At 38.4% G+C, this 60,948-nt stretch overlaps 1 protein-coding gene across 1 annotated transcript; it reads left to right on the top strand.

Moving 5' to 3' along the window:
* The first annotated feature begins 26,950 nt into the window (after positions 1-26,950).
* NRROS (negative regulator of reactive oxygen species) lies at positions 26,951-59,724 on the top strand. Its single transcript, XM_074214778.1, has 3 exons — positions 26,951-27,116; positions 52,416-52,536; positions 56,655-59,724. Exons 2-3 carry the CDS (start codon positions 52,429-52,431, stop codon positions 58,620-58,622), a joined length of 2,076 nt encoding a protein of 691 aa, XP_074070879.1. The 5' UTR covers positions 26,951-27,116; positions 52,416-52,428; the 3' UTR covers positions 58,623-59,724.
* The last annotated feature ends 1,224 nt before the right edge of the window (positions 59,725-60,948 follow it).

Genomic DNA, 60,948 nt, shown 5'->3' on the forward strand with positions numbered 1-60,948 from the left:
GAGAGAGAGAGAGAGAGAGAGAGAGAGAGAGAGAGAGAGAGAGAGAGAGAGAGAGAGATAAAAGAGAGATAAAAGAACAGCTAAGCAGCATTTGCTGGGCCACAGGTCAGAGAAGACTGGTGGCCCTGAGCCAGGGCCCAACCTGGGTTTTTATGTCTTGCCCCTCATCCAGAGGGCAAAAAGCGGACTCCCTTTCTCTTATTGGACTTGGAATTAGGTAGAGGGTAAAGCCTAAGGAGATCAGCATACAAATTTTACATTAAACAATGAATCAATGGTATATCAAGAATGGGGGGGGGTCTCCATTACAATTGTTTCTGTTACAATCATAATTCTCTACTTCTAGTCAAATAACAGCTTAAGAGTAGGTGGGAATCAATTCACATCTCCACTCAATTTCTACTTTCACAATTCTCATCTTTCCCCTGCATCACTGCCAATTCTCAGTTTGAAATTTCTTTGACTATTTGCTTCTGACCCTCCTACATCTTGGTGAAGGAAGTCATGAAATTCTGATTGAGTGGGTTCACTACAATTTCATATTATTTTTTCTCATTTAAATTCTACCATTTTCATATTATCTCTTTTGGATTCATCTAGCACAACCCATGGGTAGCGAGGTGGAGCAGTGGGTTTAGAATCAAGAAGATTCATCTTCATGAGTTCAAATCCAGCCTCAGAAACCTACTAGATATGTGACACTGGGCAAGTCACTTCACCTTGTTTGCCTCAGGTTCCTCATCTGGAAAATGAGCTAGAGAAGGAAATGGCAATCCATTCTAGTGTCAATGCCAAGAAAAATCTAAACTGGGTTCATGGAAAGTCAGATACAACTGAAACGACTAACTACTAAAGCATAATCCATACCAGAATAAGAATATAATTTTACAGTAGAATGTAAGTTCCTTAAGGGCAGGAAATGTTTTTAGGTTTCATCTTTGTTTCCTCAGAACTGAGCCTAGGTCTAGACACCTAGTAGAGAATTAGTAGATGTTTCTTGTTGAAGCCCTTCTATAAAATCCCAGACAAGTAAATGAACATTAAAACTTTTCTTTAAGACACAATGGAAATTAGGGAAGACACAAGTATGGTACCAGTTCCTGAGAACCAATTAGTAAATTTTCAGTGTGAGTCTTTGGACTTCAGAGATTGGTAAATGCTACAAACAAGGGCTTTATTGTTGTTGGTTGTCTAAACTTAAGAAAGTGATGAAGAAAACTTTAATAGATTGAAGTATGTCTTGGCATTCACTCCCCACCCACACCCTCAAAGAGTCAGTTGTTAAACATTTATCAGCACAAGAGCAAGGGAAAAGCAGAGCCAAGAGGAAAAGAGAGGTATGGCAGAAGGATCAATTATAGTAAAGGAAACTTATCTGGCATTACTAGAGCCCTTTTTTGAAGAGGAAATGGAGGTCCTTGATGGGTTCACAGGAATCTGCTTAGTTGTCAAGCTGCAACTTGGTCACAGGGCAAGTTTTATATGAATCCAATGACTCCAGTCCAATGGGTTGACCTTTGAGCTTTACAGCTGTAGGAGTGGAGAGAATAACTTAAAAGGGACCTTTCCATTTAGGTTATAAATGGGAATGGTCTTGCTCCTTGTGCCACGCTTTCAAATAGACTTGGTCACCAGTCTGGTAGAGAGGGCTGGATGTCCATCATCGGGTATTAGTACCCTTGAATTGATGTGCCCTTGTAGGAACTTTGAACCTGTTTTAATTGGAGTGTGTAATGGGGACACAAGGCAGTCTCAGCATCAAGAAGGAGATCTGTGGTGAGCAAATGTTGCCCATAAAGGAGTTCAAAGGGACTTAATTTGACAACTGCTAGGGGTGGGGGGGCGGGGCTATCCTAATTTGAAGGAGACAGATTAGGAAAAGTTTTACCCAATCAAGTTTTGATTCTTTGCTTATGTTAGTGAGGGTCCATTAAAGTGCCTGATTGATTTTATCTGCTTCACCAGAAAATTGGGGATGCCAAACCAGAGGTTTGGAGGTGAAGATGGAAGTGATACGTAATGCCCAGGGCCTTGTTGATCCCTTGAGTGATTTGGGAGGAGAAGGAAGGCCTGTTGTCACTTTGCAGAGACCTGGGAAGCACTAATTAGAGAATGATGTCTTGCAAAAGGACATGGTCCACCTTTCGCTAAGTGCAAGGAAAGACCACAATGCAGTTGGTAAAGGTGTCTAAAAGATCAGGAGGAGCCTATTGGCAGCCAGCAGTGGGCATGTGAGTGAAATCAGGCTGCCAGTCCTCCCTGGGAAAGACCTTCTATATGGTTAATACAAGCTACAGAGAATTACTGACCCCAATTTGCTCCTGATGAGTGGGAAGGAAAGATGAGCAGGGTTGATCTTATGCACATATTTAAAAGAGCTTAAGAATTTAAAAGAACCACTGAATATCCTTGACTAGTCCTGGGCAGACTCTCAAGTCCATACTTGATTAACATTGCCTATCTTTACAGGAATTAGCCATTCCTGAATGTAAACGCCATAATTCTTGGGGTTTGGGGAGGGGTGGCTCCCTCCTCTGACAACCTGGAAAATTTGGTTTTATTTCACAAAGCATTGTCAAGAAGCCTTCTTTGGTCTCAAGCTATATAAGATCTAATTAGACCTTGGCCTAATTGGAGTCTCACCCATGGAGAGGGTGCTCTGCCTGGGATCTTCCAGGTCAGGACTCTGGAGGCTGTACCCCAGAACTCCATTACTGATACAGATGTTGGTACTCTCCTGAATCGGTGATGTTTTCTCTTAATATTTATATTTACATAGACTTTGTTCTTTTTATTAGGACTTATCGGTTATGTTTACTGTAAAACTGATTTATTTCTACCTGTTTTATAATCACTTTATTAAATATATGTTTTAGTTTTGTTAGTGCAAACGTGACATTTTGTAGGAGGAATTGAAACCAAAACTCTTTAATCAAACACCCTTGCCTCTGGATGGGCCTGAGGAGCCTGGGGTCAGAGGAGATGCTTGGAGTTGGACTTGGTACAAACTGCACAAGTGTGACAAATGTGTTTAAATGTTTTAGAGATAAGATGGCTGAGAAAAAGGGGTTGAATAAAATTGGTGAGGGCTTCCCCGCCATAATGAATAGTGTCATGAAGGAACAGAGAAGTTTACACTGAAGAGGCTGAGGGACAAAAAGACATCTCATGGGATCAGCCACCCAGAGTTGGAGTGGCTGAAGCCCTTGGGGATACCCACATCAAAATCTTCCTAGGAAAGGGTATTGGCTAATGGGGAGGGAATAGGAGTAGGGGAAACAAGCAGGGAGTATCTGTAAGGCAGATGGAGGCAGGGCTCTGAGCCACTGCCTGGGTAACCTGGTTGGCTAACTGATTATGGGTTACCATTGTCAGACTGGTGCATTTGTAATGTGTGACAGCTGCCAGTAAAGGGAGATGTACCACCTCGAGTAAATCAAGAATTTCGGAGCCCTGTTGGATGGGGTGTCAATGGATGTGAGAAGGCCCTGGTCCTTCCAAATATCTCCTGGTGTGAGAGATGATCTTTTAGTGAAGTTTCCTCATAAAAACCTTATTCATACAGTCTGGGTTTTCCTTAGGAGACTGATTCCCAAGGACTTAATGTTTTCTACAGTTACTATAAATGGAATTTCTCCTTCTATCTCTTGCCCTTTAGGCTTTATTGTTCATTTATAGATGGAGAATTTTTTTGTTTTTTTAATTAAGGCAATGGGGTTAAGTGACTTGCCCAAGTCACACAGCTAGGTAATTATTAAGTGTCTGAGGCTGGATTTGAACTGAGGTCCTCCTGATTCCAGGGTTAGTTCTCTTTCCATTGTACCAACTAGCTGCCCCATATTGTTCATATATAGAAAGAAAACATTCTTAAGCACAGGTGATGAGAATGACCTTCAGTACAACTTTTCATATGAATATATTTCTGTTTCACTTTATCTTTTGTCTTTATTTAGAAGTAAAAACTGTCTAGTTTTCATATTCTTGGAAATGAAGTAATTTTAAGAAGAATTAAATTGACCTTTTTTCTGATTGGATATCTCCAATTTGGTTATAGGAAATGCATGATGAGGTTTTGTAGAATCTCACTTTTTATAGGGTACAGATTAAGCTATGAATAATTGTGGCAAAAAGGGATTGAAAACTGTAGCTTTTCAATACAATAGAGATTAGTTATGAATAATTAGGATAATGAGGATTGAATTTGCTTTGAGCTGTTGGGTAATATTAGAAAAAGATTGTGAACGTGTCTTACCAACCAATGGTGGGATAAGATAGAATTTAGAGGAAGGATTGTCATTACTATAAAACTGATCTGAAAGTTATTATTTTTGATATGCTTTTTAATGCAACTTTGCAATGGGATGTGTCCTTCCTTGAGGAAATGAAAACTTTTCTTGCTCCCTGACTCAGACTCCAAACTCTTGATTCCTATGAGTGTCATTTATCTCACACACTGGGCATGGAGAATGTGAAAGTCATATCTGGAAACAGCAAATGATTTGAAGTGTTTCATTTTCCCTGGTATTAGGGCTCTGGTGAAGGAGATTTCTGGGCAAAGACAGAAGGACCTGGGGGGGCCTGATTCAGTGGTCTCAGTGAGGGAGATGACAACATAGCCAGAGAGGTGGTTGCCATCTTGAATGAAGCTAGACCCATCCATGAATCAGAGTGACTCTGAGTTTTGGAGGAAGCACCCTCTAATTCCTTCCTAGCAGAGCAAATATAGAAAGATTTCCTCACAAGAGTGAACCAGGGGTCCTCTTAGGGAAGGGGTAACAGGATGGCAGGATTAAGGGCAGGGCATACCTTAAAGTGAGGTTAGGGGAGTCAAGGAGATGAGCTTGATACTTGATTGGTCATTTTTTTTTACACAGCCACTCGGACCTTTGACTCCAGGACGCCTTGAATACCATGTGGGATGTAAGCAGTAAGAGGCTTGGTCAAGATGATTTTAGAGGCTTCTTCTATTGGGACAGTTGTAGCTGCAACTGTGGAAAGCAAGAGGGTCAACCAGAGGCTACTGGGTCAAGAACTTTAGAAAAATATGCCACAGGATGTGTCAAATACTAGATTCCTTGGGTACTTCCATGCATTTCATTTACATAAAGAATGGGAGATCAGGGAGGTGTCAGGGCAGGAGGAGAGGAAAATGAAGTTTTAAATTTAATTAATTTTTCACATTACTATAACAGTCTTGTTGTAAAAGTAAACCTAATCCCCTCTTCCTCAACAAAGTTAGAGAAACCTAAAGAAAAATAAAGTGAGAAAAAATGTGCTTCAGTTTGGATAGCATTCTTTATCATAAGTCCATCAGAGAAACTGCTTCAGTATTTTGGAAAATGAAGTTTTAAGGCTTCTGAAGGCAGACTCCTGAGGAGGTCACTAGTCGGGGGGGGGGTGTCAGATCCATGTATGGATTCAAATAATGGACTTGCCATTATATAGAAGCTGAAAGAGGGTATAGGCAATCAGCAAAAATCAATCATTCTAAGGAAGGCATGGAATTGTTTTCGTGGAAGGAGGGAGCATGGAGAGGATGGCCTGGGTATGGGAAGGGGCAAGGGAGCAGAGATTTGGGGATACCATATGCCCCAGGTAAGTGACAGATTGGGAGGGGCCTTAGATTTTTCACAAGACAGCATTGGATTTGGTAAGGCTGAAGGGACAAAGGTCCAGTGAGAATGCTTGAGCAAAAAGATGTCCCTGGAGAAGGACAGTGTAGGCAAAGGATGTCCCATTGGGGACCATTCAAAGGTAAAAATGAACTGGTAGATGGGATTTAAAGGAGTAGAAAAGAGAGCATCAGTAACTATGGACCAACAGGAGGAGCCAGAGAGTTGAGCAAGAAGAATATAAGGGGTAGGTACAATAGGGTGTATGGGGATCACAGCCTAATTTACCTCACAGAGATCTTGAACCATACTCCATGTACCATAGGGATTGCAGATCAGGAAGATAAGGGTGTTGCAGAGAGACTGACAAGGCACAAGGAGGCCATATTGCAGAAAACAGTCAATCAATGGCTGTGGATCAGTTCAGGCCTTTGATAGTGTATTGCTTGGTGTGGAAATGAAGGAGAATCTTTGAGGTGAACAGGACAGGAGTGGTATTATGAGCCCTGCCAGGAATGCCACCTTCCCACACTTCAGGATTTACCAAGGACTAAAAAGAGGTGGGGGCATGGAGGGGGAGGCACATAGTACCATGTTGGGGAGCAAAGGAAATGTGGATCCTAGTTTAGCCACGAAGTCTTGTCCTAGCAGGGGGCACGGACATGTGGGAAAAACTAAAAACTGGTGTGCAAAAAGAAAGTTCTCATAAGAACAATTCAAAGGTCCTGTTTGCTGACCCATTTGGGGTTTGTAGTTTAAGCCCACAAGGCGCTGAGGGGAGAAAAGAGTTTTTAATGGAAAAGGAAGAAAGGATGGAGCAAGTTGCTCCCGTATCAATAAAAAAGGCAATTGATTTAGTCTCAACGTCCAACTTTACCTATGGTTCAGTCAGGATGATGTTCAAGGAAGTAACTAGACTTTCCCATGGATGGAGTCAATCAAGTCTTGAGAGTCTCAACAGCTAGGTATTGGGTAGCTGGCTTCAACCTCCTGCATGTCCACTCTGGGGGCTGTCATGCTAACAGGGCCTTGCCTGGTGACAAAGAGGGCATGGTCCCAGAGGTTGTCTGACCTGTTGTGATTTGAGAGACCAGTGTCTGGCCTGTTTACAGTTAAAGCAGGAGTCCAACGTCTGGGAGTCCTGACCTGGGTCTTTAGCTGCTACTAAGGCAGGGGCAAGAAACCTGAGCCTTTTGCTTGATCCTTCTATCCTTTTCCTCCATGTGGGCTCTAACCCTGTTGTTACAGACCCTAAAGTTTACTTCAAGCAAATCCTAAGGGGCATCTGGAGACCCCCCTTTTTATATTTTATTTGTTTTCCAATTATATACAATAATAGTTTCTACCAATCATTTTTTTTGGCAAGGTTTTGAATTTTGCAGTTTTTTCCTCCTCCCTCCCTTCCCTCTCTTCTTCCTCCAATAGAAAGCATTCTGATAGTCTTTTTTTAAGAAAAATTTTATTTATTTTGAGTTTTACAATTTCCCCCCCATTCTTGCTTCCATCTCCCCACTCCCCACAGAAGGCAGTTGTTTCCATGGTATGTATTGATCTCAGTTGAATGTGATGAGAGAGATCTGATAGTCATTATTTCCATGATATTCATAGATCAATATTGAATGTGCTGGGAGAAAAATATATCCTTAAGGAAGAAAGAAAATATTAGGGATAGCAAAATAATGTAATACTTAAGACAACTTTTTTTAAAAAAATAAGGATAATATTGTTCAAACACCATGGTACTTTCTCTGTATACTGATGGTATTCTCCATCACAGATCTCCCAAAATTGTCCTTGATTATTGCACTGATGGAGTGAGCAAGCCCATCAAGGTTGATCATCACCCCCATGGTGCTGTTAGGGTGTACAGTGTTCTTCTGGTTCTGCTCATCTCACTCAGCATCAATTTGTGCATGCCTTTCCAAGCTTCTCTGACATCCCATCCCCCCTGATTTCTAATAGAACAATAGTGTTCCATAACATATATATACACCACAATTTGTTTATCCATTCCTCAATTGATGGACAACTCTGGGGACCATTTTTTTTGGCTTTTTGGAGTTTTCACTGAATGTCAGAGACCTAATTAGGATTGAAACAGATGGACACCTGACTGGTGATTCAGCATTGAGGTCAGTATATTTGACCAAAGTGTTCCGGAGTTGATCCCAGAAGGTAGAGATTATCTGATCTCCACAATACACTAGTTAATATTAATTGAACAATTAATCAATATTAATGTCATAATTGAACTGCTTTCCCATACCCCGAATGATTCCTTTATTAATCAAGTGAGTGTGTGGTCCTGTAGGAATCAGTCCCTGGGATTGTTATAACCTCATTGGGGTTCTGTGGTGGATACTGCCTCAGTTTTGGGGGTGTAGCACCTATTAGGGAATCTGACAGCCATCTCATCCCCATAAACCTGGACAAGTTAAAAAAATTGAGGTTTCTCTTCTGGGAAGCAACACTGGGCCAAGATAAGATTCATGTTATTTCCTATTGGAGAGGAATTTTTAGGAATTCATCTTTAAACTTTGTGAAGTTCTCAGAGTAGGTCCCTAATTTACCCTTACACTGAACGATGCCATCCAAAGAGGAGACATGAACCTGTGATGGGCTCTAGTGGAATCTGGAACCTCATGAACTGGAAAATTGGGGACAGGTGGCTGATAAGGAGTCCCAGCTTGGGTTCCAATATGGGGGAGAAAGAAATGGCAAGGGTTGTGGGGGTTGAGGAGAGGGTGATCACAAGAGGTCACAAAGACCTTCATAAGAAGCAGAAGCCTCTTTGGGGAAGGAAGTAAGAACCAAAAGGTCAGGTCCATAGGAGGGTTTGCTTTTAGGTTTGGGTTTAGGATCAAAACTTGATGCAGCCAAGAGCATTTTACAGTCTTGTGCAAATCTTGCAAAAGAACCATAAAGACTTGGACATAGGGGTCCTTGGTCCATTTGCCTTCCCAGTGACAAGGGAGATCCAGTTGCAAAAAGGTATTATAGTGGAGTAACCCTGGTCATTATTCCTGATCTTCAAGACTATATTGGTTTCCTTCTCAAATCCTCTCCAGCAAATTTCCCCCAGTTCTTTAGAAGACAGCCCAGAGGGGAGTCTAGGGAAACAGATGATCCCTGTCCCATCACTGAACAAACTATTACTGATGCTTTGGCATCCTGGAGGGTCAGTAGAGAGAACAAGATGTGTTTCAACTAAGGCATCCCCCCAGTATAGACTGCAGGGACTGCACTGGTAAGAGGCTATTTCTGAAGCTGTTGTAACCCATCTGTCATTCTTATAGATAGGGAATCTAGTAGGAAGACAAGTCAGTAGCAGAGGGAGGTAGGGAGAGGGGAGGGCATAAGAGGAAAGAGGGGACTTACTTACCTGTCCCTAGTATTAAGGGCCAGTCTTGTAGTTCACTCAGAGAAAGAACGAGAGAAGAGGAAAGGTGGCTTGCCCTCCTGGAGAGTCAACCGCTTACCCTCACCTTGTACCTTTTGGTACAAGAGAAATGCTATGGGAGAGCTGATCCAGTGGTAAGAACTATCCAAAAGCCTAAATCTGTTTCTCAGTGAATGAAGCTTTTATTGACACAAGCAGTAAAGGGGAACCAAGTAGGGTCAGGCCTAGGGATGATGATCTTGGGCTTGAAAGAAGAGAAATGAAAACCACTCCTTAAGGGATGAGTTGGGAGAAGATAGGGATGAAAGTTCTGGTTTCTGGACACAGTAATTACATGATGGCAATCTCAGAGTTTATATATTAATATGTTAATAGACCTTACAATGTAATATAGGTTATTTCTGGTCAGGTTGGAAATGACCGCGCTTGCACTGGTCAAGGGAAAGTTCCTTGACTGCAAAGTATATGAGAGATCAGACAATGAGGGGATGGAGTGTTGCTAACCACACATCATTCTAGCTACTTTTTCTAACCTCACACTACTCACGAAAGGAATGGGGGAGTTTACAATTGCAAACTTCCATATATCTACACTTCCCCATTCCAAATTTTTAATACTTAGCACAGTGCTTTGTACATAGTAGGTGCTTATTAAAAACTTGTTGAATTGAATTGAAACCATGACCCCAGCAAAACACTTCTCAAAACTGAATTCAGGAACCACTGGCAAACTGCCATTACTCACATGGGTCACATCAGGGTTAGAAGATAGCCTCTTGTTTGCTACCCCTTTGGGTTCAAACTCAATCAGATATGGTTAATTCTCATGATTCTTGCCAAATGGGATCATCATCTTAAATAATAAGCATAATAGAGAAAGGGCCTGAATGATGAAACAAGGCCTAGAATTGTTAGGGGAATACCTAACTGGAAAGTTTGATCAGATGAGTTGTAAAGCTATATCTGTAGAGTGCTAAAATCTAAGACTTAGACCTATGCAAAACTTTTCATTCCTCATTTTCCTTTTCAATAAACAGTACTGGGGCTCTGCTACAGAAGGGGTTGCATAAAATGAATTCCTTATGCCATTTCTTTTCCAAAGTCTTTTTCAGGGCAGCCATCTCTATGCTGCTCAACAAATAGCTGTAATTGCTTCCTCCAAAACAAGTTGGGTTGTCCAAACATTGGACAATTTATCTTTCTTAAACATGTTAATGCGAAATATACATCAGTAGTTCTGTTATGGGATTGGACTGTGGGTGGAATTTTGCTAAACAATGTTTACAGATGTACTGTGAGTAGAAGGTAGTTCTCTAAATGGCAAGATTGTGGTATTATTTTAAAAATACTACAAGGAGGAAGGGAGAACAAATTCTAGTGTTTTCCTGTCAAAGGCTTGGGCTTCTGGATCATTGTCTGGACTGCAGTGGAGGCCATTGATTTTTTTGACAGAGTAGCAATAAAATACCTGGAATGGCCCTGTCTCTGTAAGCTTCAAGAATATAAAAAATCCAGAATCCACCATAGCCAGGTTGGGAAACATCTGGAATCTTGCTAGTATGGTCAGATCAAAAAGAGGTGGGTGAAGTAGAATTCGTCTAGGAACCAAGACAGAATTGACCTAACTTGATAGGTGAAAGTGATTCCATCTTCACCTTTATCTTTATAATGCTGCCACCAGACTGTGCTTCACTCCATCCTTTCATCCATGAGGACACTATATTCTAGCCCTCATGGGCTTCCTGTCATCATTCCTGGTCCTTTCTAGCATCCTCTCTCTCTACTTTCTATTTCTACTCAGGGAACAATAATCAAACCAATATTATCAAGGGGCGGCTAGGTGGTGCAGTGGATAGAGCACCGGTCCTGGAGTCAGGAGTACCTGGGTTCAAATCTGGCCTCAGACACTTAATAATTACCTAGCTGTGTGGCCTTGGACAAGCTACTTAACCTATTTGCCTTGCAAAAACTTAACCCCCCCCCCAATATTATCATGTTTACTACTTATTAGAGAAATGCAAATTAAAGCTTCTCTGAGGTACCACCTCACACCTCTCAGACTGGCCAATATGACCAGAAAGGGTAATGATCATTGTTGGAAGGGCTGTGGGAAATCTGGGACACTACTACATTGTTGGTGGAGCTGTGAACTCATCCAACCTTTCTGGAGAGAAATTTGGAACTATGTCCTAAGGGCAACAAGAATGTGCATACCCTTTGATCCAGCAATACCACTACTGGGTCTATACCCTGAAGAGATGATGAAAAAGGGTAAAAACATCTCTTGTACAAAAATATTCATAACAGCCCTGTTTGTGGTGGCAAAGAATTAGAAATCAAGTAAATGTCCTTTAATTGGGGGATGGCTTAGCAAACTGTGTTATATGTATGTCATGGAACACTATTGTTCTGTTAGAAACCAGGAGGGATGGGAATTCAGGGAAGCCTGGAGGGATTTGCATGAACTGATGCTGAATGAGATGAGCAGAACCAGAATAACACTGTACACCCTAACAGCAACAGGGGGGGGTGATCATCATCCTTGATGGACTCCCTCATTCCATCAGTGCAATAATCAGGGACAATTTGGGGCTGTCTTCAATGAAGAATACCATCTGTATCCAGAGAATGAACTGTGGAGTTTGAACAAAGACTAAGGACTATTAACTTTAATTTAGGAAAAAAACTGATATCTTATTGTCTGATCTTGCTATCTCTTATACTTTATGTTTCTTCCTTAAGGATATGATTTCTCTCTCATCACATTCAATTTGGATCAATGTATACCATGGAAACAACATAAAGACTGGCAAATTGCCTTCTGTGGGGGTGGGGGAGAGAGTAACATTAGGGGAAAACTGTAAAACTCAAAATAAATAAAATCTTAAAAAACTTATCATGTTTATTAGAAAGGGCATAATGGTATACTACCTGATGACTTTTTCACAATCTCTGTGACTGCCTATCAGAGTTTCTTCATTTGAGGTCCATGAATTTATTTTAAAAATATTTTAATACTTGTATTTTAGTATAATTTTATATTTTATACATTTCTTTCTTTTGTTTTTTTTAAGGCAGTGGGGTTAAGTGACTTGCTTAAAGTCACACAGGTAATTATTAAGTGTCTGAGGCAGGATTTGAACTCAGGTCCTCCTGACTCCAGGGACAGTGCTCTATCCACTGCACCACCTAGCTGCCCCTAATTCTCTATATTTCAAAGGAGAAAGTATCCATAATTAGTTATATCCAAATCTTAGTGATCCCATTTAGGATTTTCTTTGCAAAAAAAACTGGTGTGGTTTGTCATTTCCTTCTCCAGTTCATTTTACAGATGAGGAAACTGAGGCAAACAAGGTGAAGAGACTTGCCCAGGGTCACTAGTGTCTAAGATCACCTTTGAATTGGGGTCTTCCTGACTCTAAAACCAGTACACTATTCACCGAGCCACCTAGCTATTCAAAAACAGTGAAGGCCTAAACCAAAGATCCCTTTCCTGAGCACTACTTCCAGCTATATGGAGCCAAATGTACTTACCTGGATTGCTTCTAATATTTCTATCTCCAGGGCTTACAACACAATATTCAAATGTGTAAATAGCTCTGTGATCTATCTCATGGATTTGGAAATTCCCTCCCATGATGCAGAATACAACCCCATGCCTGCCCCAATCCCTTTAGATTGAGGATATCGCCTTGAGTGGCAGCAGTCTTTCCTTGGTGGAAAGACTGAGATCTGCTCCTTTGCTGCTTTGGGAAAGTCACTTTAACTGTCTGGCCCTGGCTTCCTCCAGTCAAAGGAAGGGTCAGATGCGATGATGGCTAAGGTGGCTTTTAGCTCTGCACAATCTGACTGTGCATACCATATCTTACACTCATGGCATCCCTCCTTTCCAAGGAAAGGGGGTAGGTGCCTTTCAGAGTTTCAGGATTCTGAGACAGCTGCTGGTACAGATCCTAGTCTTTAGGGTCCTCTGTGGGACCGGGCAGTGCAGCAGGCAGACCTGCTGCAGGAGCTGGAAGAAATCTTTCCCCAGCCCTGGAGGACAGTCAAATCATAACCCACAGTAATTATGCAGGGACAGTGATGATGAAAACTCCCAGGTAAGGGTAAGGGCAGTCTGTGTCTTCACCATTTGCCTGGGTTGAGAGCACATGTGAAATCCAAATATAATTGAGCAGGTCAGTTAGAAGGCTGTATCTGTGAATTCTGAGATGCAGTTAATGCAGCAAATTCACAATAGAGGGCATCTTCTCTTCTAGAGATTAGGAAGTTGAAATGAAGGTAGCGTCAATAGGTGACAAAGAGCTGATGGTCAACTCAAGCTGCTTCCTGGCAGCATAGGTTTTAGATTTTTTTTTTGATTTTTCAAGGCAGTGGGATTAAGTGGCTTGCCCAAGGCCACGTGGTTAGGTATTTATTAAGTGTCTGAGGTTGTATTTGAACCCAGGTACTCCTGACTCCAAGGCCGATGCTCTATTTACTGCACCACCTAGCTGCCCCTAGATATTTCCTTGATTATTGCTGTGGCTTGTGTGCCTCTAGGATCCTAGGCAACATATCTTCTTCAGACCCAATCACTCCCACTGAGGCTGAAGTCTGTACTGTGCCTTTCCTGGCTCCCAGAGGCTTACCTAGTCCTGCCTTTCTTTCAATCTTGTTGCTGTTCACTTGTTTTCAGTCGTGAAAATTCATTGCTTTAAAAACACTAGAAGATCTGTTCCATTTCATAACTGTTGTACTTTTAGTTTAATCTAACTTTTGTTGCTATTATCATTGTTGTTCAGTCATGTCCTATTCTTGATGAGTCTATTTGCCAGTTTTCTTGGCAAAGACACTGGAGTGGTTTGCCATTTCTTTTTTTTTTTTAACTCACTTTACAGATTAGGACCTAACTGGGGCAAACAAGGTTAAGTGACCTGCCTAGGGTCAGGAAGATATCTTCCTGACTCCAGGACTGGTATTCTATCCATTGTACCATATAGTTGCCTACATCCCTAAGATATCCATCAAAGTAGACTAACTTAACCATCCACCACTAGCTAAGTCATTCTGTTTCATATATGGTAACAGGTTGATAATGGTACGATGCATCTGAGGTCAAATGAGGAAACCTAGACCTGGTGGGGTCAAGCAACGGGTGCAACATCACAAAGGAATTCATAGTAATAAGATTTGAACAAAAGAGGATATATGATAGCTGAAGTCTCCAAAATCATAATTGGCAGCATTAGAATGTGGATTTGTTCATGTGATTACAAGATATTAAAATGAGGATACTCACTGAAACTGAAGATAGATGGATGTGAAGTAATTGGGCATGGAGATGGGGGCAGAAGTCTTCAGTGTCTGTGGAAAGCCTGATATCAGGAAGGTCAATATAGAATCTATTAAACCAGTCCATGTGTGATTTAAGAGAAAGCTGAATTAGAGTGATGGTAGTTAGGGTGGCTAGATGGCTCAGTGGATAGAGAAGCTGGGCTTGGAGTCAAAAAGATCCAAATTCAAATCTATTTACAATCTGTGTGATCTTGTTCAAATCACTTTAACCTCTGTCTTAATCCAATGGAGAAGGAAATAGCAAAGCACTCCAGTATCTTTGCCAAGAAAACCCCATATAAGGTCATGAGTGAACAACAGTTAAAACAGAAAAGAGAAATCAGTCGTGTGCTGCCCCCACTTCCCCCAGTGGCCACTGAAGGAAGTGCAAGATGGGGGTGCACAGTGTTTTACCTCCAGTGCACCTTGGCTCAGAAACTTTGAGGTTACCTCTTCCACCTCAGAGTAAGCACAGAGTGTCTCAGACTCCACAAGAAAGTTCATGACTGTAAGGTGAATTAAGGAGTGAGTCTTTTGTGTGTTTGCAGGATTCTAACTTCAGAATCCTATAGCAGCCTAATTTTCTGGAGAGTAACTCAGGTAAATAGGGTAGCCCCCCTGTACCAGGAATATTCCCTCCTTGAAGATGTTACCTCTCTTAATATATTCATTATCCTGAAACCATGGTAGAATGTATTATAGAGGGCAGCTAGGTGGTGTAGTGGATAAAGCATTGGCCCTGGAGTCAGGAGTACCTGGGTTCAAATCCAGTCTCAGACACTTAATAATTACCTAGCTGTGTGGCCTTGGGCAAGCCACTTAACCCTGTTTGCCTTGCAAAAAAAAAAAAACCTAAAACAAAAGAATGTATTATAGATTATTTGGCTGTGTTACATTGATTAGGCACCATTTTCCCAGGAATCATGCCGGGCAATAGATGTTGAATGGTCTGCCTGCTAGTTCAGCCATTTACTAAAGTTTCAAAAGTATATGCGGTGGAAAGAATTACATGAACTGATGCTGAGTGAAAGGAGCAGAACCAAGAGAACACTGTACAAAAAACACTGAGTTGACCAATTATGATGGATGCAGTTCAGAGATCTAGGACAACCCTGGGAAACCTATTCTGGACAACACTATCCACATCCAGAGGAAAACAGAAGTAAAAACAACCACAGAATAGACACTATGTTCACTTTTTTTTAAATTTCTATTTTTCCTTTCTATACCTTGATTTTCTTTCTTTTCCCTTGGTTCTTATTCCTCGAACACAAAATGACTAATATGTAAGCATGTTAAACACAAATGTACATGCACAATTTTTATCAAATTGTTTTCCATTGTAGGGGAGGGAGGGTGAGAAGGGAGGATGGTGGATGAATGCTGAAAAACTTTTGTATCATGTAATTTGAAAAAAAATCAATAAAAATGTAGGTATAGAAACATATTTTAGAGGGACAAGTAATAAATTATTAGCATTAAAAAAGTATATACTTATATAAATACAGATCAAGATCAAGACTGGTGAATGATCAAAATAATGTCCTTTGAAGGGGCATCTACTACAACCTCTGGCCCACTTCTCAGTACTGTTCTCATGTAGATTCTACCATCCCAAATCAGGAGGTGAAGAAGGAGATCAAAGATACTACAGGATGGAAAACTAACCTGTATTTCTAGCTATACATATTTATAAACCAGGGATGCTATCTTGCTGTTTCACTCTATTCCAAGTATTTTACATGCCTTCCTCTAATATGTATAATTTTTCTCATGTTCATTAGCAACTTTTGGTTCAAATATCCATGTATGCTCAAAAAGTTAAACTTTATTTTGTTTCTATATTAGGAAAAATGTTTTCAGTCTCCTTGAACTACAGAAGCATTATCTGAAAGTGTGCAGAGATTCACAGGAGAGTAAACGAAGAGTATCTGGGGTTCAGTGTCTATCAAAACAAATGTCCACCAGCAGAGAGGAAGAAAGTCCTAGGGCTGGTACTTTAGATCAGCACAATTGGTTTTAACTTTTTAATTGAAAAGCTCATGGCTGTAGTCCGTAGCAAAGAAAAAAATATAGAGGATAGATCAGTGCCTTTTTTTGAAAAAGTGAGAAAGTTTTGTGCCCATGTAGGAGACAGTAACTTGACTTGTAAGTTCTATGTATGCTCCAGACTGTTAGCAAGACAGTTTTAAGTTCATTTTTATTTTTTGTTTCACCACAAATCTTGCCAATGCCATCAGTTTTGAGCACCCCTACAAGCCAAAATTTGAGCACCTGACTTGATATGAGGAGTTGGAGTATATCCACAATAAGTTTTACATTTTGAAGGTGGGCAGAGAGGAAAGAGAACCCTATGACATCTAGCACTATGGACTTCACAAATATTATTTCATTTGCTCCTTACAACCAAGGGTTGGTGCTATTATTATCTTTTTCATGCTAGAAGTCCCTGCTATCATGTCAATAGATTTAGATATGCTGATCCCAGAAGCTAGATCCTAACTAAGGTTTTCCAAACGATTAACTCACAAGAGCTTCATCTCTGCAATCATCCTGTAAATGCTTGTTGCTTCTTCCATGATCATCTGGAATACCTTGGTGTTAAATTTACTGAATGTTATCAAGAACCCAGTTTGAGTACCTATTTAAGAATTTCAGGAGTTCAGGGGTGGCTAGGTGGTACAGTGGATAAAGCACTGGCCCTGGAGTCAGGAGTACCTGAGTTCAAATTCAGCCTCAGAGACTTAATAGTTACCTATCTGTGTGGCCTTGGGCAAGCCACTTAACCCCATTTGCCTTGCAAAATCCTAAAAAAACCACCCCCCCTCCAAAAACAACAAAAAAACAGTACAGAATCTTCAGTATTTGCATCTCCTCAGAAACAAAGTGGGCATTCTGTCCAAACAGTTGTTTGGCAAAACTACATTCTCTCAATCCCATTAAAAAAATAAGTCAGTTATCACAGCACACTCAGAACTTAATGAAAACTGCTCAGGCCTCTTTTGTTCGGGTAAGACAGTATCAAACTTCTTAAGAAGAGCAGTCTGGTTGTGGATCATCTCTTTGAAACTTTGCCAACAGAAGTCAAAGAAGCATTGAAGCTGGACACAGATGCCCCTTTTATAAATGGGCTCTAAGCAGAGATGAGACACATCCATGGGTGGAAGAGACTTCTTAGACTGCAAATGCTTATGTACAAGTTATTGAAAAATGATGTAGTAGGAGCTGAGGCATCTTTAAAGGAAGGGGGAAAGGAGGAGGGAGAGGGATGGAGGGAGAGAGAAAAGGGAGAGAGGAAGGGAGGGGGAGGGAAAGAGAGAAAAGAAGGGAGAAGGGAGGGGGAAGGGAGAGCAAAAAGGGAGAGAGAAGAAGGGAGTGGGGAGAGAGAGAAAAGATGGGAGAGAGAAAGGGAGAGGGGAGAGGAAGAGAAAAAAGGAACAGAGAGGAAAGGAGGGGGAGGGAGGGAGGGAGGGAGGAGAGAGAGAGAGAGAGAGAGAGAGAGAGAGAGAGAGAGAGAGAGAGAGAAAGCTCTTTAGTGTTCTTCCATTTGTTGCTTCTTCTCTTCAGATTTCACATGCTTCTGGCTTCCAGCTTTGAGGGATGATACCAATCCCATTTCAGGCTGCTAATGGAAAAAGACTCTGGGAAGAAAGTGCCATGAGAGGAACTGGCACTCACTCTCATGCCCCTAGTCTCAGCTTGCTACATTAGTAACTTTGGAGAACTTCTACAGGTGAGATCTAGAACTCTTTTTTTTTTTTTTGGTTGAGCAGAGTTACCCCATTTCCAATGGGAGAGCACTTTGACTTTGTATTATCTATTCTATTCAAGACCACAAACATTTATCAAGCACCTCCTATGTTCCAGGAGCTGTGCTATTATACAATCTATGTCTGTTTTCTCTGATTTCTGTTTTGCTATTGGGTTAGATAAATGGGTTTCTTTGATAATTCTTGTGTGTTCATTATGGAACTGGTGTTTGATGAGAAAGGAGTTGAAACTTGGATATAAAAACTTAGAACCGTGCTTCTCCCAAAAATGAAACAATGATCAAAAGTTAAATTGAAGCTAAAAACCCCCTAGATTAATACTATTTAAAGGAGTAGATAGTCATAATTGTAAGCTGGCAGCCCTTCTCTCTGAGGAGGGCAGAGTAGCCAAAGTTCTGACCCCAACTTCCCACTTTCCTTCCTGAAGGAGAAAAAGCTAATCTGTCTTTCTTCCCTTTGAGTCATACGTATCCATGATACTTGTGGGAGATAGCCCTTGACACATCTACAACTGGGTTGTGTGAAGAGACAAGGAAATAGAGACAGATGAGTTGGAGAGGTAGGTGGGGAACCAAGAAACCATTATGTCTTGGAAGCCAAGAAAGAGAAAGAAGAGTATCAACTGTATTGACAATGCTACACAGATGGTCACGTAGAGCAAAGGTGATTAAGGAAAAGGTAATTGTTGATTTGTTGATGAGGAGACAGCAATTTTCATAAAGGGATGGTAGTCAAGACAAATTGCAAGGAGTTAAGAAATGAACAGGTAAAGAAGTTGAAACCTCAAAGATAGACTGGTCTTTCAAGTAGATTTTAGATGAAAAGAATGATGAGGTAGCAGACAACTTCGAAGGAAGGTTTCTTTTTATTATGGGGAAGATATAAGCATATTTTTAGGGGAAAAAAGATCATTGGAGAAGGAAAGATCAGATACATGAGAGAGGGTATGATTTTGGATCAAGGTTTGTGAAATCAGAGTTAAATTTTCAAGCTTTTTATTCTCTTACTGATTTAGTATGCATATTTAAGTTGCATGTGGAAAAAAAATACCTAGTACTTCTCACCTCAATCTGACTCCACCCTACCCACAGCCAGTGGTTAATTTACCCAACTGCCAGTTAAAAATCAACTGCTACCCACAGAATTTCCCAGAAAGCCTTGCACTGCCCTTAAGACCTCTTTTCTGACCATACATACTAGTCACTAAAATGAAAAAACTAACACATTTTCCAGATTCAGAGGGCCACTCTTAGGGGGTGGCTCAATCCTACTTCTCTTGCCTGTGGCTGAACCTGCTACCACTTAAAAGTAAACCACACAACACAGGAAGGAGAACTGGGCTCTCTGCCCCAGGGCCTCTTGCTTTAATAAACAAAGTTGTGATCTCTCTTTCTTATCCCTCCAGGGCTGCTTTGACAGGTTGACTTCCTTCCTCTTTTGTGTAGCCTCACAAGCTTCAGCTAGGAGGCCAATTATGGTGTTGGTCATGGGAAGGGAAGGCAGCCCATCGTTGGAACAGCCCAGGGGGAGGTGGGAGGAGAAAGGTCTCTTGGATACTTTTTTGACTTTTCTGCCCTTCCATGGTAACTTGAATGGAGGCTTGGTTTTGCCCTTTTACCCGTTTCTTGGCTCTGAGTGGCATGTGGAAAAGGAAACTCCATGAATTTGTGAACTGTGGCTAGAAAACTTGCAATTTGGGATTGAAGCTGGAAGCTTTTAAGACTCAATAGCCAGGGTGGCTAGGTGACACAGTGGATAAAGCACCGGCCCTGGAGTCAGGAGTACCTGAGTTCAAATCCGGGCTCAGACACTTAATAATTACCTAGCTTTGTGGCCTTGGGCAAGCCATTTAACCCCGTTTGCCTTGCAAAAACCTTAAAAAAAAAAGACTCAATAACCAAAAGAGCTTCATGTAGACTTTAGGAGAATCTTGGCCCTTGGCATTAATCTCCAGCAGGTCAATTGGGAACTGCCAGATGGGGGCCCTCAATAGCTGGTTCACTGCCATTACCAAGGCTGGTCTATAGAGGGTATTCTATCACATACATCTTTCTCTCTCTCCTTGGTTCCTTTTTACTTCCCACTTTCCATCTCATTCTACCGCTTGTTACTTGGAAAGTACTCATTCTGTGAGAGGAAGGATAGTGTCATGAAGTCTGTTGGATGTGGAGTTGAAAGACTGCAGTTCAATTTTTGAATCTGTCATTTACTAGCTGAGTGAATTTGTTGTGTAAAACCCCAATGTCTCGGAGCCTCAGTTTACTCACAGTGTACTTTATAGACTTGTTAGAATGATCAGATGAGTAAAATGTAAAAAAATATATATCTAGGAAATAATTGCTATGTATAGGCAAGCATTCTATTACTTTTTTTGGAATATGAGTTCTTTAAAGGCTACATTGAGAATAATATACATCCCCCATCCCCACCCCAGGAACTTGAGAATCTACCCTTAGGTTCAAAGAACATTTTAGGCAGCCTCTACTTTAAGTCATAGCTCATAAGTCTTCACCAATTTTTCTTTTACTGGACCAAACAAATAGGGGAGATATTAATTCAAATAAAAAGACATTTAATTATACTACATAGCAAAATAAATGATAGAGAAAATTCCCTCCCCACCTCACCTATATACCTAGGATGTTTACTCTCTCACACTTTTCCATACCGTCAGTGGGAGATAGGATATATATGATCTGGGGCTATGCATAGATGGAAACTGATGGGTAGTTGCCAGAGTCACTCATGCTTCTAGGGATACATCCCATTTGGAAACTCTGTTTCTGCTGCTTCCCCTTTAGAGTTCTTGATGTCATCAGGTTGTGGGCTTCTCTGCTGCTCCACACAGTTATTTTCTGCTCTGCTTCACTACCCTTGGGATAGATGTGCTTTCTGTTGTCACTTGCTGCGTTTCTGTGTATGAGCTCTTCTGCCACCTACTAAATTGGATTTATGGGTCATTTTTTTCCTGTTCCTTTAAGACATTTCTTATTCTTTTGTCTATGTCATATACACCTTTAACAAACTGTGAATTCTTTCTCAATATAATGCTTTAAATCTATGGTTCTGCAGAATCAAATGTCTCTCTGAGGATAATCATATCCCTTCTAAGCTCATCATTGTGCTTCTGAAGATCCAGAGGGTGCCTTGGACTTGTTCAGGGTCACACCGGTAGTAAGTAACATAGCTATGATTCAAACCCAGGATCTTCTTTTAATTAATATTTTATTTGTTTTCCAATTATATGCAATAGTAGTTTCTACCTATCATTTTTTGTAAGGTTTTTAATTTTACAATTCCCACCCCCATCCCCTGCCACAGAATACAGGCTGTTAATCTTTACCTTGTTTCCATGCTAAACATTGATTGACATTGAATGTATTGAGAAAGAAATCATATCCTTGAGGAGAAAATAAAATATTAGAGACAGCAAAATTATGTAGTATATAAGACACCTTTTTTTAAAGTTTTTTCAAGGCAATGGGGTCAAGTGACTTACCCAAGGTCACCCAGCTATCGAGTTTCTAAGACCAGATTTGAACTCAAGAAGATGAGTCTTCCTGACTCCAGACCTGATGCTCTATCTACTGTTCCATCTAACTGCCTGCCTTTAACAGCATAGTTAAATAGGATAAGATTGAGAGTCAGGGACTTTTCATCATATTTTCCAAAAGTTTTCAGGAGATAAGAGAGCCTCATCTAAGCAGCCTCCCTATACCCAGCCCTCCCATCAATTGGTCCCTAAGCTCTTTCCAACCTAGCATCCTGAGGGAGGAAGTGGTGTTGAGATGGGTAGTGGCCTCCCTTCTTTCCCTTTTTGATTTTTTTTTTGTTCTTAAAACTATACTCCAGATGAGGGAAATGAAACTCCTTGCCACCCCTGGTCTAGCAACTAGTAGTTGTGAATAAGTGAAATCATTCCCAATCAACCCCAAAGGAAATCCCCTGGTCATGTGCTGGTGATTAGGATGAGCAAGGTGGCAGAAGTTTCTTTTCTAGTCACCCTGTTCCAGAACACAGGGGAAAGACATGAAATCTGTAGGAAAGTACATTCCCAGAGTCCAAGGCAAAGCAAAGAGAAGGAATCTTAAGAGGAAATAAAAATTCGATTTAATTCAAAAGTGTTTTGCCATGTCCAGGTTCCCCTCACTCTTAGCCCTCTAACTGATCCCTCTACTTCTAGTCTCTTCCCCAATACATTCTCCAAATAACTGCCAAAGTAACTTTCCTCAGTAAAAGGTCTGATCAATTTATTTCATTGTCTTCATCAAAAGTAATCAGTGGGGGCTGCTAGGTGGCGCAGTGGATAAAGCACCGGCCCTGGAGTCAGGAGGACCTGAGTTCAAATGTGACTTCAGCCACTTAATAATTACCTAGCTGTGTGGCCTTGGGCAAGCCACTTAACCCTGTTTGCCTTGCAAAAACCTAAAAGAAAAAAAAAAGTAATCAGTGGTTCCCTATTATGCCTAGGACCAAAAGTCCTCTTTAATCTGCCTCCAAACTATCTTTCCAGAATTATTTCATATTCTTTTCCTGCATATATTTTACATCCCAGGTGAAGAAGCTACTAGCTATTCTCTGAACCCAGCATTCTCTTCTCAGTCTATACCTTTGCAAAGGTTGTCTCCTAATGCCTAGAATGAACTGCTCCTTTTCTCCTCAGAATCCCTTGTTCCTTTGAAGGCCCAAACAAGATACTACTCTTTACCCTTCCTGAGCAAATTCATGGTCTATCCTTCAAATTCCCTTGAATGGCATAGAAAAGTTAGAGCTGGACTTGGTCAGAAAGAACTGGGTTCCAATACTGCTCTGCTGTGTGATCAAAGTCAAGTCTCTAAAACCACCTTAGCTTCAGTTTCTTTCCGTAAAACAAATACAACAATGTCTGCAATGTTTTTAACTCATGGAGTTGTGAGTCATAAAAGAGGCTTACTTTACATGTGTGTTAAAAACTAAAGCAGTGTGTGTGTGTGTGTGTGTGTGTGTGTGTGTGTGTGTGTATGTCTGTGTATGTGTTTGACAGTATAGGCTGTTGGGTTGCACAGGGCCTGGAGTCTGGAAAACTTGAGTTCAAATTCATATTCAGATACTTACTAACTGTGAGACCCTGGGAAAGTCATTTCCCCTCTGTCTTAGTTTCCTCATCTGTAAACAGGGCTAATAATAGTACTTAACTTCTAAGGTTGCCATGAAGATCAAATCAGATAATTATTGTAGAGTGCTTAACAGTGTGTGTGGTACTTATACTAAGTATAATATAAATATTTTGTTGTCATGTCATTTTTCAGTTGAACTCTTCATGTCCCCATTTGGGCTTTTCTTGACAAAGATATTGGCCTAATTTACCATTTCCTTTTCCTGCTCATTTTACAGATGAAGGAATTGAGGTAAACCGGATTAAGTGACTTGTCCAGGGTCATATAGCTAAAAAAGTATCTGAGCTCAGATTTGAACTCAGGAAGATGAGTCTTCTAGACTCCAAGTCTGGTGCTCTGTGCATTATGGTGCCCCCCCTAGATGAATATAAATGTTGGCTATTATTATTATTATTAGTAGTAGCAGTAGTATTAATACTACTACTACTACTACTACTAGTATTTGCATCTATATGATATTCTTTCAGAAATATAAGGTCCTGGAGGTGACCACTTCATTTTCATCTTTATATCCTCAGTGTTCACCCTAGTGTCTTGCACATGAAGCACATGAAACCTAAGAAATAGTTGTGGTAAGATTAAACAAGAGATGAGCAGCATTTGATGAGGTCCCTGTGCATCTGTGGTTGTCTCCTTAGGCAACTCCTCCACTCCTCCTTTTCCTCCTTTTTGTGCCTGCTTTTTTTTTTAGTTGTTTTTTTTTTTTTTATACAAGGCAATGGAGTTAAGTGGCTTGCCCATGGCCACACAGCTAGGCAATTGTTAAGTGTCTGAGGCCGGATTTGAACTCAGGTACTCCTGACTCCAGGGCCAGTGCTCTATCCACTGCGCCACCTAGCCGCCCTGTACTTGCTGTTCTTTCTGTCTTCAGAATTTCAATTTTGAGAGTCATGGAATCATTGAATTTTAGCATTAGAAACAACTTCAGGGCTTCCAGTCCATAGATGAAAGGCCAATCAACAGAAATCTATTAAACCTTTAAACAGTATTGATATTTATTATTATTATTATTATTTATTAACATTAAACATATAAAACAATTAACTGGCCATCCAGTCCCTGCTTGAAGACTTTCTGTGAGAACTCACTGCCTGCTAAAGCAATCTCTTCCACTTGTGGTAGGCTCAAGTTGTGCAGAAGTTTTCCCCATCTTCAAGGCTAAATTTGCCTCTTTGCTGTTTTCACCCCATTGTTCCTGCTTCTGCCTCTGGGATCAAGAAGAAAGAGCTTAATCTGTCTTCGAGTACTTCAAGCAGCATGTTCTTCTTGTGTCTTTTCTGGAAATATTCCTAGTTCCTTCATCTAATTCTCATATGACAAGGTCTCAAGATCTTTCTCCATAATGGTTGCCATCATCTGTATCCTCTCTTTCTTAAGCTGTGATGCATGAAACTGAGCACAATACTTCAGATGGGGTCTGACCAAGGCAGAGTATAGAGGAATCATTATTTTCTTATTTCTGGAAACCACGTTTCTCTTAATGCAGCTCAAGATCTCATGTGCATTTTTACTTCCATGTTATATTACTGGTTCATTGATCTGACAGTTCACTAAAATCTCCAGATTTATTTCCCCTAGACAAACTGATATATATGTATTTGTATCTATGTCTGTATATATATCTATATATCTTAAATATACATCTCATAATATCACATATAGCAATAGTATATATCACATTTTAAGTATTATTTGTATATGTACATATATATATACATATATATATATATATACCTTTCCCATAATGTACCTGTGCAGTTGAGTTTTTAAACTCAAGTGTAAGATATTACATTTATTCCTACTGACTTTGATCTTATTGATTATACCCAAGGATCCTAGATTTTCAAGAGCTGATTTTATCATCCAGTGTATTAACTTTTCCTCCCAATCTTATTTTCTTTGCAAATTAGATGACTATACCATCTATGCCTTTATATAAATCTTTTATAAAATAGTGTTGGGCTGAATATAGATCAGACTATTTCCAATTTGTCTCTTTATCTGTATCACACATTCTAAAATAGAGTGGTCCCTTCCCCCAAAGGTTCCCATCATTGTTCTCCACCTAGCCACCAGTTCCTCCTCATTGGTGAGAATCAGATGCAGAGTAGAATTCCCCATGTTGGTTCCTCCATCTTTTAAAGGATGAAATCATTAAAGGCAAATTCAGAAACATGCCTCACAACATCTCTTGTATTATTATTCTAGATTCTTATTTAAAACTATTTACAGGTATGGATCTTACTCTTCAGATAAACCATAAATGCCTTGAGAATAGAAATTATCTCTCTTCCTTCTTTATGTCCCCTTTGGCACCTGACTTGTATTTGTCCCTCCTTAAATGAATGAGTGAACTGAAGTCTCTTCCTGCTAGTTGAATCTGCACCAAGAGCTCACAGACCAATCAACCCTGTCCATTTGGCAGAGCTAAATTTCCAAGGTTATTTTGCTGGTCTCCATATTTTTTGGTACCATTCAAAAATTGACTATTCTCTGGCCCTAATCAAGTCCTAGAATCATTCATCCTCCATATTTGTGCCTAAAATCAGAATGTTGCACTTCCTTGACTTTGATTGTTGAATTCCTACCACTCATTTAATACCTGGTTCCAGTCACTCCTCCTCCATATAACCTTTTCTGACTCTTGTTGTGGTCAACAATCTCCTTCCTTAGGTTTCCCATAACGCTTGGGCTTGCAACTCCAAAGCATGCAGCATGTAAAATCATGTGTCTCCAGTTTCATGGAAACATTTCCTGAAGACATGAGACAAGTCAGAATTCAGAGATCTATCAAGGTACTGCTTCCCTTCCATGTCTATCACTTACAAAATCTGTCCCTCTTTTTCTTCATAAGCCTGGAGTTAGTCCTCAAGAGAATCTGGAATAATACATGTCTTCTCTTTTGGAGAAGGTAAAAGAAGTTCCCCCCCCCCAAAGTTGTCATGATAACACTATTCCCAGCCCAGACTTGTATCCTTACATCAAAATTCTCTTGTTCAATCTCACAAAAGGCCTGCACAGCAGCTAGCAAAATGTCGGGGCTAGAGACCTGGGCTACAAGGTGCTACAGTTACCTGTGATTCTTGAATTCTGTTAGGGAAGAGGCTCTATCTTCTCTAAACTTTGTATCTTCACTGGAGTATCTACTTTTCAAATCCAATGTGCCTCATGAATTGAATGACTGAAGAACTGTACCCAACCCATTCAGAAGATCCTTCACATCAAGTTCAGTTTTTTCTCCCTTCAAATGGACCTTTCAAATAAAACTGGACTCAAGGATAATAGGAAGGTACAAGGAGTAGTCACAGAAGCTCTGACTAGAGAGATCTGGAAGGGATCTTAGAGGTCATTGAACCTAATGCTTTCATTTTATAGTTAGGGAAACTGAGACTCGAAGAGATTTTTTTTTTCCCCTCCCAAAGCGATTTTCTTAGGAGTGACCCATCTGCAGTCATCGAGGTTATAAGTGGAGATGTTTTGGAATGAAGCTCTAGTTTGCCTTCAATGCTGGGAGATTGTCCAAATTCTAGACAAATAATGGCAGAGAACGAGGGGTAGGGCCTTTCCTAGCTTTGGCCTCTGCTTGTGCATCTTCTCTGCCCCCATCACCCAGTTCCTTCTTTCCTGCAGTGTGCAAGCCTCAGGCCGTTGTAAATGCTGAATCTTTTGCTGCTCACCCTCAATCTCCATGTGACTTCAGTTTCCGTCAGTTCCTTCCGCAACTGCTAAATTAATCTGATGCCTGAGAGAGATGCGGCAACCCTTTGCTTTCTCTGCTCTCTAGGAGAGCACTGAAGTCTTAGGAGAGCAGCCCCCTCTGGAGAGGATGAACCCTGGGGAGTTGCCTGGGCCACCTGGAGCTGTGAGTATCTTCTCCCAAAGCTTGGATCATTTTTCAGGGGCTGGAGAAGCTGAAGGGAAAGACTTGTGAGGTTGGAGGTTGGAGACCAGGGACCACAGCTCTGAAAGCTGGAAGAGGGAAGTTTAACTAACTCTTTCTGAACTCAGTAGGTCCCTGTAACATGAGTTGGGGGGAAGGGAATTCTACAGAAGCACCCCCCTTGCAAAGACCCAGGGCTGAAAGCCTCTTCACATGGATCTTAAACCTGGTGTCCCAACATAGGCTAACAACCACAAGAAAACAAAATGAACAAAGGGCACCGAAATGCTTCTGGTTTTCTTATAAGGAGGGAGTACTGACTCCTTCTCATTCCTTAGCCAGGTTCCTACAGTAGAAGAAGAGAGCCTTTCTGTGAAATGGCTGTTTTAAATGGAGGCAAAAGATGCTTCATCTATGAGAGGTCTTTTCAGGCTTGTCTAAGGAAGAATTCCCCTAGGGGAGTCCTGGTCAGAGTGGTTCAGAGATACCAATGTGGAGGATAGAATTGGGTTGAGTTTTTTCCCTTCCACAGAATCTAACTGGCTAGACTATCTGGAAGCCAGACCACAAATCAGATAGATAGTCAGTCCTGAGAAGCTTCAGGCATTTAGTGAGCTACAAATATTTAGTGGCTTAAGATCTGAGTTTCCATAATTTCCTAGTTCTCATTTACCCAAGAAGGTAGCAAGTTACCCCAATGTGCTGGAAGCATATGATCTTGAGGACTACCAGGCTAAGTGCTCTCACATGGGTGTCTACTTGTACAGGTGGGCACTTGTAAGAGCATGCCTACAAAGAAGTGAGACCATGCTCTTGTGGCTTGTGTATAGTAACCATCTGGTTGCTTTATAATCTGTTCTCCCATGGCTCTACATGTGTTTCTGAGAGGTTCAAGAGCAGGGGCTGTGAGCTGTTTTGGGGTAGTGTTGCCAAGGCAACCTCAGGCAGGACTTGAAATTCAGTAAATCTAGCAGCTTTTAGGGGGTGAATTAAATAAATGTTTGATTAAATATAGTCTGAGAATAATGTTATAAATATCCAAATGGTCCTTGGAAAAGAAAAAAGGTTCCCCACCCCTGTTTTAGAAGATACTAGCCTTAGACCAAATCTCATGACCCTGCTGCCTTCAGAGGACACACACACACACACACAGAGGCCCCAAATTATTTCTATCCCTAGGTAAAATTTTCACTTCAAGGCTTTACTAATGAAACTCAGGGCCCAGTGAGTAGACATTGAAGACACTGAAGATAACCCATTACTACTAAAGTCAAATAGGGAGCTCCTCTAGAAGCAAGGATTGGTCTCCTTTGCATATTTTTTTAGTTTTTTTTTTTTTTTTTGGTACTGCAATGGGGTTAAGTGACTTGCCCAAGGCCACATACCTAGGTAATTATTAAGTGTCTGAGGTTGGATTTGAACTCAGGTACTCCTGACTCCAGGGCCGGTGCTCTATCCACTGTGCCACCTAGCCACCCCTTCCTTTGCATATCTTTATCAGAGACAGTAGTTTACTGAAAACTCCAGCACAACAGTGCACTTTTAGGGAAGAACTAAATACCATACTTTGAAGTGTGCTTCCCTTAACCATACTTGGCTCCCATTCACAGAATGCCAAATGGACTTTCTTGTGGACAATTAAATGTACCCCAAAATATGATCTGTGTATTTATTTGTCTATATCTCTCCCTCATACCCCGGCATTTATCACTTGAACACTCTTTTTTCCATCATAAGAACATGCTGACTAGGAGATGTTTATGAAAATTAGAAAGAAAAAGAAATAAGACAGTTAATAGGCAGGCACTAGATAGCAGAAGAGCCCGATATTTAAGAAGAATTGTTATTGTTGTTTTTTTATATCACCTTTATTTTTTCCAACATATTTTTATAGATTTCATTAAATGTTTTTCCAAGTCCTTGTAAAATTTTTTTTAACTTTCATTAAAAAATTTCCGAGTTACAAAATTTCTCCTTTCCCCCTTCCTTCAGAAGGCAAGCAATCTGATATCATTTATGGAGCTTACTCTCTAATATAGTTCTGCTTCTTCCCCTAATGCAGAGATAATACTTATAACAAAAAATACAAAAGAAAGAGCAAGGAGAAAGAGAAAGCAGATCAGGAAAACCAACCCCACGCATAAGCTGAGCTTGACAGTGTAGAGAACCAGTTTGTTAAGTCAAAAAATTTGGGGTTCAAGTTTCAACTCTGACAAATCTTAGTTGGGTGGCCCTGGGCAAGTCATTCATTTTTCTGAATCTCATCTTTAAAATTATCCCGAAAACCTAAAAATTCATGAAAGGATGAACTGTTTTTTTTAACATTTTATTTGTTTTCCAATTATATACAATAGTAGTATCTACCTATTGTTTTAGAAAAGTTTTGAATTTTACAGTTTTTTCCCCCCTTCCTTCCCCCGAAGGCTGTTTGATAGTCTTTACATTGTTTCCATGCTATACATTAATGTAAATTGAATGTATTATAAGAGTAAACATAAGAGTAAACATAGACCCCCCCTCCAAGAAGATGAAAAACCTCAAGAATAGAGAGAGAAAAACAATTACTTCAGTCTGTGTTCAGATTCCAGTGGCTCTGTCTCTGGGGTGAATTGCTTTCTTTATCATAAGTCCACCAGCTGCTTCAATATTTTTCCCTCAGAGTTGCTATTACTAGCTGTACCTCCATTTTATTCCTCCCCACTCTCATTTATTTTATTCTCTCTCTCCTTTCATCCTGGCTCTGTCCAAAAGTGTGTTGTATCTGAGTACCCTCTCCCCCGATCTTTACTCTTTTCTATCACCTACTCCCCCCTACCCCCCCATTCCCCCTTATCCCATCCCTCTCTTCTCATTTTTCTCTAGGGTAAGATAGATTTCCTCACCCTATGAAGTGTGTATGTTATTTCCTCTCTGAGCCATCTCTGATGATAATGAAGGCTCACTCATTTCTCCTTGCCTTCCCCCTTTTCCAGTCCATTGAAAAAGCTTTTTCTTGACTTATGTGAAATTTTTTAGCTTCTTCTTCATCTCTTTTCCCTTCCTCCCAGTACTTTCCTTTATCAAGGGTGAACTGTTAAGATGATTATTCTCAAATTGTAGACTAATCATATGGGATGCATTTTTTAAAAACTTTTCTTGATTTCCCTATTATACTAATTTTTTCCTTCAAAGTATCAAACTTAAGAAATGTCTATCTACTCTCTGTGTGTATGGTACTGATCATCATAAGAAAACAAATACTGGAAGGATTTGGCTTCCTCTCACAGCCCATCCATGAGTTAACAGATAAATCTGAAGGAGTTACTTGAGGCTTTAAAAGATTAGACTTGCCAATGTTGCACAGTTTGTAAGAGTTAGAGGGTGGATTTGAACACAATTCTTCCTAACTCCAAGTCCATTATTATGATTTGACTTAGCATTTGCCATTTGCATGGAATCCTGTAAAAAGGTGCACATAGGGAAAACACTATGTTAGGGAGTCCCTTATCTCATCCTAAGTTTTCATAATGGATAAAACACTTGGAGTGAGAAAGACCTGCGTTCAGATTCAGCCTCTGTTACCTCCCAGCTGGGTGATCCTGGTCAAGTCGTGTAGCCAATCTCAGCCTAATTTTCTTACCTGTAAACTGGGGATATGTGAGAAAGCAAATGCTAAGTGCTTTATGATTTTAAAGCACCTTACCATGGTCTCTTTTGCTTTTCACAACCAACCTGTGAAGGTAGACAGGGTTTATAAAATCACTTTACAGATAAACTTAAGGTTCAAGATCAAGAAAATGGTAAATGGTAGAGTTAAGAACTAGAACCAAATTTTCTGACTTCTAGTCCAGGGCTTGCTTCTGAAGGCACAGGAAAAGAAGGACAGGGAAATGCGTGTCAATGTATGGTTCAGATTCATGGAACCACATGATCATTCTTCTGCTCAGTGGTGGGGACCACCACTTATTTCTTATTCCATTAGTGACTTTAGCTTCTGAGTATTTTAAGGTGAATAGAAGGAGAAAGTAGACTGCAGAAGGCAGGAGGGTTGGTGGGAGTGGAATCACCAGATAATTTACCCTAAGTAAATTCTGGCTACAAGCACAAAGTGAAAAAACAGGGTATCCTCATACCCTCTAGAGAAGGATCCTCCAGTCAGGTTCCTACTATTGCTTGCCTAGGGTAACTTTTCATTGCCATCACTAGGGGAAATAACAAATGGTGTGTGTGTGTGTGTGTGTGTGTTGTATGTGTGTGTGCATCTGTGTATGTCTGTGTGGGTCTGTCTGTGTGTCAGTGTGTGAGTCTGTGTGTCTGTGTGTATTGAATAGAACCCTCTTCCAAAACCTGTGATCCTAGGACTCACTACTTTGACCCTGTTTCTCCTCCCTCCTAGTATCCCACTCCAGCATTTTTGCTCAGCACATTTCAGTGTAGATTCAAGAATGTAGCTGATCTTTTACAGTGTTAGGGTGCAAACTCATAGTGACTAACTTGACATACGTTCCAGGTACTAAACAATTTCTTCTGGTGACTTCTCTGGTACTAATAACCTTCCCTAGCCCCTGTTCTTGGGATCACTTTTTTTTTTTGCTAGTACAATCTATTTCCATGCCAAGGCAACTTCTTTCAGCTTGTTTCCTAAACTGTAAAATGGGAAGAATAATAGTACTTGCCTCAGAGGGTTATTATGAGGATCAAATGAAAAGAATATTTGTAATGAGCTTTGCAAACCTCAAAATAGTATATTAATACTAGCTGTCATAATTATCCCTTAAAATAAGCAAAATGAATGAACCTCTTGAATTGTGAAAAAAAATGAGAACACTTGACAATAATACTCATTGTAATATTGGATACTGTATTTACAGGATGTTTTCCATAATCAAGTCTAATATCACAGACCCTTCTTAAGGAGAGTGGATTTTTTTGAGCAGTAGGGACTTGATTTGCATTGACCAATTTATGATTTTTTGTCCAGTTCCCTTTGTGGTCTAGGACATGCATTTTATATGTAGGCATAAAGAAAAAGTAGGAGTCTGGGACCATTTAATAAAGTTAATTGACCCAAGTGAGAATTTAACCTTTCTTTTTTGTTCAATTGTTTTCAGTTGTGTATATCTTTATGACCCCATTTGGGGTTTTCTTGGATTGATACTAGAATAGTTTGCCATTTTCTTCTCCAATTCAATGTTATAGATGAGGAAACTGAGGCAAATAGAATTAAATGACTTGCTCAGGGTCACACAGCTAGTGTCTGAGATTGGATTTGAACTGAGGAAGATTAGTCCTCCTGGGACTCCAAACCTGGGGCCCTATCCTTTGTTTCATCTATTTGTCCATGCTTGGTACAGAGCAAGTGCTTAAAGAATGCTATTCATTCATTCATATTTCACAACAGTTTAAAGTGGGGCCCCACAAATTACTAGCTACTTGAAGTTCCATTGTGAAGAGACAATTCTAAGGGTAGTAGTCGACCTCAATTATCTTCTTAAAGAGACAAGAGTTTTAATCTCACACATCCTTAATGATCAAACAGAAGAGAATGAGGGAGAACATGGGTTGGTGCATTGAAAAGCAAAATTTGCATTTAGAAGACCTTTATTTGAATCCTACCTCTGATGTGTACTAGTTTTAGGATCATGAGCAAGTCACATAAGTTACCAAACCCTAATTTACATTAGTTCAATGTAAATCTACTACTCTGATCAAATTCACTTGAAATTAGTTAAAATTAGATTAGTTTGCTGGTGTGTGTGTGTGTGTGTGTGTGTGTGTGTGTGTCTGTGTGTGTGTGTAAATGGAGAGGGTTTTTACATGAGCAATTCCCTCCATTATTGAAATCTTAAGACCAGATCACATATATAACTGTATAGATCTATTTACTCTCAAAAGTCAGAGTTACTTTTAACTTACTTGTTGAACCTCAATTTTACATGTCACATATATTCTATAATGTTTTCCTTTGGGCAAAAATATGCCCTTTCAAACCTTTGCAAGTGTACATAATTATCACTTCTTCCTATTAAAAGGCAGTGTGAAGTGATAGAGAATTGACCCTTAGAGGAAGGAAGAATTTTTCATTAAAATCTTGCCTTTGACACTTGCTTACTTGTTATCCAAATAGAGCAAATTACTAGTTTTTCTGAGTCTCAGTTTCTTTATTTGTAAAATGGACATGATGTAATACCTCCCTCCATATCTGTCATGAGGCTTAGATGAGATAATGTACTGTTTTATATATATATGTATATATATATATATATATATGTTATAAACTCCTGATCCTCATATCCCAAGAAGATTCCACTCTATCTTTCCTATCTTCTACTCTTCCTATTCTACTCCCCTGTAACCCTCATTCTAACCTCATGTACTTTTGTCCTTTATGACTTTATTCATGTGAATTTACTCACTAAATTATTGAAAGCTATAGGTAGCAATATATTTGTTTAATTTTTAGCATGCAAACAACATTCCAAAGATTATTTTTTACTTCTGAATTTTTAAATTTTCTTTAATTTATTTACATATTACTAAAATATTCTTAAGAGTAAACATAATACCCCCCTCCCAGAAAAATATAAAACCTCATGAGAAATAAAGTGAAAGAGAGGGGGAAAGAAGTGTTTCAATCTGTGTTCTGATGCCATCAGTTCTGTCTTGGGTGGATCACATTCTTTACCATAAGCCCATCATAGAAGTTACTTCCATATTTTTCCACAGTTGTTGTTACTGATTGTAATTCCCTCCATCCATCCATCCATTCATTACTCTCCACTACCATCTATTATATTTTCGTTCTCCTTTCATTCTGTCTCTCTTCAAAAATGTGCTGTGGTGCAGTGAACAGAGTACTGGCCCTGGGGCCAAGAGGCCCCAAACCTACATCCCATACCCCAGAGACCCAGCAATCACCCAGCCCTGTGGTCCCCCAATCCCATCACCTTGCAAAAAGTAAAAAAAGAAAATGTGTTATATTTGACTATCATCTCCTATGATCTACCCTCTCCTCTATCACCCACATTCCCCCTCCCCTCCCCCTGTCCCCCTTCTCTCCTTTTTCTTTTAGATGTCTATATCCTAGTGAATGTGTATGCTGCTTCCTTTCTGAGCCATTTTCAATGAGAGTGAAGGGTCCCTCATTCCCCCTGGCCTTCCCCCCTTCCATACCATTGCAAAAGCTACATGAAATATCTTTTACATGAGATATCTTAGCCTATTCTACCTCTCCTTTCTCTTATTCCCAGTACATTTTCCTTTTACCCATTGACTCCATTTTTACAGTGTATATTATATCTTCAAATTCAGCTCTCTCCTGTGTCTCATCTATAAAAGCTCCTTCTGGTTCCAATCTATCTTTCCTATGTTCTACTCTTCTGTTCTACTCCCTTGTGACACTCATTCTAACTTCATGTACTTCTGTCCTTTATGACTTTATTCATGTGAATTTACTCATTGAATTATTGAAAGCTATAGGTACCAATATATCTGTTCAATTTTTAGAATGCAAACAACATTATAAAGATAATTATTGATAGTCACATGAGTGTCATTATTGATCCATCTTTTTTCTTTCCCAAAGACTTTGCAATTTGATGTGAATATCCCCTCCAAAAGGGCAGATAAGAGTCCCATTCTAGGCTTATCCACATTACACACACATATGGATATACACATGAGACCCTAGTAATGTAAATAAGAGCAAAATATCATAATTCAAGTACATGAGGTTAGAATGAGGGTCATAGGGGAGTAGAACTAGAAGAGTAGAAGATATGAAAGATTGGAACCAGATTATTTTTTTCTTGGGATATGAGGATTAGTAGTTTATAAATATATAATAGACATAAAAGGAGAGATAGCATGGGGGAAAGAGGTAGCATGACCCTGAAACTGGGAAGGCCTGAGTTGAAGGCTTATCTATGACACATTGTAGCTGGGTGAGCCTGGACGAGTCTATGTTCTTGGCCAGGGGCAGGGAGAATCTGACCTGCAGGTCATATAAGGCCTCACAAAACATTTGACCTGTCATGGACAAGGCAACTTCAAGTGGGACTTGAAATTCAATAAATCTAGGAGTATTTTAGAGATGAATTAATTAAATGTTTGATCAAATATAGCTGGCTGATTTTTAAGTTTTGGTCCTTGGCAGAAAAAAAAAGAATTTTATAGAAAGTATTAATCTATATTGGTAAAAAGTTCTTCGCCAGGGAATTTTCTATACCAATGAAATCTCAAGTTTAGTCCCTATCTGTATCCTAGGCAAGCATTAATTGGTTTTTGAAGTGATGTGGTCAGAGGGGGCACATTACGAATACCTAGGGAGCAGTGTATGGGATAGATAGGATAGATAGGTATAGACTGAAAGTAGGCTGGCCAGCTGGGAAATCATTGAGGTGAGATGAGATGAAGGCTGAACTAGGATGATTTCAGTAGGAATGGAAAAGAGAAGAAAGATACTGATGATTTTATGAAGCCAGAATCAACAGAATTTAGCAAGGAATTAGATATGAGGGGTGAAAGAGAAAAGAGTAAAAAGTGGACCTGAGTGACATATAGGGAGCTAATGTTATCAGTAGAAATAGTGAAATCAAGGGGAAAGGCAGGTTATGGTTAGATCATGAGAACAAGTTTGTATATATCAAGTGTGAGAACATCCAGAAGAAATTATCCAGGCAAATGGAAATCACAGAATCTCTGATTTGGAAGTCTACAGAAGCTACATAATCTAAGCTATAACTAAGCTACAACTAAGCTTCAATCCAGTAGTAGCCATCCAGTTTCAGCTAAAGATCCCAAGCTAGGGCATAGGAGTTTGGGTATAAGTTTGGGAATCAACTACATAGAAGTCATAATTGAAGTAGGAAGTTAATGAAAATTGAAGAAGAAAGTATAGAACCTTGGGGAATACTACAACAATATTCTTGACTAGAAGGACTGGGAACAGAGTAAAGAACTAGGAACTAAGGCAGAATGGCTAGAGATATAGAAGATGCGGTAGAAAAGAATAGCAAAAACAAAAAAAGAGAATGGTTCATAATGTCATTCTGGGGGAAGTTTAACCGGATGAAGTAAGAAAAAAAGAATACTAGTCTTATGGATAAACATTATTCAAATTGTCAAAGAAAGGTTAAAAAATACAAAGAGGGCACTTCTGCCCTCAAGGAATCTACATTCTAAAGGGAAGACAAAATGTAAATAATTACAAATACATTCAGAGTAGATGGAAAGTAATTTCAGAGGGGAAGGACTGCAAAAGACCTCTGTGCAAGATGGATTTTGAGTTGAGTGGTAAAGGAAGCCAGGAAAATCAAAAAGTGGTGATGAGGAAGATCATTCCAGGCATGAGAAAAAACTAGTATAAAGACAAATCTTTGGTAAACTCTTCTAGTTCATTTACTTTTGAAGTCTAGTTTAATCCGCCCCCCCCCCCCCCCAGTATTACCATTTATTTTCCCATTAACAATTTAACCTGCTGAACAATTTCATTTTATTCAGAACTTAATAAGAAAACTAAAGCATTTTGGGGCACGGCCAATATGGGAATTTGTTTTGCTTGATTATGCATATTTGTATAACAAAACTTACCCTAAGCATGCCCATATTGCCATCTTGAATGCTTCCATTATATTGTTGCAAGGTTCCCCCCGCCCCTTTTTCCCTTTTTCAGTTAAGGAGGTGTCAAAAGAAAAAAAGAAATGATTGATAATTGAAAAAAATATTTAAAAAGCAAAAAATAAAATGACCTGTTTGAAATAAGAAAAAAGTTTTGAATTTGTAACTCAAAATTTAAAAAAACTAATGTTGAGAATTATTTTTCACATTTAATTGGTGAAAAATAAAATAGTAAGTAATTTTTTTTTTTAAAAAAGAAGTCTTGGGGCAGCTAGGTGGCACAGTGGATAAAGCACCAGCCTTGGAGTCAGGAGTACCTGGGTTCAAATCCTATCTCAGACACTGAATAATTACCTAGCTGTGTGGCTTTGAGCAAGCTACTTAATCCCATTTGCCTTGCAAAAACCTTAAAAAAAAAAAGTCTTTTGAGGGCAGCTAGGTGGTGCAGGCCCTGGAGACAGGAGGAGCTGAGTTCAAATTTGGTATTAGACATATAATAAACACCTAGCTGTCTGACCTTGGGCAAGTCACTTAACCCCACTGCCTTGTTAAAAAAAAAAGCTGAAAAAGGTCTTTTAAAAATTCCATAGGTTTCCTGTATATCTCTTATAAAGGAGTTTGCATAGTTGGTTGTTCAAATGATGAAAGTTCTCAATAGTTATTTTTAGTTTTACTGCTCAACCTTGTTCATTCCTTTGGATAATGTTGTCTACAGCTATTTCAGTGGGACAATAATTTATTCATTTTCCCAGTTCAGAAGATGAAGGATAATGTGGAATAAATGAACTCCAGAGCTTTGTTTTAATGATGTCACCTGTGAACTGAAGTTTCTATTAAATTAAACAACATGAGGATGACTGGAAGCAGAGAAGTGTCTTGTACTTTCAGAAAATTTCTCAGTACAAAGTTTTGACCATGGGATTGATAGTATGATATTTTCTAGGACTTATTTCCAGCCATTGAAACAATCTATAATACTAGAACACAATGGTACCTTTAAAATATTAGTAAAATTTCAACAAATAACAGTTCAACAGACATTGTGAGAGGATAGAACAGACCTCTTGGCCAGGTAGATGATACAAATGATGTTTTCTGATGTAAAACTCAAAAGTGACACAGAGACCAACAGTAGTGACATGACAAGCACTGTCTTTTATAAATCTTATTCTGGTAGGAAGGAGGACATCTGATAAATTATTTGCTGACAATATCATCTCTTGGAAGATAAACAGGGAGGGAAATTTCTAATTATCTAAGCAACATTATCCCAAATTTGGCAATGTTCTGAGATCAGAGAAGAGATTAGGACAGATTTGGGCTTGGAATTCTTATTTACAAAGAACTACTGAGGGCAGCTATATCAGGTCTAGAGTCAGGTAGACTCATCTTCCTGAGTTCAAGCCCAGCCTCAGATATTTAATGACTGTGTGACCCTGGACAAGTCACTTAATCCTGTTTGCCTCAGTTTCCTCAACAAAATGAGAAAGAAACAGCAAATCACTTCAGTATCTAGACCAAGAAAACCCTAAATGAAGAGCTGAACATGACTGAAACAAATGAGCAATAACAATTAACTATTGAATCTATGAGCTAATGATTTCCATTAATTTAATATTTATAAGACAGCCCCAGACATAAAAATGTTCATTTAGATATACCTCAAACATCAGAGGTTTGTTCCCATACAAAATCCATAGTTATCACAGAATATTAGTTGGAAAAGACATAAAGAGCATTTATTTCAATTACCTCATTCAACACTGAGGAAATTGAGTCTCAGAGATGTTTAAAGCAGAGACCAGACTTCATACCTTCTAGTTTCAAGTATAGTCCAGTGACCACAGTTAGCCCTTCCACATCATGACTTTCTCTATCGTGGTTTTGATAAACTGGTTGGTGTAAGAAATTAAATGGGAACTTGTAGAAGCTGCAGACAACATGTGAAGGCCAGCAGATGACAGAGAAAAAGTTTAGAAACTCAGAAAGGTATAAAACATATGGATAGTTTTAATACCATAATAATTCAGACTTCTTCTCTGGTATGAAGGGAGGGCCAAAAAATTTTATATGGATTTTCCAGATTGCATCATGGGGCACCACACCCCTAAGCTTCATGATGTGTAAGGGATAACTGTACTCTTTCCACTATGCTCTGTAGCTTCAACTACATGACCTTCATCACCAAGTAAGTTCATGTAAAGGAGAGCCAGACTCTGATGACATCATGGGAAAGGAGAGAAGCTTCTGTGTATAACAATCACTGATTCTTCTTCTAATAGCATTATTTACTCTATCCTTTTTTATATAAAAAGTTTTTTTAAAGTATAAAAGTTTCTATGTACATCACCCAAATTTTGGGTAATCATTCCTTAATTTGAATTTTTGTCATTTCTTTGGTGTAATATTCAGAATAGGGAGCTTCAAGTTGTGATGTACATCTTTGATCTCATATTTTCATTTTTAAGCTAACTTCCTTAACTGGTTGTTAACCTTAATGTCAAACTTCAATACTTTTTTATTTCCTGGAAACTTGGTCAGTAGATAATAGATGGGTTTTTTTTTCACAGTTTCCATACAGAAAAACAATCATCAGTATACATTCAGCTACCATTACTTATGTTTGATCATTATAGAATAAAATAACATTTCTATAGTTATTTGCCTGGTAATGCATTTCTAGATTAGTACACATTACAGAAAGCTCCATGTAGACAGGGACTCTGAGCAAAGCTTTATATTTTCCCCAACATACAGAACATGGGTTTTTTTTTCATATTTTGCAAGGCAAATGGGGTTAAGTGGCTTGCCAAAGGCCACACAGCTAGGTAATTATTAAGTGTCTGAGGTTGGATTTGAACACAGGTACTCCTGACTTCAGGGTCGGTGCTCTATGCACTATGCCACCTAGCTGCCCTGCTCAGAACATGTTTTATACATAATTGGCTCACCCTCAATAAATATTTGTGAATTAAATTTTTTTATTGCTCAAGCAGTTCAGTCAAATATGACTCTTTGTGACCTCAGCTGGGATTTTCTTGGTGGAGTTACCGAGGTGAATTGTCATTTCCTCCTCCAGCTTATTTTACAGATGAAGAAACTGAGGCAAACAGGATTGGGGTATTTGCCCAGGGTCACACAGCTAGTCAGAGTTTTATTGGTTAAGGTACTGGAGTGAAAGAGTAGAAGAGTAGAAATGACTTGTCTAGAGTCCCATAGTTGGTAAATGTCTGAGGCCGATTTTGAATTCAGGTCTTACTGGTTGAAGGCCTGATGCTCTGTCCACTGTCATCTAGCTACCTGTGAATTGAATATAAGGTAGCTATTAAATTCATTGTTGGTTAATAAAGGTAACACTGATTTTATTTTACTCTGATTATTAACACTACACTGAAGTGCTTATCATAGGGAGAATTGACCTTTGGATTTTGAAGGCTATCCCAGCAATGCCTAAAGTGTTGCCAAGCTGGAAAAGTTTTGATCATGAACTTGATTGATCAGGACCAGCCTAATTAAATTCAGAGCAGCTTATTACCAGAAACTTGGCACCAGATGTTAAATTATTTTGATAGCAACTCAAAAAGACATTACACTCAGGCATGGAGGGGTTGTGGTTTACATCATTGGGTGGAGTACCCACCCACACTGATGAATTCACAGATCTTTTCAAAGTCAGTCAGTCAATAAATGTTTATTAAGTGCCTACTATGAACCAGGGCAATATGCTAAATGCTGGGGAAACAAAGAAAGCTAAAAGACAGGAGCTTACAGTCAAATGAGGGAAGACATCTAAAAAAAAGCTGAAAAGCAGACTGAGAAGGAAGGAGGAGAAGGGAACTGTCTGCAGAGACATATTGAAGTCTGGAAGAATTCAGTGAAGTGGGAAAATATGAGATGGTTGCCTGAGGTATCCTTCTTAAATGGAGGATCTTGGAGAAACTCTCTTTAATCAGTAGGAGGGAGAAGTCCCAGAGGTAGGGGATATTGAGGAAATTTGATTGTAAAGGGTTGCTGTTATCTTGCAGAATAAGATTTAGATGAAGTCTGGGAGTAAAGCCAGATAGAAAGATGATTATCCTAGGTACCTCCTTAAATAGAGGATCTGGGAGGAGTTCTCCACTGTTCATCTTCCATATTAGCTATTAAGTTCTTGCCTATCACTCTGCTCTGGTTTTAATTCTGCTCAGTTTTGCTCAATGAGGAAGAACTGGTGGTAGAATGAGGAACCTTGGGAGAAAGTAATCATAGCATCAGAGGGTTGCTAATAGCCAAGGAAGATAACATGGAGTACAATCCCCTAGGTATTCTAGACTCTTTCAAAAAGTTAAAAAGCTAGGTAGTTAGGAAGAAATGTGAAAATTGCTCAAGAAGGGTGGGAAACTATTAGAAATGAAATTTTCATAATACTAAGACAGATGATACTAAGGAATCCCAGCTGGAGATCAATCAGTATTTCTTCATAGGGAGTTCTTTCCTGAACTCAAATCTTTTTTAATTTCAGATTTTAATTTCTTCATACAATAAGTATCTTATCTATCTTTTACCACCTCCCCCTCCTCTCTGATGAAAAAAAATCAAAATCAAAATCAAAATTTTGTAAAATACATGATTAGTTAAATAAAGCAAATTTTCATGTTGGCCATTTCTGAAAATATGTTTCATTCTACATCTTGGGTCCCTCACCTTTCTGTCAGGAAGTGGATAGTATGTATTATCATTAGGTCTCTGGAATTGTAGTTGGTCAGTACATTGAACAGAATTCTTATGTGCTTCATAGATTTTTTCCTTTCAGTATTCCTTTATAGATTGCTCTGTATTTGCTCACTTCATTTCATTAGTTGACAAGCTCAAGTTTAGAAGGGATGGGGTAAAAAAGGGATATGTATGTCTATATAGATTACTATATATGCATCTGTAGATTAAAGATATACATAGATATGTGTATATGGATATATAATATGTGCAGCAATGTATATATTAAAATATGTATACACAGTTACATATGCATAATTAGAAAGAACGTTTACAACTCAAGCAGAGGGATTTCTATTTGATCTGAGAGGCAATAGGAAGCTACAGGAGTTCATTGGATGGGGAACTTACATTTTTAGATGGAAAATAACTTTGGCAGCAGTTCAAAAGATTGTTGGGGAATATGAGATAGGAAAACCGGAAGACATTTCAGTGGTCCTAGAAAGAGGTGGTAAGGGTCTTAACTTTAAAGCACTCAATAAATGTGAACAAGTACATTTATCTCCATGTTTACAAAATGGATGGAGAGATGATAAAATAATCGAGGTGATCAGTGTCATCATGGAAAAAGGTCTGTGCTGTGTGGCCTTGGGCAAGCCACTTAACCCCATTTGCCTTGCAAAAAAAAACCCTAAAAAAAAAGAAAAAAAGAAAAAGGTCTGTGGTGTTCTGTGCAGAGTTTCTAATAAGTTCTACCCTTTTCTCTATTATTTATAATTGTTTAGATAGAGAAATAGAAGCCATCTTCCAAATTTGTAGATCAAATCAAACTGGGATGAATAGTTAACATAGAAGTGACAAAATTATGATTCAAAGAAATATCAGAAGGCTATAACAATGGGTGAAAATCTAACAAGATGAAATTTAATGGTGACAGTGGTAAAATCTTTCATTCAGTTTTTTGAAAAATCAGCTGCCCAGGTCACAACAGGGAGGTAGAGCTGCCTTAGCAACCCTTTATGTGGAAAAGACTTAAGGGTTTCAGTTTACAAGTTCACTTATAAATCTATGGGATGCTTTGGTTCCCCTAAGACATGTTTTCATTTTAGGTTATATTAATAGAAATAAAGTGCTGAGAGCAAGAAAGGATTTATCCTATTTAATCCCATGTTAATTAGAACATATCTAGAATACTGTATCTAATTATGCTTTGAGAAAATTATCCAACAGTCTACTGGTAAATGGTTAATAATTGGCTTTCTAGAGAGAGGAAAAAATGCATCCATAACACATTTTAAGTTTAATCCTTAATATTAACATTTTCCCCATCACTTTCTTATGTCTATACAATCAACAAAATACTAAATCAATCATTGACTTATAGTATTTTTAAAATTTTTTTATTAGGATTTTTTTTTTTTGTAAGGCAAATGGGGTTAAGTGGCTTACCCAAGGCCACACAGCTAGGTATTCAGTGTCTGAGACCGGATTTGAACCCAGTTACTCCTGACTCAAGGGCCAGTGTGTTATCCACTGCGCCATCTAGCTGCCCCTGACTTATAGTATTTAATAATTTCTGAGATGGAAATGTTCACACTGAAAATTTAACAAAAGCTAGTTTAGTCTGATTCCAGCTGGTTCCTGGTTTTGACAAACTGGAGAATTCAAAAGAGGAGAAGAAGATTGAAGACTTTTAAGCTTATGTGTGTGATGAAAAACTTGGGGATGATCAACTTGGATGTGAGAGTATTGAGGGAATAAAGACATCAGTTTTCAGATATCAGAAAGGCTGATCCCAAAGAGGAAATTTGTTTAAGTCTTCAGAGGAAGAATCTAGGATAAATGAATAGAAGTTATAGAAAAAAGATTTCAACTCATTATAAAAAAGAACTTAGAAACAATTAACAAAAAATAAAGGACACTGTTTTGTGAGGTAGTGAATTCTTCGACATTGAAAGGATTCTGTTGATAGGGTCAAATGTACAGAGGGCAGCTAGGTTGGTGTTATGGATAGAGCATTGGTCCTGGAGTCCAGAGGACCTGAGTTCAAATTTGGCCTCAGATACTTAATAGTTACCTAGCTGCATGACCTTGGGCAAGGCACTTAACTCCATTGCCATAAATAAAACTTTAAAAAAATTTTTTAAAAATTTAATTGTACATGCCTCCCCCTTCTCTCATATATTTTTATCCTGCTGTGTGCCTTTGAACAGACTGTCCTTCATTTCTAGAACATATTATGTCTTTATCTCAGCACTCAAGATCCCTAGCTTCCTTCAGGGTTTAGGTTAATCATAAGCTTCTATAAGAGAACTTTCCTATTGTACCCAGCAACCAGTCACTCTCCTCCCAAATCCCAAAATTTGTATATAACTACACAAGACATATGCTGATTGTCTAGGGATGTTCTGGAGCCAACTCAAAGGCAATTTTTCAGTGTGAGCATTTATACCTTAGAATGGAAAATGCTACAAAATCAGGATTTGATTTATTATTTTGTTGATTGTCTAGGCTTAAAAAAGTGATAGGGAAAATAGTAATATTGCAGATTAAATTTAAAAGTGTCATGCATAGATATTCTTTTTTAATGAGAACTGGCTGTTGAACATTTATGAGCATGACCTTGATGTTGTCTCTCCCTGCTACTTGAAGCTTCTTGAGGGCAGGAACTGTTTCACTTTTGTCAAAGTATTCCCAGGGCACCTAGGTCAGAGTAAGCCAGAGTAAATGATTGTTGAGTTGATTGTTGATTAATTGACTAGTAGAAGTTCCACACCTTTTCTAGGCGAAGAGTAAGAAATTGTAATGGATTAGTCTGGTGGCTGAATAGAGTAGTGGGCTTAAAGTCAGGAATATTCATCTTCCTGAGTTAAAAATCAAGCCTCAGACACTTATCAGCTGTGTGACTCTGGGCAAGTCATGTAACCCTATTTGCCTCAGTTTCTTCATTTGTTTAGTTTGTTTTTGTTTTCGCAAGGCAGTGGGGTTAAAAACCTTCCCAATGTCACACAGCTAGGTAATTAAGTGTCTGAGGCTAAATTTGAACTAAAGTCCTCCTGACTGGTGCTCTACCCCTTAGTTTCCCCATTTATAAAATGAGCTGGAGAAGGAAATGGCAAACCACTCCAGGATGAGGTGGATTCAGATATGACTGAAAACAATAGACTGTAAGACAACTATGCCACTTCACCTGCTACCCATCCTGAAACAATCAGGTTAAAATAGCAATCAGAGAAAGTTTAGAATCTATAAAGGAAGTGATTCTCTCAGGGTTTAAGGATTAGGCTTCTAGATGTAGTGATTGAGGTGAGGGAGGTATCCTTTAAATTCTCAAACACTGACTTAGAAGCCTACAATTTAAGAGAATCTTTGGGTCTGACCCATGTGTCTCCTCAAATGTTTCCTTCTGAGTCTTGTAAGATCATGAAAGGGTGTGTGTGTGTGTGTGTGTGTGTGTGTGTGTGTGTGTGTGTGTCTGTGAGTGAAAGTGTGTGAGTATATATATGTTGGTGTTTGTGTTTGTGTGAGTATGAGTGTGTGTATGTGTGTGTGTGTGTGTGTGTGTGTGTCTGTGAGTCTGTATGTGTGTGAATGTGAGTGTGAGACTGTGTGTGTGACTGTATGTGTGATTATGTGTGTGAGTGTGTGTATGTGTTTATGTGTGTCTGTGTGTGAGTGTGTGTGAATGAATGAGAGTGTGTGTGAGTATGTGTGTACGTGTCCAAACTAATCTGCTGATAAAAAGATGGAATGTTGTTTGAATTTTCCTTTCCTATCTTTCAGGCCCCTCTTTACGGAGTAAAATGAATAGTAGTTTTTGGCATGGTGTCAGGGATAGGACAGTTGCTGGGGAATATAAGACTAGATGGCCTTTAGGGTGATATAAATGTCAGAATGTAGGAGTTTAATAGTTCTGGAATAAAGTCTGTTTGCACTTTTCCTATCAGCATGGTAGAATGGGGAGAAAAAGGGATATGAATCAAAAGATGTTGTGACTCACGGTAAAAGAGCATTGAGTCAAAGAACTTGGACTCATATCTTACTTTGATAGTTACTACTTTGAGATATTAGTTTAATTAATTAATTTAGAATAATCCCTAATATTCCTCAGATCAATTTCTCATCTGTAAAATGGAAATAATTGTTAACCACTATCTTTTTCACAGGATGAGTGTGGGTTAAATGCCATATATGTGTAGGTTATGGCCTCCATTTCCTGCTGATTTTCATCCCAAGATCTCAAGCAGTTTGCTGCTACATAAACTCATTTTTTTTTACTTTTGCAAGGAAATGGGGTTAAGTGACTTGCCTAAGGTCACTCAACTAGGTAATTATTAAATGTCTGAGTTCCTCCTGACTCCCTTGCACCACCTAACTGCCCTGATGAACTCATCCCCCCCCCCAGGTTAATACCTTATTTTGATGTTTTGAAAATAATTATATTTTAATATTCATCTTAAAAATTTGTTTTCAATTCTTTCCCTCCTTCTAACCTCTCTCTTCTCCATTGAAAAGTCAAATAATAGGATATATGTGAGTTCATGCAAAACATATTTCCATATTTACCATGTTGCAAAAAAGGCAAGAAAAATAAAGAATATGAAAAAGCATATTTCAATCTACACTCACAGTTTATCAATTCTCTCTCTCTCTCTCTCTCTTGGTATAGATAACATTTTTCTTGTGATTTCCCTGTAATTATCTTGGTTCACTGTATTGATTAGAGTAGCTGTCTTCATAGTTTTTCATTTTATATATATATATGTATATATATATATATTTATATATATAAAACAATAATATTAGGATACAGTTCTCCTGGTTCTACTCATTTCACTTTTTAATCAGTTCCAATAAGTCTTCTAGGTTTTTCTGAACTATCTGACTCATCATTTTTTATAGCACAATAGTATTCCATTACAATTCTATACTCCATCTTATTCAGTCATTCCCTAATTGATGAACATCTCAATTTCCAATTCTTTGCTGTAAATATTTTTATTCATATAAATCCTTTTCCTTTTATCTCTTTGGGATATGAATCTAATATTGATATTGCTGAGTCAAAGACTTTACACAGTTTTATAGTTCATTGGTTCAAGGCCTCATTTAAAAAAGTAGTCTCCATGATATGACATAGCTATGAACCATGAAACATTTATCTCAGAAAAATCAAAATTGTGGAGACCTAAAAGGCAATGGAAAGGTTTCTGGTGGTTAAAATGGGCTTCAGCATATTAGTGATACATGATATATGGCATATAACATATCAAGAAGCGTTATCAGCTTTGTTGTCTGGAAGACCTTGGTTCAAATTTTGCTTCCATCTCTTACTGTATTTTCATGGACAAAACATTTAATTTTTTTCCCTTAGCCTCAGTATTCTCTTCTGTAAAATGAAGATAATAATAATTTATAGTGTCTATTCTATAACTCATATGAGATAATTCATGTGAAATTCTTTGAAAACTCTAAAATTTGCATATATATTCCTTTATATATAGCTCTTTCTACATATTTTATATATAGCTATATATGTGTTTATATAGTATATATATATAGTATAGATTATTAGTATTTTAAAGAGTGTAAATATGTAACTATATAGATATATATTATGTATGTTACTAAGTATTATCAAACAGTATATGACAAGAAAAAGTTAGATTAATCATGCAGGGAGAGTGAAGGCTTCCAGAAGGAAAACCTGATACAGGTTGAGATACAGAGTGCTCCCCACCCCATCTTAGTGCAATTATTAAACTATTAAGGCTTATTTTTAAAAGTCTTAGTGTAGTTATTAAACTTTAATTGCTTTAACTATTAAGCTTTAGTAGTTCATAACTGCCCTAAGATTTTGGGGGTAACGTGTATTAGGAAGAACCAGACAAAGGTTTCCAGAGTGTGGAGGCTTTATGGAAAGATAAAAGTTGCACTGGTGGGATGAGGATGGAGATGGGGATGGGAAGGAAATTACTTCTTCAATATGCCTCAATACTTTCAATGTATTTCTCTGAGAATTTGCCATCTTATGTTATTTTATGACCTCCTCTTATGGTCGCACCACCTTGGGAGGGATAGACCTACAAAGGGGGAATTCCTAGCTTCTGTCGAGTCATTTTTGAATGCTGAACTGGCAGTACCTTATGTGGTGAGGATAGCTCTGAATTGGATAAAAAGAGAAATGACAGCTTGGTTCAGAAGATCAAAGGAGATTGAATAGTTTCACTTAACTTTTCTGTTAGTCCTGTCTCCCTTGTGACTACTCAGATCTCTCTAGCAAGTTAAAATTAGGCTTCCAGATGTGTCAACTTCTTTGACATAAGAGAAAGAGGAAGGGGTCTAAATAAGCATGAATGCTTCAAGACAAAAGGATGAGAAGTTTTAGCTCCAACTCTCCAGTAAACAGAACTTAAGGGATGATGTTTTATTTTTTAATTAGTTGGGTTTTAGGTGAAAGTTGAGGTTTGTTGAGCAGTCCTGTGCTGGATAAGGGAATTGAACCTGGGGATATTTATTAGATTGCTTCTGATTTTTTGAAATGTAGATTTGCCCTCAAATGCCACACATAAAGCATGATGAATGATTGAATGAATCAAAATAAGTGAATGAAAAAAAACATTTATTAAGTACAAAGCACTGTGCTAAGCACTGGGGATACAAAGACAGTTACTATCTAATGAAGGATATACACTATACAAATGACCATGTTCAAGCAAGATATACATAGGATATACTGGGAATAAATAACAGAGGGAAATCACTAGAATTAAGAAGGATTAGGAAACAGCCTGTAGAAGCTGGGAATTCATTTTTCTGAGATCTGGCTTCTTCACTTATTAAATGGGTTGGGTTAAGATCTCTTTTAAGATTGCATTTCATCTTAGTCCCTGACTGTACAATTTAATCTAAGTAATAAGAAGTATCATGGTTTTCAGTGGCCAAAGATTTCATCACAAAGTGTCCAGTCATTGATGGTGAGTGTTTTTGTACTTAACTAGGCTGGTCATTTGAAGGTAATGCAAATAATCTAAAGAGTACAAGTATTATACTCCTATTATACAGATGAAGAAACTGAAGCTGGGGGGTATAGTCCAAAGTCACAGAAACAGTAATTGGGAGGCAAGACTAAGACCCAGGTCTTCTGGACACCAGTACTCTTCCTCCTTAGAAACCTTGACCTTCCACGTAAGAGAGAATTTGTCAAAATTTATTCCTTCAACGTGATGTAATGGATTTGGAATCAGAGGAACAAGGTTTTGAATCTTGCCTCTGACACTACCTGGGTAGTGTCATCTAATCTCTCTGGGCCTCACTTCTCTTGGGGTAAAGTAAAGAGATTGAACTAAATGAACTTAAAGGTCCCTCCCCTCCTAGCTCCAAATTGATCATTTCTAGGATCCCTGCATACACAGCCTTTGAGGACCTAGGGAGCCAAGACTTTGAGGCCTCAAGATTCCACTCTATGATAAGGCTTCCAAGCAGGTCTTTCTTTGCATCACTTTAAGATTACAAAGGACTTTTGAAAATAGTACTTCACAATCCTCACAAAGAAGATAATGCATAAATTTTTATACCCATTTTACAAATGAAGCCAAGGTGAAGGTACTTGTCTACCATATCACACTGACTGTATTTTCTAAACAGGGATTATATATATTATATATATATATATATATATATATATATATAATATTATTTTTTATATACATGACTGTGAGTATCAAGCATATCTTCAGTCCCCTTTACTTGAGGCAAAATACCCTAATTTACTTAATCTTTCTTTTACCCATTTCTTCACCATTTGCTTTCACCATCTGTATAATGGGAGATTAATATTTGTATTACTTAGACTATTTGCACTATTGTGTTTATCTTTAAAGGACCAGCCTAGTTAAGTATAGACACACTTACCATGCATCAGTCTGAAGATACTTTTGGAGATAAACAGGATTAAATGACCTGTCTACATTTCAAAAAATTAAATGACTCATTTGAACTCAGGTCTTCTCGACTCCAGGGTTGGTGCTCTATCCATTTCAGCACCTAGATGCCCCTGACAATTAGTATTATTGAGAGGTGAAATAGAGAAAGGGTTGCATAGCTTAGGGGACAGAGCTGACCACTGCCTCAAGAAGACTTGGATTCAAGTCCTGCCTCCTCTGTCATATGCTGATTTTGTGTGTCAGTGTGACTCTGGACAAGTCATTTAAACTCTTAGTGCCTCAGCAAACCAAGACTATAAATCACAGAGCAGATGCTGATATTTTTTGATAATTTCTTGCAATGAATCTATGAAATTACAGGTTTGGCTAACCAAAAAAACCAGATGCTCCAGTCCTAACTTTTCTCCATTAGGAATTTATTGTGATATGTGGTGTGAGATGATGGTCTAAACCTAATTTTTCTAGACTATTTTTCATTTTTCCTAGGTATTTCCTTTTATTGAAATCCTTATTCCAAAAGTTGGGGTCCTTGGATTTATTGAACACCATGCTAGTGTGTTCCTGACTCATTTTCCATGAAACTAGTCTGTGAATAGGAAGAAGGATGCTGATCCTATTGAATTCAAAATCACAGTAAACCCTCTTATGGTACAGGAGTTAATCCAGTGTGAAGGCAAAAAGGACCCTTTTATCTTCCTTCTTTTGATACACATAACTCTTATCTTGAAAACTCTCCTTTTCCATTTAAACCAAAATGAAAACTATTCAATTTTTTCTTTAACTTTTCAGAATCTTTCTACCCTTTTCTTTGCTTCTCAGTTACTAAAACAAAACAATTCTACTTCTGGAAACCTGAATTAATGCACCTTCGAGGCCAGTGATAATGTGAGCTAGTTATTGCTCCTGAAGAGTATATAATTCTTTGGGCTTTGAATGGGGAGGCTGCTTTTTTAAAGGATCCTCTTGGTGGCTCTCTGTCTGTCTTTTTGTTTTTGTCTCTGTCTTTCTGTTTCTGTCTCTGTCTCTGTTTCTCTCTTTCTCTCTCTGATTGTTTCTGTCTCTGTCTCTCTGTCTATCTGTCTCAATTTCTGTCCCCCTCACTCTGTCTCTCTCTAGCTTTTTGTGTCTCTGCCTCTTTCCACATACATACATATGTATACATATATGTAATATATGTGGATTTTATGTTCATTTAATAAGTTTCTATTCACTTGTTATGAGTAAAAATGAATGTTTTTTGTTTGTATTTACCTTAACAACAGTTTATGAATGAGTCAATTTACTTGTTTTCTGAATTCTTTAACAATTTTTAGTAAAAAGATGAATAATAGTTCCAGAACCCAAAGAATACTATGAAACAATGATCATCAAAACTATTTAGTGATTGATCAAAACAAATAAAGAGAAAAGTTGATTGATATCTTATCTACTTGTCCTGTTTCCTCAAAGTAAAGAAACACACTAGCATTGTGTTCAATAAATCCAATGACCCAACTTTTGGAATAGAAGTTCAATAAAAGGAAATACACAGAAAACTGAAAAAGTCTGGAAAAATTAGGTTTAGACCATCATCTCATATCATATATCACAATAAACTCTTTTTAAAATTTTTTTTTTAGTTTTTGCAAGGCAAATGGGGCCAAGTGGCCTGCCCAAGGCCACACAGCTAGGTAATTACCAAGTGTCCGAGGCCAGACCTGAACTCAAGCATTCCTGACTCCAGGGCAGGTGCTCTATCCACTGCACCACCCAGCTGCCCCCACAACAAACTCTTAATGAATCCATGACTTAGATATAAAAGGTCATATCATAAACAAATTAAAAGGATAAGGAGGGGAGATTACTTGAAGAGTTCTTGTCCAAGGAATAAAGTGGATCCCAGAAGATAAAAATGGTCATTTTTTTATTACATAACATTGAAAATATTTTGCAAATTAGTCAATGAATTTCAAATTAGATGGGGGGGAGTTAACTGAGGAAAAAAATCTTGGTAGCAAGTTGCTCCATTAATTATTTGATATGCATGATATAAAGGGAAATAATTTAAATATATAAGAACAAAAAATCATTCCTAAATAACACACTTATGAAGTATACAAGGGAAGAAATCCCTTTTATTAATAACTATATGAAAAAATGCTGCAAATTACTAAACAGGAGAAACACAAATTAAAACAACTCTGAGCTTCTATTTCACTCCCACTAGATTGGCAAGGGTGACAAAAATAGGATGGTACCTGGAAAAAGTGAGAAAAGGTTCAATAATATACTATTAGTAGAAATACAATTTTTCCAGTCATTCTGGGAAAACATTTGGGACTATTTTCTAAGTATCACTAGACTGAGATACTGATCTAGCAATAATGCTACAAAGGAAAAATACTAAAGAAATTTTTTTTAAAAGAGGGAAAAATCCACTTATCCAAAAAATATTCATAACAACTCTTTGAACAAAAAACTGGAAACTATTAATTGATGAATGGTTGAACAAATTATGACAGATTAATATTGTTGTCTTATAAGATATAATGAAAGTGATATATTTAGAGAAATGGGAAAACTTATTGAACTAAAGGAGAATGAATTAAGCAAAAGCAGGAGAACAATTTATACAATTATAACAATATTGTAAAAAAAATCTTTGAAAGGTCTAAGAACTATTGTCAACATGATGATCAATGAAGACTCCAAAGGACTGATAATAAAGAATGCTTCCAGCGTCCTAAGGTGATAGACTAATGGAAGAGAATGAGGCATTGGATTCCAGACATGATGAATGTATGGATTTGGGTTGGTTCTTTTAGTTTGGATTTTAAGTTTTGTTTTTGTTAGTAAATTCAGGATAAATAAATATTTAAGAAAATAAGTCAAAAAGTTTTCTAACTTAAGGATGCCATTTATATGATCTGTCAACTCTCAAGGCCTTATGTCCTTCCAACACAGATAACAAAGATGTGTATATGTGTGTGTGTGTATATATATATATATATATATATATATATAATTTTTCCCCTTAATCTTATTTTTCTTTCTTTTCCTTATACAGTGATGCTCTTGAGATGGAGTTACTGTCCCTGTGGCTTTCCCTGAGTTTCATTGTGCTGATTGTAGAGTGGACGAATGGAACTAGAATGGCAGCAGCAGAATACCAAGGGGTTTGCAAACTGGTGAGTTTGCCCTGTAAGGCCTTAAATACAGTTATTCCTGCCATCACAGAAGGTTATTGAATGAGTTACTGTATTGGGAAGGCTGGCAGAGTGTAAATTCTAGGGAGTACATAAGGATGTAGCTAGACATATGCTTAATAATTTCTTCTTCCCGTTTCCTTCTTATCCTCTTCCTCCTCCTCCTCCTTTTCCTCTTTGTTCTTTCCCATCTCCCCCCCCCCCCCACTAAGAATCAAACTGGAAACTGGAAGCCCAGGGGCTAATCATAGACCTAAATCTTACAACTGATATAAGGAGATTTATCCCTCCTTAGACAGACTGATTGTTCATCATTTTGATGACAGATTTAATGTACACAACCTGGTTCATTTGACCCACTGAAGTGCAGTACTCTCAGGCTCAAAAAATCCTTTAGCCTCAGCCTCCTAGATTGCAGGAATTCAAGGCATATGCCACCATATCCATTTGGAAAATAAGTTTGAGATGAGACAGAAGGGGATTTCAGGTATAGGGGACTTCATGTGAAAATATATGGAGGAATGGAGGCAGCTAGGTGGCTCAGTGGATAGAGCGCCGGCCCTGGAGTCAAGAGGACCTGAGTTCAAATCCGACCTCAGACACTTAATAATTACCTAGCTGTGTGACCTTGGGCAAATCACTTAACCTCATCACCTTGCAAAAGCAAAACCAAAACAAAACAAAGAAAAAAACCAAAATGAAAATATATGGAGGAAGAAGATTTGATATTGAGTTTGAGGAATAGCCACTAGTCTAGTTTGGTTTAGGTCTCTGCCTCAAGTATTGCTGCAGAGAAAAGTCTAAAGTTTGCAGAGACAAGATAAAGAAGTCTTGAGTTACTGGCCACATTTATTTATATACCTGTCTTCCCATTCCTCAACTATCTGATAGATAGGTATTTGTTTCACTCTCAGAAAGGTCTAAGATGTTACCAATCCCAGATGTTCTTATCTTTAAGATGAAATGGATGGAGGATAGGAGAGAGAAGAGAGGGTGGTAAAAAAATAAACTGCCAAATGAGTGAATTTTGAAAATTATCTTTGCATGTAATTGGAAAAATAAAAGAAAATTAAAAAAAAGAAAAAGAAAGATAATGGGGGGAAAAGGATGAAATGGATGCAAATGACAAAGGTAAAAGGGAATTGCCAGACTTCTAGAAACCTTATCTCTTGGGTTCTATCATTTGCAGATTCTATGATTCTGATGAAATGTTCTTAAGGAGAGGATTTTCTCTAAAGCTCTTGGACAAATTTACTGGAATTTGGTAATACTTTTAGGTTACAGAGAAAGTTGGATTATTGACAATTAATTTATTCATAGAGATTTTTTTTAAGTTTTAGGAGTTCAGGAACCATATCTATTCCAACTTTATTAAATTTATCTAGACATTTTACTGCCTAGCCCAGTGCCTCCACACACTATTTTCCCCACATCAGCCTAGTAAATGTAAGAGATACTTTATAAACACTCATTAAATTGAATTGAATTTTCATTCTGTCCTCTTCACCCTAATTTAGGGACTCAAGGCTGACATTCATTTTGGCCCCTCCTTTTCATCAGATTTAGGGGGTGGCATTAAAGGTTTCTGCAACCTTTGTGATGGTTCCTTTGAGGGGGAACCAAGTCTTATCCTAATATCTAATTTGCCATCTGATATTACAATTCTCTTAGAAGAATTGCAGCATGATAAACACTGGGAAGAATACTGGCCTAGAAATCAAAAGACATAGTTGTAGCTCTGTTACTTCTCTAGGCCTTAGTCACTTCGTTTGTAAGATGAAGGGTTGAAAATGATTTTTGAGGTCCCCTTGAGTTTTACTGACCAGAACTGCAGAATCTCAATGATACCGATTGAGTAAAATTTCTTGTCTGATCTGTGCAGAAAAAAGTGGTGCTCTCCAGGATGAGTGACCCATGCATGGAGCAGCTGTCAGTTGTGTGGGGCAATGATCTTCCTGGAGTACAAACCTGACTATGTCACTCTCCTGATTCAAAGTCTGTTGTCCAAGGGATAAAAGACAAAGTCCTCCATTTGAAATTTAAAGCCCTTTCCGGTCCTGCTTTAGCTCAGCTTTGAAGCTTATTCCACATCACTCTACTTCATTTTACACCCTCTAGGTTGCTATTTCTTGTACATAATACTCTATCTCCCATATTTGTACTGTGGCACAGGCTATTTCCTGCCTTGGAGTAGCTCTCTCCTCATATTCTTCATTTAGAATCCCTTGCTTCATTCAAAGTTCACTTTCAATGTCACTTCCTAGGCTGCAGAGAAAAGTCTAAAGTTTGCAGAGACAAGATAAAGAAGTCTTGAGTTACTGGCCACATTTATTTATATACCTGTCTGCCCATTCCTCAGCTATCTGATAGATAGGTATTTGTTTCACTCTCAGAAAGGTCTAAGATGTTACCAATCCCAGATGTTCTTATCTTTAAGATGAAATGGATGGAGGATAGGAGAGAGAAGAGAGGGTGGTAAAAAAATAAACTTCCAAATGAATGAATTTTGAAAATTATCTTTGCATGTAATTGGAAAAATAACATCTCTTCTGATTGTTTTTTATTTATCTTATTTATGCTCTGTATTCACTTCTACATGCTTTATATTATTTCACCTGATAAAAAGTAGCTCCTTGAGGTCAGGTATTGTTTCACTTTTTGATCTTCATAGCTATTGCCAGAGTTGGCCCTTAAAAGCTTATCAACCAATTGTTGTGACCCATTTTTTTCTCTTCTCTTGTTATTTTATAAATAGTATTTTATTTTTTCAATTATACGTATAGTTTTAAACCTTTATTTTTATTTTAGTTTTTTTCAAGGCACTGGGGTTAAGTGGCTTGCCCAAGGCCACATAGCTTGGTAATTATTAAATGTCTGAGGTCAGATTTGAACTCAGATACTCCTGACTCCAGGGCTGGTACTCTATCCACTGTGTCACCTAGCCGCCCCATAAACCTTCATTTTTAAATATCATTTTGAGTTCCAAATTTTTTCTCTCCTACTCTTCAAGATGACAGGCAATGTGATATAGATTATATATGTGCAAGCATATTAAGCATATTTCCACATTAGTCATATTGTGAAGGAAGACACGGAACAAAAGGGAAAAGTCACAAAAAACAAAAAAAGTGAAGAGTAGCTTCAATCTACATGCAGACTTCATCAGTTCTTTCTCTGGATGTGTATAGCAGTTTCCATTATGAGTCTTTTGAAATTGTCTTGGATTGTTGTATTGCTCAAAAAAGATGCCTACCATAGTTGATCATCATACAGTATTGAGGTTATTGTGTATAATGATCTCCTGGTTCTGGAGTGAAACCCATTTGTAAGAGAAACTCATCATTCTTAACTCCAATAGCTGCCCTTTGTCTGAATAAGCATTCAGACATGAGCTGTTCTCCACTTTTCTATATTCTATATTCTATTATTTGTTTTAAAATGTAGTCTTTAGAGGCCCTAAACAATTGAAAAAGCATTTATTGAGTTTTAAATGAAAAGTATATCAGGCATTGAGGTTACAAATAGAAAAATTAAATAATTTTTTTCAAGGGTCTCATATTCTAAAAGAAAAGACATATAACAGATTTCAGCTACCAGTTAGATATAAAGTGGCAAGGCAGATAGTAATACATCTCCTTTAGTGTCATTTCTATTGAAAGAATCACATCTGTTGAACTATTTGATAGTTCCATAATCTTTAGTAATGAACACCATTCTTTTCTGGTTATGAAGAGGAGGTGGGGCCTGTCACACATTAAGAAGCAGTTGCCATGTTGGCAGTAGATGCTTCCTTAGACACTGGCTGTGGGTAGTGGGATGGAAGCAGGACCAGGATCAGAGGAAGAGTGTGTGCTACCTTGTCTCTTGGGGTCACCCTTAAGTTGTTAGTAACTGGTCAACAGTTGTTGGTGGTAGTAGAAATAGCCATGATTGAGATTGTAGATGCTAGAGATAATCTTTTAAGTGAATTAAAATACACACATATGTATGTATATATATATATATATATGAAATATGAGCAATTATGATTAGTTTTAAAAAGCTTGAGGAAGAGGTCTTTGGCTCTTTGGCATTGCTGATTCATATGTTTTCAAACCTAGGTGGATCGAGTTGCTGATTGCCAAAGAAGACACCTAGTTTCAGTACCCAGGGACCTTCCATCCCTTTCTATAGAGCTTATCCTTGATGCCAACCCAATCAAGACCTTGGAGCATCATTCCCTCCAGCACTATTCCAACTTGGAGAGGCTGAGTTTAGGTAATTGTAAATTGGAGCTCATTGACCAAAATACATTCCAGGGGAGCAGCTACCTCCACACTTTGGACCTGAGCAACAACTTCCTCTCAAAAAACTATGGAGAGTCTGGAACTGCTCTCCAATCTCTCCTGGGACTGAGGAAGCTGGATCTGTCAGGAAACTCCCTGACTGAGGACATGGTGGCTGAGATGCTCCTTAATATCTCATCACTGGAGTCTCTGTCTCTGGCAAGGAATGCCATCATGAGGCTTGATGACACCATCTTTCAAAACCTGGGGCAACTTCAGGAGCTGGATTTGCAAAAGAACTACATCTTTGAGATTGAAAGTGGTACCTTTGACCACCTGAAGTGGCTGAGGAGGCTCAATCTGGCCTTTAACCACCTCCCCTGCATTGTGAACTTTGGCCTTACCCAGCTTCAGGTGCTGAACATCAGTTATAATATCCTGGAGTGGTTCATAGCAGACAGTGGAGATACTCCCTTTGAACTGGAGACACTGGACCTCTCCCACAATCAGCTGCTGTTTTTTCCCTTTCTGCCTCAAAAGAACAGGCTTCGTACCCTGTTACTAAAGGACAATGAGATGGGCTTTTACAGGGACCTCTATAATGTCTCATCCCCAAAGGAGATGGCAGTCCAGTTCCTCCTCATCAGTGGTAATGTGACTAATGTCACCACTGTTAACCTCTGGGAAGAATTTGCCCTGAGTGACCTCTCTGCCCTTCACTTCTTGGACCTTAGTCAGAACCAGCTCAGGTACCTACCAGATAGATTCTTAAGGAACATGACTTCCCTTTCCCATCTGAACCTTAATCAGAACTGCTTACAGACACTCTACATCCAAGAAGATGATCCTCCCAACTCTCTTTCTGACCTTAACCTCAGTCAAAACCAGCTCTCAGAACTGCGGGTAGCCCCCAAGCTGACCAGCTTCTTAAAGAACCTCAGATATTTTAATCTTAGCTCCAATCAGCTCCAAGGGGTCCCCCCAGGCCTTTTCACCAATACCAGTAACATCACTACAATTGATTTGAGTCATAATCAAATCACTCTTTGCCCCCTTTCAAAAAAGGTTAACCAAATGGCCTGTGTGAATTTCCAAAATATTGCATCTTTGAGGAACCTCTTTCTTAAAAATTGTGGACTGACAACGTTGGAAGAGCACACTTTCAGAGGGACACCCCTCACTCATTTAGACCTGTCCAGTAACCATGGTATTCTGTTGCAGGGCATTAATCCTCTCCAGGACCTTGCTCCCACATTACAGGTTCTGTTTCTCAGGGACATTGACCTTCATCTCAATGGCACAGAGTTGTATTTCTCTGGGTTTAGGAATCTGAGATACTTAGATGTATCAACAAATTCTTTAACTAGCTTTCCACGGTTTTGGGGTAGCCTAGAGCTGCATACCCTGGATCTTCGGAGGAACCGACTCACAACCCTTCCTCAGTGGGCCGGCTCTGAGCAATTCAAAAAGAGCCTCCGTTTTCTCTACCTCAGTCAGAATCCATATGATTGCTGCTGGCTGGAGGGCTGGATAGCCCTCCGCAGCTTGAAGATGCTGCACATTGCAGACTGGGGAGCTGTTACCTGCAACTTCTCCTCTGAGATATTTCGTGTGGTGGAACTGTCTGAGGATGTTTACCAGAATTGCAAGTGGGGGAGAGTGGACCTTGGTCTGCTCTACTTGGTGCTCATCCTTCCTACCTGCCTCACCCTTCTTGTGGCCTGTGTTGTGATCTTTCTGACCTTTAAAAAGTCCCTGTTGCAAGTTGTAAAGAGCCGTTGCCACTGGTCTTCCATTTATTGACCTGAGATATATATATATATATATATATATATATATATATATATATATATATATGATCTATATATACGAAAACCTTTTCTAAGTTAAAAAAAAAGGGAGTCAGATGAGTTGGTTGGACTTGATAGCTTATGTCCATTCCAATCCCAAATTTATTATTAATGTGCCCCTGAGGAAGTCATGTAATCTTGCTTGCCTCAGTTTCCTCATCTGTAAAATGAGCTGGAAAAGGAAATGGCAAGCCAGTACAGTATCTATCTTTGCCAAGAAAACTCCAAACAGAGTCACAAAGAGTCACAAATAGCTAAAAAATTGACTAAACAACAAAAAAACCCAAACAAAAGCAAATGATAAACTGGATAACATTTGGTGAATTAGGGAATGGATAAAGATGAAAATGGTTTCTATTCCTTTATCTCTCCAAACAATATGGTTCAGTGGATAGGGCACTGAATTAGGAGTAAGGAAGATTTGGCCTGATTTTAGCACTTACTAGGTCTGTGATCATGAACTGAGCCAGTTTCCTTTTTTGAAAAATGAGGATAATCTTATGAATTTTAGCTACCTCACAGGGTTTTTGTGGGGATGAAACAAAATAATGTTTGTAAAATGCTTTGTAAATCCTAGAGACCTATATTAAAAATTCCAGATATTATCTTTATTATTTTTATTATTATGAATATAGGGCCACATAAAGCATTTTTCTAAATTGTAACTGAAAGAAGTGTTCCTCCATTATTGTGTGGTTATTTCTTAATTCATTTTTATATCATTTCTTTGGCTATGTTTATGGAAATGGACATGAGAATAGAAATGACTGAACCCAAACCCATCACTATAATAGGAAAAGAAAACCTCCAAGTCCCTAGCTTCTTCCTACTATAGGATCAGGAATAAAGTCTTTAATGTGAAAGAGCAGCATATATTATTGATGTTTATTCTGTTTGTTGTTAGAATAGAACTAAGTAGACACTTCAAAGGGAAGCTAAGACTAGTTCAGATGGGAATAAAATTTAAAAAAACTTTTAGTAAATGCTCACTTTGTGCCAATATTGTGCTATAGAATTGTGGTACAGTTAGAAAGAGGAAGACAATCTGCTCTCAAGGAACTCAAGTTATATATATACATATATATATATATATATATATATATATATATATATATATATATAAAAGGAAATGGGGTTAAGTGACTTGCCCAAAGTCACACAGCTAGTTAATTATTAAGTGTCTGAGGCCGCATTTGAACTCAGATCCTCCTGACTCTAGGGCCTGTCCTCTACCTAGCTGCCCCGGAACTCAAGTTATATTAAAAGAGACAACCCGGTTATGAGAGTTCAGCTACAGAAAAGGGAATGGTCAAAAATCTTAAAAGTGCTTTGATGTGGCTGCTGGTAAACCCAAGGGGACCTTAGGCTAAGAGTGGTCCAGTAGTCATGAATTGACAATATGCAACAGGAGCAAAGTAAAGAAATTTCATGTCTAGCATGTGAGCTAATTGTTGTTAGGGTAAACAAAAATTTACTAGCAACTTTTTAAATACATCACTCATTGTTAGCCAAATTCAAGAGCCCAAACTCATGCCCATCATTTTGGCAAGGCCAATAGATGTTGAAAGTGCTTCCTGGAAGTGACAGAAATTTCCCTGTGCAGCCTCCATTCCATTTAGTTAAATTCAGTTCAATTCAACAAGTATTCATGAAGGATTTATATAGTTTGTAAACTATAGCCAAGGATTGTTTTAGGTACAGGGAAGAGTGAAAAAACAGCCCCATTCTTGAGGAATTTGGGTTTTCTTTTATTCATTCTAATCAGAGATGACCTTTGTTAATTTTTTGGATAAGTCAAGTTTGTCTTCATTGTTGCTCTACCTTCATTTTTAATTCTGCTGCTTCCCTCCTCCTCCTCCTCCTCCTCCATCTTTAGATGCTCTGTGCCCTTCATATAGCAATTTCCCACCTAGGTTTGACCTTGTCAAAGAGTGTACATGTCCCAGAATTTTTTTGACTCCTTCCATCTCCCTTTAAAACTTATAGCTCCCCTTCCTGAAGGGGAAGGCAAAAGCTAAGTAATGTTATCAATTTTCTTGCTTCCCTCATTGGAGCAACATTTCTAGATAACACAAGCATTTTTGCAAAAACATTCTAGGAGATGATATTTCCATCCTATTCTAAAAAGATTCAATATTTATGGAATGTTAACTACAAACATAGCTTTATCAATAGCATTTCATTGATTACATATTGATTACAATATTGATTACAATATGCTATGGTGTAATAGGTGAAATTTAACAAAAGAGTAAACTAAGGCAATTATCTGAACAAGA

The sequence above is a fragment of the Macrotis lagotis genome, chromosome 1 (genome assembly GCF_037893015.1).
Source record: "Macrotis lagotis isolate mMagLag1 chromosome 1, bilby.v1.9.chrom.fasta, whole genome shotgun sequence".
Classification (NCBI taxonomy): domain Eukaryota; kingdom Metazoa; phylum Chordata; class Mammalia; order Peramelemorphia; family Peramelidae; genus Macrotis; species Macrotis lagotis.

Excerpts from the sequence above, each read along its gene's own strand:
- NRROS (XM_074214778.1), top strand. The coding sequence starts at position 52,429 with ATGGAGTTACTGTCCCTGTGGCTTTCCCTGAGTTTCATTGTGCTGATT. Across the intron at positions 52,537-56,654 it reads ACCAAGGGGTTTGCAAACTG|GTGGATCGAGTTGCTGATTG; the intron begins GTGAGTTTGCCC and ends TTTCAAACCTAG.